Below are 72,089 nucleotides of genomic sequence, written 5' to 3' on the forward strand. Positions count from 1 at the left end.
CTAAACTAAAATCTCCAAACAAGAGAATCACCAGCCTAAATTTTTATTGCATCAACTTCCATAACAACATCGTTATCATGGTCTTCAAAAATATATTTCGAAAATAATTTATTAACATCAATTTTTGGCAATCTTGACATTTGATACACCCTAAACACAAAAGTTGAGTTGTGGTTTATTTAAAGATTGGATTAAATAAGAAAAGAAAAAGAAGATAAACTAAAATTTTATTGATGGATAAGTTTGCATGCCATAATTAATAAAATAATAGGCTGATTCGTCACACTCTTACAAAGAACCAAAAAGGAGTGATAAGAATCGGATTAATTCATCACAAAACAAAAGTATTGTTTTGATCAAAATTGAAAAAAAAAATATGTAAAAAAGGCGATTCAAATTATTATTCCCAATAGAGATGGGCAGTTATTACATTACTAAGGTGTATTTATAATACTTAATATAGTGACCTTGGATTATGTTTGGTGTATATGATGATAGATAAGATAAAATATTAATTATCATATATTATATTTGATTTGTATCTAAAGAAAAGGATAAAATTATAAAGAGGATTATCATTCTCTTGATATAAGATGATTCAATCCTCTCAAAGTAAAAAAGATTATTTTTAATCCGTGGAATTAAAATTACATGTCGTATTATATCTTTACAAATTATATCAATAATTTAAATTGTATAAACTTTGAGGAAAGATAATTTTGACCAATAAATAAATTATCCTATCGTGATCTTTGCATATATAAAACATAAAATAAAATAATATTATTTAATATAATTCTATTTATAATATCATTTTATCTTATCTTATTATAATCTTATATACTAGACATAACTCTAGAAGTTAAGATATACTCTTGATGTAAAGAAAAACCTAAGATACTCCTAATTAATAAGATATTTTATCGCATTTTGTCAAAATAAGGTTTTTAAAAGCTAAAATACTAAAAAAGCCCATGAACTATGTCAATTTTCTTAAAAAAAACCCTTATACTTTTATTATATCCAAATAATTTTTTATTGTTTAATTTGTATCCAAATAAATCCTTATTTGAAATGAAAGATTTATTTATATTAAGGGTTTATTTAGATAAAAATTAAAAGTTAAGGGTTTACTTAGATACAAATTAAAGATTAATAATTTATTTGAGTGCCAATTAAAATTTAGGGGCTTATTTGGGGCATAATTAAGTTATAGGGTCTTATCCAGGCAAAATGATAAAATTCAGGAGGTTTTTTCTATTTTACCCATCTTTAAAACTAAAATAAAAAAGATAACATATTAAAACTAAAATAAAAAATATTATAACTAATAAACCCAATAATCTTTCAAGTTTAACTGCAAATCTTTAAGTTTTCATTCTTCAACGCGCAAATTTTCATTTTTCAATCTCCCACATGCAGTAGCCCATAAATGTTTTTCCCATTACATGCAAAAAGCCCATTTAGCAAAGAAAAACTCATAAAAGTTTAATTATGCGAAAGTGCCCTCACAAGGGAGCAAAGTAAGAATCTTGGACTTATTTTCCTTCCAAAGGTCTATATGAGCCCCAAAAATTAAGAACTGTTTATAGCTTCTTGGCCCTAGATCCAGTCTTTGAGCCAAGAGTAGGCACAATGAGTGTCTTAATCCAATCCATCATCATCATCATGATCTCTATTAATCTCCATCAAAGCACCATGAATCTCATCAAAATTTCTCCATAATTTAGCATCCAAACTAAAATTTGTTAAATCCAAATTTTCAACCTCAATTCTTGAAAGACAAAAATAATTATTAGTAATCTTAGGCTGCACACTGAAATTCAAGAAATTGTTTGGAAAATATGAAGATGCATCCATTGCATATACAAAAACGAAGCCCCAATTTGACTTAAAAAAGAAGATACTAGATGATTCAATTATTACGACAACAATTTCTTTGAAGATTCTTGCTATTGGTGGTATTGATTCGTGATTGCTAAAGATTTTTTGGGCTAAAAGGTTCTTTTTTCAGTATGATTGAATTAGTGATGGCCCATTTAGGCCCAAGTCCAAGCCCATTTTAAACTTAATGAGGACTTGGGTTGACCCGATGTCAACCCGAATTCGACTCGTTTTCTTTCTTTTGCTAAGAATCGGACTCCGTATCTCCTACATGGAAGCAAGCATCGAATCAGCCGACATGGTCCACTTTCTCTCCCACCTCAATCCAATCCGTAACTTCAAAATTCCCAATATACCCTACTTTCCCTCTCAAGTTTCCCTTGCTGCTCGAATCTTCCATGGCTTGACTCGAAAACCCGACGCATATGGACTCTGCAAAGTTTCCCTCGAGTCTTGACTCTTTCCTCCTCAGCCTCCTCCGTCGTCAACGCTAAACTCGGCTCCGAGCATGACCTAACTCAAGAACCGAGTATCGTACCCGAGTTTCTGACTCTGCGATGATTTGGAGCGAAACCCAATCCACCTCAATCGCACCCTCGAATCAAGCCTCGCATCATACGCTTCCTTCTCCGATCGCATTGTTGACTTCTTTGGCGTTGTAAATTCGAAATTTGCCGATCTAGGATCCTCCGTTTGTTCTCGGAGCTCCGTTTCTGGTTCCAATCAATGTAAAAGTTTTGATTTTGGTATTGATTGTGTCTATTTTTGTTCGAAAGTTAGGCTTTTTTATTATTTTTTTAATTTTTGCATGGAGAGCGTTGATTTTATTTATTACTTTTTGGAAGTTACTGTGTTATAGATGGAGAAGGATTGGGGAGGAGCTGCCGGCATTGGCCAAGGAAGTGGCGACGGTGGAAACCATCCGAGCATATGCCGGTGAGGGTTCTAAAAGATCATAGCTTATTGGAATTCTGTAATGCTTATTGAATCTAAAAAAGGTCATAAGAATTATTATTGTTTATATTGTTCTGGGATTTCAGTTGTTGTGATTCCATAAAAAAAGAGAGGTGTTTTAGTTTTTCAATGGTTGAAATTAAGGTAAACTTTGTTCATATTGGACTCGGTTTAATTGATGCTTTTGCTCTTTTTTTAAAAAAAAATTTCTTGCAAAATATGAATAGAAAGCAAAAGATAAAATAAAAAGAAAAAAAGAATCTAAACTCGAATAGCAAAAGCATCAGTCAAACTGAGCCTTCTGATCATTTAAGTAATTTCGTACTTCTCTTGTAATAAAGAAGTTAGCCATCGCTAGTGAGGCTTTTTCTCAATGACAAGTAGGAGATATACCCCTAGTTCCGAGGTCTAAGTCCCACCATCCGTGGTTTTCGCCTAACTTTATATTGCTTGACTGAATTTTTTTTTTTTGGCTTGTTTATTGGTTTCTTCTACTGGATGCATTTTTTAAAAATGTTTTATTGTAATTGTAATTTCTATTCTTACATGTAACTTCATTTACAAAATAAGTTATTTGAATGGAGAGATCATGGTGGGTGGACTTCCATAGAATTATTAGCTTTCCAAGCCCCAAAGCTCAAGTAATTCAAGCTATTGCTCCCCATCATTTTTTGATCTTTTTGTAGTCTGTAGATTAATCCAAGCCTTAAAGCTCCCAGATAATTCGAGCTGTTGGATTCACATCTGGACTATCACTATGGGTTTGCCTTTGCTGTGACTTATGAGTCTTATTGTTTCTGAAATAATATGCTAATCTGATCTAACTATTGCATTTGCAGTTGCTTTGTTTGTGTTTCTTTTGGATCTATCAATGTCGGTCTAGTCTGTTAGCCACTATGATATATCTCTTATATCTCTCCGTTAGCAACTATGACATGACTCCATGCCCAAGCCTGCCACCACTTCCCTCACCCCAACTAAAGATTTGCCCGTCTTGTGACTAAAACAGCATGCTTATTTCCACAAGAGATATTGTCAGCATCTAAGAGCACAGTTGATTCAAGAGCCTTGGTTGAAAGTACATCTATTCTGGTAACAGTAGTTTGAGTTTTATGCACGCTGCCACAAGCAGTCCATTACCAGTTCCTTCTCCCCCCCCCCCCCCAAAAAAAAAAAAAATCACCTAATGCTTAAAAATCCTCAAAAGATGATCACTGGCTGGATGAACTCACTGCCTGGATAAACTACTTTGAAATGAATCGACTAAATATCTTCTTGCAGTGTCAACTATAGTTGCTCCTTGTTACTGTTAAGAACTTCCTTCCTGTTAGGTTCTTTCTTGCTTTTAGAGTTAAAGATGACATAATCTTTTGCTAGACATATGACTATATCTTCATGAAATTGGATAAAGAGGATTCTTTTATTGGAAAAGTAACTAATGTAGCTAAATCTTTCTTCTATTTTTAATTTTAGTTAGGTTTCCCATTATGTTTTGTTGCCTCTTTATAAAATTATGATGTAATGCTCTCACCCATCTCATTTTCCTTGAAAACTATCTTTTCTGCGAGAGATAATGTCAATGCTTGATAATTTAGTTGGCGGTGCAGCCCCACCCCCTATGATGATATGATGTAGTCATAGTAGTCTTTTGGTGGTAAAGATGTTAAGATCCACCCATGATTCATGAAACCATTCCTTCACGTGCCATAGCTTAAGATTTGTGCTATTGCTATTGTTTAGGGGTGGAGAAGAATGAATAAAGATAGGGCATCAACATTGGCATCAGCTAAAGCAGAAGAAGGTGAACTGATTGAAAGCTTGATTTGCAGCAAATCTGACCTGACTTTACTCTAATAATGACTTTGGAATCGACATATGAGATTCATTTTTTAAATTGAAAACTAATGGTGGATCTTCCCCTATTTGTACTTTTTTTTTCAATAGACCTTTATGCTATAAAAAGTATACAAGGCGAGGTTTTCTATATCAGCCAAGGGAGTTTCTTTTCTCTGGTTGTAGATAAGCTCCATCTTTTGTATGAGTGGTTTATTCTTTCTTGATAGGCCCATCGCCTTGCCAGTGCCTCTTATTACCCTTCTCAACAGTGGCATTTTCGTGTACCTAGTCCTAATTCTCGTCAAGTGTTTGTGGAAATCAAAAACCTTCTCCCAATAGTTCACAGATAATCTACTTAATACAAAGTATAAGGAAAGCATGCAAAATTCCTGGCTGGAAAGCTAGGGGGGTATAGTGTAAAAGAAGAAAGTTGGGTATAGGTGAAAGCTAATGCTAATTAGGTCGAAAGCTAGTGACAGCCTTTAGAAATCTTTTAGTCTTACACAAGGGTAAAGGCTTTCTAACCAGGGCCACCAAGGAATCCAACAGATCGGGCAAGGAAGGAATCCCTGCAAACAGGAAATGAAATAGTCAAAGTTTGATTTGCCAAGGCAGGAAGGAGTACATCAACTCTGGAGAATACTGCAGCACTCAGAATGGCTTAACAATTTATGGGTTGGCAACTACAATTGGAATGGGTCCATAAGAAAAAAGAATTGAAGGGTTTGGTTGGAAGTCATTTTCCTTAAGGCAAGTTTCCCCCTTTGTGATGAATCAGTAAGAAAAGTTACTTATGGCACTGGTGGGGAAAGGCTTATGGATGGAAGCGCTTATGATAGGCCTAACAGTCTCGTAGATAAATTATAATGTAAAATGTCTTATTTATGTAAGTATAATTAATAATAATTGTAAATTATTATTTGATCCACAAATTTGATATAAAGTAAATTCAAATATAATGCTCCATACACTATTTACTAGTACAAGATAAGATTCATGAAAAGAGTTAAGTCAACAACCACCCTTGTTAGTAGATAGCTATTATTTGATAGTATGTGAGTAGAATTGAAATTATGAGCGATTCTAGCCGAGAAACCACACAAAAATAAACAAATGGAGGAACAAGCCAACTCATAATTCATAAATTAAAGGCTAACTAAAGAAAGGATATTGGTATATGGGACACTTGTTTAATTTTCATTGGAAATTAGTCAACCAAATATTTCTTTTGTCTTCTGCCTGAACAGTTTGACATGCGGTGATATTTATTGGCTCCAAATCTATAGTTATAGAAATAATATTGAAATAATACTAAAAGAACAAGCATGCAAGAAAAGTCAGCATTTGATCAGATCAATCAAGAGATAAGGTGTTAACCAAACATTTATCTTTTAAGTTAGGATAGAGCTGGCGAGTTTCATCATGTAGTTGGGTATAAATAAGCCAGTAAAAGAAAAGTATAAACCAGTAAACGAGGAGTAGTAAAAGAAAAGTATAAACCAGTAAATGAGGAGTAGTAAGGCTATAACGAAGCCATTGAAGTTAAATAAGGACGGATCACATGGTTTTGTAATAGTCAGTTTTGAGCTATCAAGTACAAATTACTCTAGAGTTTTGGAAGACCCTACTTTATTATTAAAAGGATAGTAATCTCTTATGTCTGAGTTTTCTCTATTATTATTCTATTATGCTCTATTATTGTGTTTTGTTCTTGAAATGATAGTATTATGCTCTATTGTGTTTTATTCTTGAAATGATAGGGTTTAATTCATGTGGCAATACTAGCAAAAAAACAAAGGACTATCATTTTTTGGAGTGAGCCTTTTGTATTGAACTTGTAACAGGGAAAAAACAATTATTCAGCGCATTAAAATCTAGCGGATCTGGTTCACTATTAATGAAAAGTTGAAGTAATCCTTATTAGAGAACCAAGATAAGCATTTTTAGTAATAATAAGAAAGGGTTAAAGGCCTTGGATGCCTATAAATAAAAGTTTTTTCCATTCTTTGTTTGGCGAATAAACATGTAGATGACAAATAAAAGAAATATATATTGCTGGAAGACTTTCAACAAGCTCTAACAGAAGCAGTCATTAGGTTTGTTTTGGTAGCATCCTTGAAAGTTGTGGGACAAAAGATGTTATCGATCCTGGACCACATTCGTGGCCTAAAAGATAGGAATAGAGCCTTACTCAACAAAAAAGAAAGTGATCATTGTGTGGGCTTCATCCTAGGTTACCGAGAAGACTAGAAAAGTCTGTCAACTCTTTTTAGTTTTATAAGGTTTAAATTAAATAAGTGTTTGTATACGTTTGTTTCTATGTTCGGTCTGTAGATGTTTGTTTTCGTACCTAGCGTTAAAGGCAAGGAACTTTATAATCAATCTTAGACATGGTAATAAGTGTCTGACTGTCTGTAGACGTTTGTTTTCATGTCTGGTTTGTAGACATTTGTTTTCATGTCTAGCATAAGAGGCAAGGAACTTTCCGATCGACCCTTGACATGGTTCAAGGCCAAGGTGAGAAAGATCAAGTGAAAAGAACAAAAAAGAGTTGATGGACTCTTTTAGTCCCTTTGGTCACTAAGGGCGACAGTATGCACAATGAGCTCTTTCTCTTTGTTGAGTAGAGTTTTTCTTTTGTCTTCCAGATCATGAATGCGATCTCAAATCGATTGCATCATTCATCCTATGACCTCCGAATCGATAGCAGGCGAATGCTCCTAAAATAGACCGGCAAAATTGCTCCTGTTGGAGTTTCTCATTTTTAGTTATATTTCTTCTTAGAATGGTTACAAGTCTTCCAATGATATCCATAGGAGTATTAGGTCTTATTGAATGAAAGTTTTTCTTTTCTTTATGACTTCTATGTCTTTCTTTTATCAAATAAAAACCGAAAGAAGCTTCTATTTATAAGCGTTGGAGGCTCTAAATCATTTCTTATTATTGGTAAGAATTCTTGTCTTGGTTACTAACAAATATCATTTTGAACCAAATCTACTAGATTTTAGTGTGTTGAATAATTGTCCTTTCTTCATTGGGGTTTGAGTATGAAATGCCCGCCCAAAAAGTGAATATTCCTTTGTTTTTTTGCAGTGTTGCAATGATCTCTCAAGAATAGATTGCCATAATAGAGTCAAATAGGACAATAAGAAAGCAGCATAAAAGACAATAATAAAGCGAACATAGAGACCACTCCTTTTTTAATAATAAGGTAGGGTTTTCCAAAGTTCTTTTCTTAGGAGATAGAGCAATCCTCACTTGACTGCTTGAAGCTGAACAGTACAAAATCACATTATCCATATTCATTTACATGTCCCTCTGCCTTCGTTTACACTTATTACTCATTTATTGGCTTATACTTGTTTTTTAGTGGCTTATTTATATCCAACCACATTATGAAACTCCTCTCGATCAATCCAGTTTTGTTCTAGCTTAGAAAAAAAAAGTTTAGCTGAACCTCTATCTTTTGATTGATCTTATCAAAAGTTTGCTTTTCCCGCTTGTTCTTTTGATATTATTTCTACAATAATAGATATGGAACCAATCAGGTATCACCATGTGTCAAACAATGTTAGGTGGGAAACAGAAGGAATATTTTGTTGATTCCTTTACGATGAGAACTAGACACGCGTCTTATATTCACATATGCTTTCTTTGGTTAGTCTATGATTAATGTGTTGGACTATTCCTCTATGAGTTTGTCTTTTTGTGCTTTATGAGATAGTAGCACTTAGAACTTTAATTCTACTCGTATACTATTAAATAATAGCTCGCTATTAATAAGGGGAATTGTTGTCTAACTCTTTTCATGAATCTTATCTTAGGACATTATATTTGATTTTACTTTATTTTAAATTTGTGAATAGATATTTTAAACATAATTAAAAGAGGCAAACAATTTACAATTATTATTAATTATATTTATATAAATGAGTTTTTATGATACTATTTATCCTCGAGCTGTCACGCATGCTTGCTTCGATGAAAGCCCACAGAAGATCCACAGCACAACAAGCCTACCTATCATCAAAGCAAGCTCAAGTCCATGCAAGAATGCCTTGCTGGATTTATCCAAATTCAACTTAAGATGTCATCTCTTCTACTATGAACAGAAGTTTAAGAAAGGACTCTTCCGCACAAAATTCAAAAGTAAGTGCCTCCATTAGAAAAATACACCCACACACACTCTTGTGAAACTATATCTTGTATAGACCACTTTCTTTGTTGCTGTTGCAGGAATCGTGCCCAGTTGCTATTAAAACACTCAACTGACAAAGGACTTGGTAACTTCAGTCACAAAGGCATGCCCTTAATGGGCATGTTCACGCCTAGTCTCCACTGTTGATCACAGAGTAGATCGAGCTCTAGCAATAATAAGACCCCAGGAAATCACAGATCATCAAGCCCTCCTCTCATTCCTTAGATGGCCACCCCCAATTTTCAATTTGACTTCCTATAGTCCGGCTACAAGGAAATCAAGTGAGGTCCCAAATCCTCTTTTTACTATTCAAGGTGATCTCAAACACCAGTACTGTGAAGACTTTCTTGCCCTGTGCCGCCTGCATGAGTCGCAGAGACAAAGAAAATCTTGCCGAGTTGAGGGCCATTATTGGGAGGTTGCTCTTCACCATCCGCTTTGGGCAATTGAAGAGCTTGTCAATCCTGTATTTGTTGCATCCCAATGTGATTTTCGAAGTGGATCGATAAACCAGAAATCATTTTTGTTCTGGTACATAAAATTACACTGCATTATGTTGGTTTTATGGATTAGTTATTGCCACCATTGATTGACGAAGCAATGCTAATTGGGTACAGTTGTAGAGAAGAATCGATTTCAGCAATTGTATCCTCCTTATCAACATAATTGGCAAAAGAGATATTCCCTATACATGTTGGTCAATTGGAGGAAGAGTGTGGCAGGTAAATAGATCAAAGGTTAGGACATCTTGGCTCCATCTCGTTGACTTGATTGTCTCTTTTGACAAACGTGTAGAACAGTTTGGGGTCTTGCTTTCCTTTCAGGAAGATGGGACCCTGCGTAAGATTTCATCTGTCTTCTGTGATCGACCTGACTGGCTTGATTTATGGGCAGAAATGGAGCTAAGATGACACTGGAAAAATTAAAACCGGAGATGGCTGAAGAAAGAAACTGGACTAAGAAGGTTCAGGGGGCAATTCTCTCTAATTCTCATGATTATAAATCTCTAGCAGTTTCCATCAGTATTTTTAGCTAGTTTATCATCTTTGATTGATCGGTATCAGATCATCGGCTACAGTTTTATGTTTTTGAGGTCAACGTTTTGAGATTAGCTGGTACACCAGTCATAAAAACTTTTGGATTGCTTACTTCCTATATGCCAAGAAGGTGAAGGATTGACTGCCTTAACGGATAATGATGCTCTAATCAAAGTTGCAAACTCCATTGGTGCAACTCACTCTGCTGAATCTATTTTTAAAGAGTGGAGTGAAGATGTTTTTTTCCTTGATATTCTGTTGGATCAAGTTGATCAACTTGGAGAGTATGTTGCTGAATACAGTGGTAGCGAGGATCTAATTGCAGAGTACGGAAATTTCTGAAGCAGAAAAGATTGGGAAGAACAGAGTATTTATTGAATTTTGATTCCCTTATCATTGTATCTGAATACACGGTAGGCTTGGCTTGGACACAGAACAAGGACAGAGACGTTAGGTCTGCGTTTGTATTTGGCTTGGCTCTTCACCTCTTTGATTAACCCATTTGTTTCAGAAAACACTACAATTATAACAAAAATGAAATTGTTTTGTTAATTTTTTGAGCATCGTTGTTATTAATTGTAATTGTTAGTTTTTCGTCATCATTTTTAATTTTTCTTCCTTTTTTTTTTTTCTTTGCATAAAACTTGAACTGGGATTATTTGTTTTTTGGTTTTTGTTTCCGATGTTGAATCATGCTGTTTAAGAACATCAGCAGGCAAACACATTGCCAAGTTTGTCCTGCTTCTATTGTCATCCAACGTCAAATCTCCTTTTTCTTTTATCAGTGGTAATCCTTTTTTAGCTTTGACATTGTCCAAAATCTAATCATGTTTTTTTTTTTTTTTTTTTGGTCGAACCCAAAATCCATTGCTGAATCAGCGGTCAATGTTCCTAATCCTCTTGCTTTATGTTGAGGAAGAGATTTTTCACTTTTAACAATCGGCCATTTTAGACATAAAAGGATTTGGAATCTTGTTGACTCGACTCTTCACATAATCCTCATGTTCTTCCTATCCTAGAGATAAGCAAACTCATTTTCGTATAAAATCATTAGTCGGCTGCTCTACCCTTTGATCAATGTTGTTACTGGACCAATTTAAAACCTTTTTTTTTTTTTTTTAATTTTAGAACTGGAAATATTATTTCATAAATACTGGCCAGTTGGTTGTATGCTAAAATGTTTTTTTTTTTTTTATAATGAATTTAGGATAAAAAAGTTAATTGATAAAAAAAAAAACTCAAAATTAGGGTAATTCATGTAATTATTTTTAAAATATGATATATAATAAATTTAATGTTTAAATTTTAATATCTATAATTTTTTAGATTATAACGTCTTTTTTATTAAAATAAATTAAAATAAACTTAAGCTGAACTTTAAATTTTTTAATTTAGATCTTATTTTTTAGACTAGAGATATGACTATAAATTAATTATGGAAATAATAGTAGTAGCATTTGGTATATATTAATTAAAAAAAAAAAACTGGACAAAAATTAAGTGGTAATTATTTGTCACAAAAAACTAAATCAGAAAGAGAAAATGTGCTACTAATACTATACAAATTATATTATAGTATATAAATAAATCCAGAAATAAATGTTGTTGCTATTGGACTACCGACGAGTTTACGTCAAATGGCCATTGTCCTTTCCCACAACATTAATAGAGTACGTAGCATCAATACTTATATATTTAGTAATTTTTTTTTTATTTAATGTAAAATTGAAATATTTTGCTTATTTTTTTTGGATTACTTGGTATAATATTTTTCTTACTCAATCTCATAACGTTTTAATTATAATTACCACTTAATTTATTTTTCAAGACACCACAGATGCCACCTAAGTGGCTCTGTTTTGGAGTATTGATTAAATTATATCATTATCATATCTTATCTTGATATCTTATTAAATATTAAAATATTTAATATAATTTAATTTTATCATTGTTTTTTAATTTAGTATTTTGTAATATTAAAATATTTAATGTGATTAAATTTTATCATTATACTCTATTTTAATATTTTATTAAATGATCAGATCGATACGTCTTATTTATCATTTAAAATTTTGACACGAAATTAAATAAAAAAAAATTGATTTTGATATTATTTATCACATTACTTATTAAAATGTATAATGCCAACACTCCAATAACCTTCAATTTTATGAATAGGATTAAAGCATCTTATTTATTCTCTTGATACGCTTGACACGACATTTATTCGTTGTTCGTAGAATCTGAAAGAAGTTTTACATGGATTGACAAGCTCTTTCTTCCTTGCCATAAAAACTTAAAAACTAATTCCTGCAACTACAAACATGTTTTCCAAATCAAATTTTAAGACTAAAGATGAAGATTTAGGTTTGCTTGAATGACCCTTTTTTAATTTTTTATTTGTTCTTTTAAATAAAATATGAAAAAAAAAATCAAATATGAATAATAAAAAATAAAAAGTAGGCCTATCCTAGTAATTAGGCCATTGACTGATTAAACAATGATACAAAAAAAAAAAAAATCTCCTCAAGATCCTTGTATAGTTAGGGGTGCATTTCATTTTTGGAAAATATAAACAAGAAAATTAAATAATGAAGAGTTGGAAAATTTATTGATCTGAATGCCAAATAAGAAACATAAAATTTTTTTAAAAAAATTTATATTAATTAATTATTTACAAGTATAAAACCATTGATCTCACCTTTTCATATTCTAATCATCTAGAACAACAAAAGCAAAAAATACAGCAGATGTGGCTTTAAATATTGGATTTATCATTTATATTTATTTAACATTTTCTATTTAATTTCTTATTTCTGAGAGTCAAAAGCTAGGATAAATTACAGCAATATTCCAAGATTCCAGTTTGATAGATTTCAATGTCTGACTTAAAACAGTTGCTTAAGAGCAGGATTGCTAGAATTTCTTCTTATTTTCTCCTCCTTTTAGAATATTCTGGTCGACTTTGATAATTTAACTCCAAAAGTCCAACTTAATCACTCCGCAAAAGTAAGTAAAGGAAAATGAGGAGGATTTTTATCTGCTAAAAGATCGTATCTAAGAGATAGAGTTGTTGGGTTTCAATTTTTGAAACCCTAAAAGGCTGACCATTGAAAAAAAATGCCTCCAGGCCTTCTTCAACATTGGTGGTTGAGAGTTGAGACTCATCTTTCCTTCAAGTCATGTGTAATTAATTCCTTGTCTACTAATTAAATATACCAATGGTTAAATTTTGGGGATTTCAACTAAAAATAAAACTTACAATTAGCAGAAAATTTTTTTAAACTCCAATAAAATAATCTAGGGTAAACAGCAAAAATTATTTTCATCTCTAACAATCTTTACTCAAACTTTGTCAAGCCAAGCAGGCAGGCGAGGGTCCAAGGACAATGACATTGCCTCCTATGAATTTCTGTCAAAGAAGAGTAGGGAAGAGAAGAAGCCTCGAGTACAACCCTTTTGCTTTGAACTCCATGTTCACATGCCTATTTCCACTGTGCCATGTTGCTCATGCAGGCAATATATATATATATATATATATATATGTAGTATCGTGCATTTAAGTGAAACAGTAAGGTCAGTGACCGAAAATTTAGGGCCAAATTATGAGGTCGGTAGATGAAGACAAAAACACTTCCAAACACCAAAATTATTGCCCCTCTTTCTTGTTTTCCAAATTGCCTTGTAGGCCTGAAATCGTGTCCATCAGCAGCGGCAGTTATATGCCTGTCTTTGCCGCTCTAAGTTCAGTCACGTTTGATCTTCTTCCCGGACGCATCGTCACATCAAGTTTTGCTCTCGAATGCGTTTCTTGCCTCATGCTTGTCTCCAATAGATTTAGCCTATTTGCATTAGCTAGGAGGGTGGTCCCAGCATACCTATGAATTTGTAAGTTTTGCTTACCTAGGAGGGTGGCTCCAATAGATATCGGTTAAATGCACAACAACTGCCTAGAAAATGGTAGTTGAGGTACTGTTTTTATAGCTTGGGGCTTACTTCTAGACTTTGTTAGTTGCTCCTATGGTACTGCATGAATTTTTTGGTGAAAGAAAAAAATTGAAAAGGGGTTGACATGGCATTGAAGAGGGTCTCTTTTAGCAACTCTTGTACATTGAATTAAAATTACTTATGTGTTGTTTAGGGTCACGACGAAATATTGAGTTGAGGGCTTTTTCATATTAAGAAGTATATCATTTATAATTATTATATTATAATAAAATTATATAGAGTATTTTAATTAAATTTGTTATAAAATTTATATTTATAAGTCATAAATGTGAATCTAATTTTTTTTATAAAAAATTATTAAATACATTAATAATTAAAATTTTTAAATTCTATAAACGAGGATAATAAAATAACACATATATTTTAGAATATATTTAAAACATTAATGTTTTATATACATTATAAATTTTTAATTTTATAAGTGATGTTAAAAGATTAACACATGTTTTTTTTATTTTTAATTAATTTTTTTATTTTGCAATATATCTTAAGAAATATTTATGATATTATATTAAATAATAAATTTTCATTTGTTATAATTATATAATTTTAATAAAAAAAATTATGAGTGAAACACTTCGTATTAACAAAGATAAACCTTTCGTCCAATCACTAAACAGTTCTCTAGATCTTATCATATCTAGAATAGATTTTGACGGGCCAACTTGCAAATATGGTAATTAACCTTTGTCTGAAAAAAAAAAAGTGTGTGAACCAAAACACATGTTCTACAACAGAGTAGAGACCAGAGAAGGCAAAAGCAAGAGACAAGCAAAAAAAAGCTATGCCTCCATTAAACATATAAGAGACAAATGTATCAATTTGGTAAGATGCAAACATCTGTACTTTATATAAATTTAATAATCTTTAAAATCTGATTAGTTACATCCAACCAACAGATCTTATAATTTTCTTTTTATCTTTATACATTTTTTTCCATATATAATATATATATATATATAGCTTCTAAAAAAATGATTGAAATGTTCTCTTGCCCTTATTTGTTTTAAAGATTTATATTTTATACACGATTAATAAATTATGTAATAATATTTTATAAAAATTAATTTTAAATATATTTATTCTTTAAAATTTTAAAATTAATTTTTTTATAAAATATTATTATATGATTTATTTATAAATTTATATCATCAAATATAATTTTTTTTATATATGTAAACACTCCAAAATACAACCTAGTTAAACACTTGTCAGTCAAGATATGCTAAAGTTTTGCAATTAAAAAAAAAAATCAAGGGCATTTTTCGGACAAATGGGCTCCTGTTTGAGTATATGTAAATCAACAATGTTTATTTATTTATTTGTTTGTTTATATGTTTTTATCAACTACCTTGTTGTGGAATCTCCATCCAGAAAGTCTCTATTTAAGTTGCTTGTGCCCTCTAATTTCAAACTCCCAACCATCACCCCTACTATACGATATATTAGGGATAATAGAGAGTGTTAAAAAAAGAGAGCACAGAAGCAAGGTTTCTTCATGTCTAGCCAAGGATCAAGAGCTTCAAACAAAATCACAGATGATGAGCTCAATTCTCTCATCTTAAAACTACAAACATTGCTGCCACAGCTCAATCAAGGCCGCAATGGCAGGGTAGAGCCTAGATTTCTCTCTCTCTCTCTCTCTCTCTCTCTGTCTTTATTTATTCTCCTTCGAGTTGTTTCACTTTGTCAAAGCTTGGTGCCAATGTATCAAATTTGATCCTCTTACTCCCTAGCTATAACCTATTCCAGAATGCTGTTTACCTGTTTATAAAACTTTTGCCATGTCATTGACAAGGATGATGAGAATATTCTGATTATAACTGAACAGTCAACAATAGGGGACCGCGGATCCATGTTTTTTTTTGGATGTCCACTTATTGCAGTGGGTGTTTGGGTGTTCGGTGTTAGTTGGCTGTGGCTGTAGTCAAGCGAATAGGGTGATTAGGGAATTAAGAAAGGTATGTTTGAAAAAATTTTGGAGTTGTGTAAAAACAATTTTCTTTAAAGTTTCGTATTTTCTAAAGTTTTGGGGTCGTCTTGGACACCCTACCTATGAATTGCATCCGCCAATGAGAGAAGCCATCATGGAGAAATCTTATTTTAACTCGGAATTCATTGCAATGATCATGTGCAGACCTGTTGGACTGCATTGCAATGATATTAATAACATATATCTTCTGGTCATGCTATCCCAAGTACTCTTAAAATAGAAAGAGTGGCTTCAGTAAGCCCTTCCAACAATGAGGATAAATCACGAAACCCCTTTGCATCAAAGAGAATAAAGTTCAACTGTGGGGATTTGAATGTGAGTTTTTTATGTCTATATTATGATGAGGAAGATTTTCAACGCTAACCATTATTTCTATGATTTTATCTTTGTAGGCATCAGCAACAAAAGTTTTGAACGAAACATGCTGTTACATCAGAAAATTACAAAAAGAGGTAGATGATTTGAGCGAAAGACTATCTCAACGTCTAGGTTCCGTGGATATAACTAGTTTTGATGCAGAGATTCTTAAAGATTTGCTGCAGCAGTAACGCCCCAGTACCCTTTCCTCTTTTCTTTCTCAAATTGTCTGAAGGTGCAACTACAGACAAAAATGTGTGTTTTTCCTTTTGTGCAACTGTCATGTTTCATTGTTTCTTAATTATATCCGAGTTTGATTGGGACTTGGAGAGCATTTAGAGTATAAACTATGTATATCAAATGTAAGTATTTCCATGTTTCGTTGTATCTGTCGTATCTCATTCTTCCTTGTTTGTCTATATTCAACTAATAAAGTTTTGGTCTTGGGGCCCCCTTTTACTTGAGAAACTATGTACACTGCCAAAAACATTTTCTAGGAGTTCTTACTTCAACGGGCGATAATTTTTTCTTACAAAAGAGGACGTAGTTGTGGGATATGGAAGGGAGTCGTATCTGCTGGAATTTGAATTCTAGACCTATAAGATATCATTTTTTATTCATACTTGTATGAATCAATTGAGCTAATCCTCGAGTTCAACTGTGGTAATTCCATAGTTTACTCCATTGGTTCCTAATCATATAATCAACAGTTCCTACATGCAATCAGTGAATCTCAGATACTGTCATGGAAATAGTCCCATTTCCCTTGAGGAATTGCAAATAAGAGTGACTCAATTAATTACAGATTACCATTTGGGCTTTAGCTCTGTGATTGGTGGCTTTGAGAGGTTTGGTGAGAGATTAGATTATCCCTTCAAGCCATAACCCTTCTTTCATCCGCAAAGCAGCAGAAATATTACTAATAAACTACTGGAAGAATTAAACAAAGGATATTGAAACAGTCAATTACAAAGGAAGAAGAGTTTTAAGATGCTGTTCAAACTGATTGTTGATTCTGCTATCTGAATTCAAGTGTTTAAAATTTGTCCATGAGTAGAGGCAGTTTAATGGGAAACGTTTGTAAACTAAACAAGTTAAGAGTCTTAAAAAACTCTATCGTACAACCACTATGGAAAGACAATGTGAAGAGAATATAGCAGGATCCACAGTGTTATTTAACCACGAAAGTTACACATAAATGAGAGACAATAGAGCAGAACACCTTTGTGCATATGTAATGAATTTCCTTGGACGAAAATAACAGATTTTTAGAGACATGCTTTTTGCATCTAGTTCAATTTGTTGTCTTTCCTTTGCATTTTCAATGACGCAGTAAATGGGTGGGAAACATTCGGACTCATTTTTGCAGACAAAAAAAAAAGAAGAAGAACATTATCAAAGGCATTCAAATAGCAAAAACCCAAGGTCTGCTATTAAAGGGAACAGATGGCAGAAAAAAGTGATAGTAGTTAGGGTCGACCCATGGAGCCAATTTGAGTTCAAGTGGCACTAGCCTGTTATCCTTCCATTTCCGAAAGCGGGAAGCTCCACTTTAGGAGCCGCGAGACCTAGAACCTTCGCTCAGGTCTCAGGGCCCATCTTTAAGCTTGGAACGGGCAGGCCAGTGATTTGCAATAAGGAACCTGGCTGGCATCGAAAGAGCGCCATTGTTCCATCACCTTATTACCCCCACTTGGTTCAGAAGCTTGCATTACCAAACTTGGTTAACAACCATAGCTGTTTGCGCTATGTATAAATAACACGTGAATCTTTAAAGTCTTCGATGTGGGATTTGGTTCCTCTTTCTTTCTAAATGCACCTTACCAAGGTGATAAATTTTGAGGTCTTATCAGAAACTTTAAATTGAATGTTCTTGTCACTATTCATGATTGGCAAAGATCAACTTGATACAGTTTAAGTGAAAATTCGATGGATTTGTAAGCAACCGATCTGAACAAGACCCCATTCCTGCTGCCTTTGCCACTCAAATGCCAGCAAATAAGTCACTCCTCATTTTACTTTTACAATCAAACACCCCGAATATGATATAAAGATTAAATTACATGAATTACTCTACTAAACTTTCATCAAAGAACTGACCATTCCATTGATTTGCCATAAAATACGATTCAAGCTTCAAAAAGGTCATGGTTCAATTAGAATCAACCTACAAAGCCATGTTGGATCTAAGTGACATCAGCCTGTTATCCTTCCACTGCCAAGAGCGGGAGGTTTTCGCTCAGCCTGTTATCCTTCCACTGCCAAGAGCGGGAGGTTTTCGCTGCTCTGTCAATCCAGCCTCACGCGGTTCCCTCCACTCTAAGAGCCCACGAGACCTAGAGCCTCCGCTCAAGTCCCATGGCTCAACTCCTCGCTTGGAATGGGCAGGCCAGAGGCAAGCCATTATAGACCCGACTCGGTGAATCGAACCAATGTTCCATGATCTTATTGCCCCCACCCGGGTTACAAGCTGGCGCTATCCAGCTCGGCAATGTGTAAAGGTCTCTTGAGTGTAATTTAAGTACCAAACGAATTAAATTTGAAACTGAGGTGGGATTGGTTCCTCTTTCCAGGTGCATCTAGTCGGGTGGTGATTTTGAGTTCTTATCTGAAGCCTAAAATCATTGTTCTAGTCAAGATTGATGATTGCCAAAGATCAACTACCTTTGTCTGCATGATAAACCTACGAATTACCTACTAGAAATGGTAGTAACCGATCTCAACAGAACCCTCTTTCTGCCATCTTGATCACACAATATTGGATTGCTTTTTGTATTTCTATGGATAGTTACATATTTGCTGCCTTGATCAGATAAATTGACATTAAACAGTGTTTGCAAACCTGGAATAATAAACTCCAACCATTTCAGGGTATAAAACTGCAAAGACGTTTCAGCTCCGGCTAGAAGATTAGCTCGCCTTGTTTCTTCTATAATGCAGTGGCTAATTTTTGTGCTATGGAATTGAAACATTAAGCATCGATAAATAAGAGTTTTACTGGGGCCATTATCCTCAATCCACACTAGCATTTTCATTTTGGGGACGGATAATTCACTTGGAATTTTTAACTAATCCTATAGCTGCAATTAATTGCATTCACTTCCAGTAAAGTTATGCAGAGATTTCGGCTTATATAAAAGTTCATTACTTAACCCCATCGGCCATAGCTCTGCCTGTACATGTGATATAATTTATCATCTCTCATTACTCCTTTAGAACATGCAAGCCCTGGACTGCTTGAAGAAAGATAGCTGATTTCAATTTAGCCCATCGCTTTGGGTACATTTTTCTAAAAGACCTGAAGGGTAACAGGAGTTTTAGCAAATTTGTAGTAAGACTATCCTTTTCCAGATTTCCAGCAAGATAAAAATTTAAAAAAACGGTGTTCAGAATGCTTATATAATCAAGTTATTTTCCTTCAGGAATCTGGCTTTTCGAAGGTACTAGCAACAGCAAATGAAAATCATATTCCAAGAAGATCAGAAAGTGCAAACACAATTTGATTCAAGCCAAGCAAAGCTGTCATTGACTCCAGAGAGTTGTGGTACTAGATAAGCACGAAGCAAAGACCACACAGTCTGGGCTAGAATACTATCCCTCAAAATATTCAGGGCATATCTTCAGCACTATAAGGCAATCTGTCCGGAAGAGCAAACCAAAGAAAGAATTTTTGTCAATCGGTAGCAGGAGATTTTCAAAAGCCAATTCCAGTTTCTCTTCAGGCAATATCTTATGTAAATTTGAGACAAAATTCTCCATTAAGAAGAGTGATTACAGGCTACAGAATCCCTAACATTTTCAATAAATATCATCAACAAATAGAATTAAACTTCAGGAAACGATTTGGGGTATCAGAAAATCATTTTAACTGTAAATTTTACACAATTATATTTGCATCACCTTACAAATGCAAAACAATAATCCCACATATGAAGACAAGAAATTTAAAGCAAAAGAAGAAAAAAAACCCCAAAAAAATTTCAGTGCATGGTGAGACCAAACTTCTGTAGAAGATTTTGCATATTAGCAACAATAGCCAAACTATTACTGATAGACTCTTGACAGCTTTGAACTTGAGATTTGACTTTATCAGGAACCATCGATCCCATCTCTTCCAACCCATCAAGACACGTTTCCTGATCAGACATTGCAGCACTAATCCAAGTCTGGATATCATTAATTTTCTCCTTAGTCAACACAAGCTCCTTCCCAGAACCCACTTTCATTGCGGACACTGAGTCATTGAGTCTACTCAGCGAGTCATCAAATAGGGTCATGCAATCTTTTAGAGCAGGTTGAGAGTGGAGATCGTTGAGGGACTTGAGTGATGAAGAGAGGTTTGAAAGATGGGTGATTGCCACTTGGAGAGAGAGCTTAAGGATGGCTTCTGGGTCAGGTTTTGTAGAGGCGTTGAGAGAAGATAGAGCCGTGAAACAGGTCTCAGGGTACCGAGTCACGTTGCAGATGATCCTGATTGACTCAGCCGAATTAGAAGAAAGAGAAGACGAATCCGTGTCTGTAGGTTCTTTGATGGGTTCCAGCATCAACGCAGCAAGCGTTAAACCGCTGACCAAAGTGAAGACGAGGATAGCAGAGATGGAGATGGCGGTTGAGACAGGTCTTTGGGCGATTCTTTGGTGAAGGTTTTGATTTTCAAGTTGGCTTACTTTGTCATAGCCCTTGAAGGTAACAGAATCCATGTTGAGTTTCTTCTGTCTGGTTTTATTTTGATAATAGGGTCGGGACACAAAAGTGAGTTACGGGTTTTGAAGGTCTGGTCTGAATGTATCTGTAGATTGGAAGGATGTATGCAAAAATATGTGACCTAAGTTATCATTCTTTTGGGTCTACTGTTGGTTGGCCGCGGAATTTTAATCCAGCAGGCAGCAGCTGCAGGTCAACAGTTTTGCGTGGATAGAAATTAGATGCTAAACAAGAAAAAATAATCAGCTAGCCCTTTGGAATTTCGATTTATTGAAAGTTTGTGATTTATGGTTGGAATTGAATAATAATCTCACCTAGTTTAAAATAGAATAATAATCTCACCTAGTTTAAAATACTAAACCAGTAAACAAAGTTCTCGGTTATTTATCAATATAGATTACTTTTGATTATCATAATCAATTCGTATATCGATATTTATATTTTATAAATGTATTATTAAATGACGTATCTGAATCATATTTATTTTTTATCCAATACAATTAAATGTCATAACCACAAGTTTGGTCTCACTATGCACCGAAATGTTGGCCTCACTTGGTTTAAAGCTGTTTGAGGAAATCTCATCGTCTCTTCCATCACAAATGAACACGGTTTGAGAAAATCTGACTTGGTTCAAATGTAACATTTTCAACTTGGAAAATCCCCTCGCTCTAGAACTAATATTTGCCTCACTTTGCAGAGAAAATACAAATTTATTAACATATTCTTCAAGCTAGGAAAGTATAAGCTATATGGAAATAAGAAAAAAGAAAACCACAAACCACATTCTCTTGGAAGCTAACAAAATTCAGTAAAATACAATGTCCAAATAAACACCAAGACATAACATTTTTGGTCATGCAAAACTAGCTTAGATAACATAGTCCTACTGTAAATATCTGCAAAAGATCAAAGACCCATTACTCATTCTTCATCCTCTTCATCTCCATCTCCACCAGCAGCCTTTTTGGCAGCTGCCCTCTGATTTTTTCTCTTTACTCTTCCAGGACGTCCGCCACCAAACGGACTAGTGAGAGAGAAATCAATGTGCTTTTGGGAATCAACCCTCACCATGAAAGAAGGAATGTTGACCACCTGCCTTCCAACCCTGTACAATCAGAAGAAATTAAGCAGAGTATTGATGGACAAATGATAATTATACCACAATAATATAAAGTTATCAGAAAAAATTCAAGCATAAATAGTATTGAATAAACCAGCATAACTAGATAACACATGAAATGAAATAAAAACAAAAATTGTGTGTTGGAATATAAAAGAAATCAAACAAAAGCAAAAATTTTCCAATGTCAGACGCCAAATAGATCAATAGAAAAAAATTTTGATACAATAAGCCTACATCTTATTGCAGTATGCATAACCAGAAGGAACAAACAAAGGAAAATGCAACTATATTTATCCAATATTCAAGTAATAGAGGTAAAAAACGTCCCCCATTCAAAAGAAAAAGTGCACTATTTGTTTTGAGAAATTCCTATATCTAATGATCTAATAACCTATATTTTACAACTAAATCATATTGATTTTACAAGTATAACCAGTTACTAGTCATAAATGATCAAGAAAACACAACTTATTTAGCTAATCATCAGGATAAAAGAGTACATCAGAAACATAATGGAGAAAGTTTAAATCAATTGTTCGCAACTGTTATTAAAAAGTTAAATAAGCTCACCTGATATGTCTCTGCCTGATAAGCACTCGAGCATGGTGAATAGATTTAGCCATACCAGCCTTGAATACAAGAGTCTGAAGGCGACGCTCAAGGAAGTTCTCCACCGTCAAGGCCAAGACATAATCAAGCTTGTTCTGGCTCTCATCCAAAAGCCCATATCGATTCATCCTGCGAAGAAGAGCCTCACCCTCAAAGATTCGACGTGGGTTCTTCTCATCAAGGGTCAGTAGATCCCTAGCAGCATTTCTGATGCGGCTCAGAGCATACTGAACTCTCCAGAGCTCCCTCTTGCATCGCAGCCCGTACTCTCCCACCAGCTTCAGCTCAGCATCCAATCGCTCCTTTTCATAAGGACGACGAGGCTTCTTAAATGTCTTCCCATCTGTAATCATTCATAATTTTACAAACGAGGAAAAAATCACAATCCAACAAATCATTTAGCAAACTAACATAAGCATTTCAGCTCTGAACACCCAGTTTGCAGCCCTTTAGTTTTTCAAGATCAGTAAAATAAAATCAATAATTTAACAAACAAATACCCATATTTCCCTTTTTTTCCTCTGTTTTATCAGCTACCCAAGAAACAAATAACAAATTCCATCCTCTACTCAACCTCCGTTGACTATGAAAATCTAAACTAAAATCACAAATATAAAAACCCAATTTCTCGTTTCCCAGAACAACAATCCCAACAAAGTAGCAGGCCAAAAAAGAAAATCAAAACAGACAAGACAAAAAGTGATATAAGATCTATGGCAAATATCTAAAGCAGATCAAAGTTCAAAGAAAGATTGTTAAATAGAGAGAGGGTGCTTACAGTTGTGGTAAAAGGAGACGTGAACCATGGTTGTTGGGCGTTGGCGCCGTGTCTCTTAACACTGTAGCTCTGCTTCTTTCGTCTACCAAAGTCAGGGTAACAAATGAGGCTATGGCGAGCTTATAAGGCAACCCTAACTGTTGCCAAACACAAGGATTTATTTAAATTGAGCTATTTCTCTTTAGACCCGGATCAGCCCAAAGATTTAAAAGCCCAACTTTTTTTTATGAAGTATTGATTTCCATATTCCAATTGGTTTCTTCCCCTTGATTCTAAAATGTTTTTGTTTATCTAAAAAAAAAATTTCTAGTCTTACATATTGAACGTGATGGGTTTCCTTCATTAGAAAAAAGCATGATTTTCAAAAGAAAAAAAAAAGCATATGATGAAGGTTGGGCCACCAAACCATGAAGCTCTTAGCCTAATCACGTATATGTGCCTGTCATTATCTAATGTTTTGAATTATAAATTAACATTTCGCCTTTTTCTACAAATATATTTTTACACACACATATGTATATATATATATATATATATATTTGATGTTGTATTTAAACGAAATCAAAAACTTAACAAGTAAGCCACAACTCTCACACTCTCACACCCCATTTTGACTCAACAATATAAATCATTTTTTTTTCAAAGTTTAAACATGGAAATTTCACTGTCCAAAAGAAAAAAAATTCAAAATTTTCAAATTAAAAGTTTAACATGTTGATTTTTTTTAGTCTTTTTTCTCTCTATCTAATCTAATATATAAATCTTACTTATATTAACTATACTTTTGAACATTCCAATGTTATGTCAAGTGTCATCACTTTTTCATCTCTTCAACTTCTTTTTTTAATTTTTTTAATTTTTTTAATTTTTTTTCAAAACATAAAAGTTGATGATGAGATAGTTCCTCTTCCAAAAAAATTACAAAATAAGATATTAAAATTAAATTATTTATTAGTTAATGCTATTAAAAAATTATTAGTAAAAAAGTAATTTTTTAAATTAATAATAAAATAATTACTTTTTCATCCCAATATTTAATCCATCTATACTTTAAATTTTGCACATTTAATGGATAAATGATGCATATGTACAATTACTCAAGGATTTACCATGTGTTGTCATTTGGCTTTTGTAAATACCTCATTTTTATTGGATATCTTTTTACTATTATTGAGTCTAAATTTTAATTTGATATTCTCATTTTAATTTTGTCATTGACTTTTAAATCTAAATAAATAGGCCTAAAAAATTTTATTTATTTTATATATGTATTTTATTTCGTTCCTTTTATTTTATTTTATATTAATTTTTGATAAAAAAAAGTTAGAAACAATTAAAAAGTAAAGGAATATTTTTTAGAATGGGATCTTTGAACAAGAATTAAATTTTGAAAATCAAGCCAGTGGAAATTTAGAAAACTTGGAATCAAATCTGTCTACAAATTCGATTCCCATTGACTGAAGACTTATAAATTTTTGCATCATCTTTTGATAAATAACACAACAATCAAATAGAGCAAATGAGCAGACAAGGGTAAATCACACGATAATCGAAGGCCTCAATCGACAGCAGAGTAGTAATTGGGAGGTAGTCGACATATACAACTTCAATAACCATTGGCCAAGCAATAAACTAGAGAGCCATAACCCAAAACACGGAAAACCAAACCCATACCTAGCAAACAAAACCCATAAATTGAAACTCCAGCATAAAGCAAAAGAAACCCAGCATCAAGGCAGTAGGCATTAATAATTAGCAACTCAATACAATCAACCCAATAAATTACAAAACGAAAACAATAAACACAGGCAAAAAACACCATCAGCAGAAACATCCAAAAGCAAAATCAAAATTTTAATTCTTGGATTTAGTTTGGTTTAAGATTGCTTTTTTGAGCTTTTGAAGATGAGTTTTTCTATGGTTTCGAGTTTGGTTGACTTCTAGGGTTTTTGTTCAATCTTTAGACTAAAAAGATGGAGGTGAAGATTTGAATGGTTGTTGCTTATGCTCGGAAGGTGAAATCGACTGTAGAATAGATGGTGGCAATCCCAATCTTTAGACTTAGATTGATGAAGTATTTGGATGATTCTTGAAAATCTAGTTCGACCAAAAAGAAGAAAGGGTTGAAAGGATTCGAAAATGGAAAGATTTAAAGCATAAGCACGGAGGTTGGTAGTGGTAGTAACAACGGTAAGCTATCAGGATTTAGGTTTGGTGTTTAAGGCACGCACATAAAAGGCATGTTCTTGGACTTAAACGTTATAATAACTTTCTTTATATTTTTTCTTTAGTTTTCCTTTTTTCCTTTTTCCTTTACTTTTTTTTTCTATATTTAGTCACGATTTGATAGCTTTTCCATTATTTTAATCAAGGCTTAGCATTAATTTTTTTTGTATTATTTTATATATGTATTTTATTTCATTCTTTTTATTTTATTTTATCTTAATTTTTGATAAAAAAAAGTCATAAACAATACAAAAAAAAAAAAGTAAAGGAATATTTTTTAGAATAAGATCTTTGAACAAGAATTAAATTTTGAGAATTAAGCCAACGGAAATTTAGAAAACTTAAAATCAATTCTATCTATAGATTCGATTTTCATTGACTGAAGACCTATAAAATTTGCATCATCTTTTGATAAGTAACACAACAATAAAAAAAAGCAAAGGAGCAGACAAAGGTAAATCATATGATAGTCAAAGGCCTCAATTGATAGCAGAGTAGTAATTGGGAGGTAGTCAACATATACAACTTTAATAACCATTAGTCAAGCAATAACCCAGAGAGCCACAACCCAAAAAACAGAGGACCAAACCTACACCTAGCAAACAAAACCCATAAATTGAAACTTCAACACAAAGCAAAAGAAACCCAGCATCAAGGCATCAGGCATCAACAATTAGCAACTTAGTACAATCAACCCTATAAACTATAAAATGAAAATAATCAACACAGGCAAAGAACACCATCAATAAAAACCAAAATCAAAATTTTAAGTCTTGGATTTAGTTTGATTTGGGATTGCTTTTTTGAGTATTTGAAGATGAGTTTTTCTGTGGTTTCAAGTTTTGTTGACTTTTAAGTTTTTTGTTCAATCTCTAGACTAAAAAGATGGAGGTGAAGATTTAAGTGGTTGTTGTTTATGTTCGGACGGTGAAATCGACGGTAGAATAGGTGGTGGCAATCCTAATCTTTAGACTTAGATCGATGAAATATTTGGATGATTCTTGAAAATTTGGTTCGACCAAAGAGAAAAAGAGGTTGAAGGGATTCGAAAAAGGAATGATTTTTGGCATAAGCACAAAGGTCGGTAGTGGTAATGACGGCGACAAGCTGTTAGGATTTAGGTTTGGTGTTTAAGACGTGTACAGAAAGCAAGTTTTTGGACTTAAAATGTTATAATAACTTTCTTTTTAATTTTTCCTTTGTTTTCCTTTTTTTTTCTTTATTTTTTTCTATATTTAGTCATATTTAAGGCATAATTGATAGCTTTCTCATTACTTTAAGATTGCGTTAAGGCTCAACACTAAATCTTTTTTTTTTTTTTGCATTAGTTATAGATGAGCTCACTAGATATATCCAAGATAATGTACCATGGTATATATTATTTACTAATGATATAGTCTTAGTTACTGAAATTAGTGATGATTTTAATGTAAAATTAGAATTATGCAGGTATACATTAGACTCGATGTTTTAAATTGAATAAATTTTAAATTGAATATATGGAATATAAATTTAGTAGTCATAGCGAAGTGATTGTTAGTGTGATTAAGTTGGATGGTGAGATAGTATCAAAGAGTAGTCATTTTTTATATTTAGTGATTTTATTCATAGCAATGTTAAAATAGAAAGAGATGTAAATCATAAGATTTAAGCAAGATGGGTGAGGTAATAAAGTACGTAGGATATGTTATGTGTTTACAACATGCTTTTAAAGTTAAAAGTGAAATTATATAAAACAACTATAAGACTTACATTGTTATATGAAATTGAGTGTTGAACCGTTAAGAAACAATATGAGAAAAAAAGAGCATAACTAAGATAAGGATACTTGGATAGATGTATAGTAAAATTAGAAAAGATAAAATCAAAAATTATGAGATTCAAAAAATATAAAGGGTAGTCCAAATTAAGAAAAATATGAGAGAGGGTTGTTTTAAATAGTTTGGATATATGAAATGTAAACCTAATTGTGTACTGGTTAGGAGAAATAAGTTTTTAAATTTAGAAGATACCAAAACTTTTAGAGGTAAACAATGAAAGATGTGAATACAAATAATAAGAAATAAAATGAGAGTTGGGAAAGTAGATGAAAAAGTTGTTATTAATATAAATGAGTAGCATAAGAAAATTTAAAATTGTAACTTAACATAATTCTTTTTTTAGCCTTTAATATAGTCTACTCCAAACTTATAGAATATAAGATTTAGTTTGTTATTTTTTTCTATATTTAATAAATTTTTTATATTTATGATTTTTTTTGTGAAACCCATTTGTATTTTTGATTAAAAATATTTTTCATTCTTTTCCTTTTTTGAATTTTGTAAGAAATATATATTAATAGATGCATCAACTTGACATTCAAAATTGAAATCATGATTGAGATTTTATTCGAAAATTTGAATAAGATCGGATGCAAATTTATAGTGTTTTTTGCTCAAATATATATTAATATATATTTTATTATTTATTCAATTTTATAGATTTAGGGTTATATGAATATATGAATGCTAATAACCATAAAAAATTAAGGTTAATATGTATATTTAAAATTTATACTTGATAGTTTTTTATTTTAATATTTTTCTCTTATGTTTGTTAATAAATATAAAATGTTGAACTTTTATCCATTTGTAATCGTGAATTAATTGTACTTTTTTTTATTAATTTGTAATATTCAAATTCTCTTTTAATTAATTATTTTTATTATAATATGAAAGAAAAATTATTTTTACATTAAAAACTTTTTAACTGATTTCTTTTACTATGATACAAAATAATAAATATTTATATTACGCCATGCCATTTTGTAATTTTTTAAAATTTCATTTCGTTGCATGATTTGCTCTTTGGTCCACCCTACACTCATCAATTTATCCTTTTTTTTTTTATCCATATTTCTTTCCTTCACACGTAAACTTACCAAAAAATTTAACTTTATTATTACATTCACTTGCCACACTATTATCACTTTGATTAACTTCCTCGTATTCATACAATAAATTTTGTAGATTTTGGAGGAAGGAAAAGGTGTCGTGTGGACCCCATCTTTTTTATTTCCTATTTTGTTTTGATTATTTTCTTTTATTATTTTGTTTTTATTTTAATTTTTTAATTAAATTTTTTTATAAGAAAAAAAGTAAATAATGGTAGAAGTAATAAAATAATTTATATCTAATGAGTTTTTGTTCACCTGAATTTAATTGGTGCAATTTTAAAAAAATCAAAATCGTGTCATTTTTTTTTTTAAATCAAGATAGGGTTAAAAGCGAGGGAAAGTGATTTTGGAGTCTCAAATTCCAAGAATGAGAATGATTTCATAAAAAAAAAAAAATTGATATTGAACGAAAATGTATGATTCTTAAATTTTATTGACTTTAAAAAATATAAAATTTTTGTATTTGATTAGAGAAAAATAAGATTATCTAATAAAATCTTTTATTATATTGTTCTTAATAATATGTGAATAATACATTGTACTTATAACACTTGATATGTTAATAAAATGTGAGTAAAAAATTGATTTATTTACATTTTTATTTATTTAACATGTAAATTGTTCATTTAATATTTTTTGAATTATCTAAGTAAAAGTATTTTATATTTTATGGCACATATAATATATGTAATAATAAATTTTACATGTAATAATAAATTTTTATTATAATATAAAATTTTTTATATTTTTAAATAAAGATCACGTTTTTTATATTAAAAATATCATTTTCTTTGAAATTTATGAATTATGAAAAATTATTATTTGGCATATTTTTAATAAAGATCATATTTTTTTATCTTAAAAACGTCTTATTCATTAAATTCTAGAAAATATTTTTCTTATATTTTCAACAAAAATTATATTTTTTTAATGTTGAAAATATAACAAAAAGAATTTCAAAAAATAATTTTTTTCATATCTTCAACAAAAACTACATTTTATCTTAAAAACCCTACCTCTATTGAATTATGAATATTAAATAAAAAACCAACATATAAAATTACTATATTTTAAAAATAAATAAAGTTGTTTATTAGTCTAAAAATGTAATTGAGGCCAAATAGTTCAAAAATTTTACTTTCTTTTTTAAATCTAAAAAAACCTTAAAAGAGAGGAGAGCTTTTAATTTTTCTACTTTTTTTCTTTTTGATATTGTTAGAAATGTTAGATTCCTTATGCAGAAAAATTATTTTCAACCAAACTAAAAGATTGAATAATTAAAAGTTAAATTCTTAAAAAAAAAAATTCAAAAGAAATGATTCCAACCAAATCCGGGATTTATTATATTATTGACATAATATTAAAAAAAAAGTGATTGTGTACTGCATTGATCAAAGTACTTTTTGAATACCATTTTTCTGATTACAAGCTTATTGAAAAAAAAAAATTGCATATGGCAGTGGCTGTAAAGAAAATACATGTACTTGAAGAATCTCAGGAGTATGTTAGCCAATCTGCTGATTCTGGTGAAACAAAAGGGGCAAATGACAATTGAGCTTTGACAAATGAAAGGAGGTCTTGAAAGTGAAGGCACCTGTGGCTCCTCCTCAAGCAAAGCAAGCTTAGTTCTTGTACAGATTATCAATGCTAGACAATGTGAACTCTCAACGTACCCTTAAAGCAACAATGCAGCATTTGTCTCCTCTCAAAATCAAATGTGCTGGATGATTATGAATTGAAGTTCCTCTGATGCGAAATGCATTTTTGCCTTTATTTTTAGAACATTTATTTTTTTTATTCCTTCCATTTTCCTTGTTTTTTTATTATTTGCATTCATTTCATTTTTTTTTCCCATTGTATAAAACATAGAGTAAGAGACTTAAGAGCTTATCAATAAATGAAAGTGGGCACTTGAACGGGGGCAATTGAGTGTAAAGCCCTTTCAATGGTTGGAATGGCCTTACCTGGAAATAATCAATAATCCAAACTGAAAATGATAATTTGTTTTTTAAATTTATAACTTTCAAACATTAATTTTAATAACACATTAATTAATTCAAAAATTAATTAACTAAAATATATCTCAAAAATTATACATAATTTTTTTTTAAATTTATAACCTTTAAACGTCATCTTATATCATGTCTAGTAATGCAAAGTTAATCAGCTAAAATATATCTCACCAATTTCAATGACATCACTTTCCCATTTTGATTTAGCCTGTTATTGTTTTCAAGGCCCCATTCCATTAATCAATTTACTTTTGATCCTTTGTCCAACTTTGGAAACTGAGCACATTATCATGCTTTAACTTTAATAATAATCCTACTGCCACATGAAAAAATATGCCAAGATTCAGTGGCAAATCCCCAAAGAGTATCTACCATAAGAACGTTTTGAGCAAGATCAAAAGATCAGCCTAACATAATTACATAACATTACACAAGCATTCAGAGTTCTTCACAAGAAAAAAAGTCTCTTTGGGATGATACTGACACAGGTGACTTTCTCTTAACAGCAAAATACACTAGAGCTAATGGGCCATAAGGATTAATGCCTGTAGCCGTCATCATCATATATGAAACCGCTACTCCTAGAGTTGTCAGCCTGCAAACAAGGGAGGAATGATGCATTAAACGAGATGAGATTTTGAAAAGGCTTAAACAATGGTCAAAATTTCAAAAGCTCCTATTAGTTAATTGCCTGCTTCATTATCACTTTTAATTAACAAACAAGAATGGTTGACCTATCTGAAAATAAGCATATTATCATATCAAACTTCCCTGTGCAGCTCTCACAAGCAAGTAAATGAAAGAGAACCAATCATGGTTAATGGCATACCCTATGAATGAGCTTCTCAAATGCTTCGGTTCCATTCTCTTCCATGTATCTCTCGGCAGCAGTTAAAATATCATCTGGCTTACTGAAGAAGTCCTTCTTTCTCGGAATATACCAGATGTTAATTGTCTGTTGTGGGTTGATAATGAAAGGTCTCAAATAATGCTCATAAACGTAGGCAGCACCACTGAAGTATGGGATAACTAGCCAGCAGGTGAAAATCAGTTTTGCATAGGACCAGATAGGAATCCTGCAGTAGAGTTTTAAAAAACTTTAGCAAAGTATAGAAGTTTTTATATCTGTGCATAGAAATCATAAGAAAGCTTTAGTATACAGGTTTCTTTGTAAAATGGTTAGGTTCCATGCTCTTTAGAGTCCTGGACACGAACACGATTAAAGCATGGGACTGATATATTTATGTATAAATTAGACAGCCCTTCATCAAAGCAATAAAGGTATGGCAAGTTTTTGCAGAACTATCAAAAAACTAAACCAGGAAAAAGATTAAGTGAAATATTTAAAAGAAACTTCAATGAAACCAAGTCTGATTCAATTTCACAATGCTTCCACTTTTTCTATGGAATCAGTTTGTTATTACAAAGCCAGTTAAAACCTTTGCTAAGCATTAACAGCAACATTAAACAACAAGTTCCTCTTCCAATTTGTAGAATACAACACGTTTGGTTACCTAAACTGCCAAATGTATAAGCTCAATAACCACTTTTTCTTGAGTTGGTGATTGCATTTGAATTTTAGCTTTTTCATGCTTATTTTTAATGCAATTTGATTTATATCTTAGCTTGTTCCTTAGGATTTTTGGCAAAATTACTCTTAAATGCACGTTTATCTCATGCATAGGTACAAATAATGAAATAGAGGAATTTTAGACATTCTCAATACAAATTTGGAGGAATTTTTTGTGCTAATTGTGCAAATGGCCTAAACTAGTATCAATATGTCACATTGACATGGAGGGAGCTTTATTGACTTTTCTTGCATAATTTTTTATTATTAATTTCATAGTTTTTTGTAGGATAAAAATGTTCATAAAGTGTTTGAAATTTTTGCAGAAAAAAAATTATGAACTATGCAAGAAGAATACGATGCTACATGAGTGATGGACATGCATGGTTGAGTGATCATGAAATTGGCATTACAAGCTGAGATCAAGAGTACCAAAGAAAGGAGCTGATGTGGCATTCTAAGCGGCTGTGATTGGCTATTATATTGACTTTGAGGATCAACAATTACATGAGAAAGAAGATTGCAAATCTGTTGAAGAAGTTGCCAAGCACTAGTCATGTACCAGTCATGAATGCAGGATCAAGAGGAAGGCTCTAGAAGCGCCCAGCCAAATGGAGAATTTTTTGAAAATTTTTAAGGCCTTAGGCTCCTCCCCTCTGCCTATAAATAGGGGGTGAGTGCCTGCCATTTGAGGAGAGTTAGTTTAGGATTTAAATTTTTCTTTCTTTACTTTCCAGCATTTTCATTCTGTTCTTTACATTTTCTTAGTAGCCAAACACTCTTTTTCCAACATTTTTACATTGAATCTTGTTGCAAATTTACAGTTCTTTAAGTGTTTTTCAGTGCTTTTTCAAAATTTTAATAAAGTTTATATTTACATTCATTTTTCAACTCATTTTACTTGATTTCTCATTGATGTTCAAAGCAGTTTTTGAATCTGTCTTTTTCTAACCTATCTGCGGTTTTTGGATCAGAAATCTATCAAATCTTGCATTTTTTGTTCAAGTTTTTTTTTTCATAGTTCCGTAATCCATAGAGCTACAACATAGTTGAAATCCAGCTTCAAATTCACAGCACATCAATCTAGATCAAAGTTGGAAGTCACACATGGATACAGGTGACAGTGCAAGCCAGATGTGAAAACTGACTTTGGCGTGGATCTTCTCCCATCTTTGGCGATTTGTTCGACTTCTTTTCTTCTTTAGATCTTTAGCTCTATTAGTTACCTTAGTTTCATTTTGTACAATTTATTTCATGTTTTAAAGTGCTGTTTGGTTAATTTTTGTTGAATATTTTCTGTTTTTCCATATTCTGCACTTGTTGGGAATTTGAATTCATTGAGCTGAATATTTGATTGATTCATGCTATTTTCTTGTTGACTTAGGAAGTTTATTCATATATCTATATAGTTTTAGCTCACATGAAGTTCATTTCCATTATACAAATATAGGTTGAATTTTTTTTCTACAATTTCATGCACTAACAGTTTATGACAGATTTGGTTTCATGTTCTGTTCATTGTTTGCTTTATTTTTCTTCAAGTTTTCTGTTATAAATCTCATCTTCATGTAGACCTTTACTTTTTCATTCAAATTCCAAATTAGGTGTAGTTTCATTTGTGCAAAGTAGAAGTCCGAACCGTGAAATCTAAAATTAGTTTCCAGCTGTTTGTTTATTGCAGTTTCTGGTTTGAAGTTTCTGTTTGGTTGACTTTTCCTTACATTCTGTTCATTCATTGTTCTTTAGATCATGTGTTCATATAGGATATTCAATGGTTGTTTGAAATCCAATTCAAGTTTAGGAAGCCTTGCATGCTTAGCTTTGATTACATGTGTAATTTATAGCAATTTGGTCAGGTTCATCTTAGGTGTTGCTTCTAGCTATAGATATTACTTTCTGTTCTTTCAATTTTACATCACTCTTATACATGCATTTCATGTTTGACTTTCAATCATGCATTTTATTTTTGTTATTACTTGTTCTTGTATTTTAGGATTAGCTATAATTTTTCAATTCCATATGATTCATTGTTTTCCATGTCTTGTTTTCTTAGTTAGTTTTAGTTGATTACTTGCATTTTTTTAAGTAAAATTTTAATTTTGATAGATTTGGTTTTAAATGATTTTTGTTATTTTGCATATTAGTTTTTTTTTTTTTTAATTTTTATACTTGTTAAATTTTCATGGATATTCTTTGATTGAACCAATTTTAGCAAGAGCAGAGTGATAACCGGTACTTAGCTTAAGAATTTCTACGTAATCTCTATGAGATCGACATTTCGACCGAAAGTTCACTTTCACTACTTATTCGGCTTATATATTTGTAGATTTGTCGTATCAGTTGGCCAATTAAAACAATTAATTTATTATCAAATGATACACCCCCAAACAAATGGAAAAAGTTATGTCAGATTACAGGAAAAAAAGTTAGGGATAATCTTAGAGCCAGATATTTTCTATCTACAAGCAATACTAACTGGAACATTAAAGAGAAAAAAAAAATACCATTCAATGACTGTGGCAAAGGTGAGCTCCAGCAACGTAATCATGGAATAGAGAACCCAATATGTAAGCCATTGTCTGTCATCGGCACGAGACTCAGACTCAATTGCCCTAACGGAGGCATAGCTGCTTAAGAATTCAACACCACAAAACAATTAAATCAATCCAAGTAAATCTCAAATTTAGACAACTTCCGAACTACATCAATAAAAAAAAAAAAAAGCAAATGAAACCCAGAAAAATTGAAAATCACTTACAGAGGATACAGAAGACTAATAACTGGCCTGCAAAATCAACCCAAAAAACCAAATTAGCAAATAAATATTAAAAATTCAGAAAAAAAAATGAAAACTTGGATGTGCCAGATTAATTAGTTTAAAAAATATTTTAACTTTGCCTTGAAATTAAAAGTAAACAATAAGCCTAGAAAGCTGTTTTCTAATAGTTCATTGTTCAAATTTATAATTTTCCTTTTATATTCTTAAAGCAGGAAAAAAAATACATACGCCAAAGGAAACAAGATACAATGACTTAGTCAAACTTTTATGTTTATTTACTTATTATTTAATTTATTCATTGTTAAAGCAAAAAAAAAAAAAGTTAAAAAAAAAAGAGTGAAGTTGATGGAAGAAAAGAAAAGCAAAGATGAATTACCCAGCAAGAACATCAAAGTTCTTAAGAAGGACCTTAAGAAAACTTCCAGCCCCAGATCCCATCTCTGATCTCGAATGCCCTTTTCTTTGTTCTTTGTTCTTTGTACTGTTTCTTTCTCAAACCTTTGACCTCAAAACTAAACAAGGGTATGGTTTGGGTTTGTTTTTGTTCTTGTTGGTCTGTTTTTTAAGTGATAAGAGTGGTACTGCTTGTGTTTTCGTGTAAGAAAGCTGAAGATGCCAAAAACCAGCTGTCCAGATAATTATTCTCTGCTTCGCGTTGATTGGCAGTGTAATCTAACGGAGTATAGTTCACAGTGAATAAAACGGACGGCTGAGGGTGTTCCTAACTTTTAAAGCTGCGAGGTTTTTTTTTTCTTTATTAGGGGACATCAGGTTAGTTTGGTGCAACCAACCATCCCGGGGAAAATTCTAGGAAGGGACTTTCTTTCATTGAAATCACAGAATTGTCACGTAGATAACGTCATTTTAAACAGGACACATTTAAAAAAACATTTCGCTTCTCATTACTGTAAAATAATTAATCAATTATAACTTAAAATTATATGAAATCATTAAAATTTTATCTAATTTATATTTATAAATAATAAATTTTATATAATAATTAATGAGTCATAATTTAAGTATTATGTTAAATAATTATAGTATTATAATAAAAAAATTTATAAATAATATGTTTCTTCGTTTGAAATAAACTATCAAATTAATTTCGTTGAAATTAAAAATAATGGTGAAATAAGATTATTACTATAAAATTAACACTAATAGTGTGATATATGTTTAGATATAAAAATAATAGTAATTGTGTGAATTATACCAAAAAATTAAGAATATTGATAAAAATTATATGAAATAAAAAATTTAAATTATTTGTAATAATATTTATAAAATTAATAAATTGTTTTTAAACCATATAATATTTTGTTAATACATAATTAAAATTATTTATTAGTTTTTATATTAATAACAAAATTTTTATTAATAAACTTATTATATAATAATAAAAAAATTTTACTATTAAATTAAACAAATTATTTTAAAAGCTAAATGTTGGCTAACTAGAAAGAAAAAAAATGAAAAAAAATAAAATAAAGAAACTGCTACGCTGGTGAAATGAAACCTCGTACTCAAGCGACTATTCGACCAAAATCACACCGCACCACAACATCATTTGGATTTCAAAACTGCCACTGGCATGACTTTTTATAACAATTGCATCTTCAAATGGGTGCTTTGTTTTCCAAACTTGGCCTAATATGATTAAAAATAATTTAAAAAAACATAAAAATGATATAATTTAAAATTTTAATAAAAATTATATGTAAATTAAATAAAAATAAAAATATATTTTATATTTAACATGTTAATATAAATTATAATATGATAATTTTATATTTTACACTTATTAAATATAAAATAAATAATTAATTAATATTTAACATATATTAAATACAAAATACACAAAGCACAAATTCAAGAACTATCAAATCTCTTGCCACGTCCTTCCTTTAGCAAGTTCAGAAAACAAAAGCGAAAAGCCCTTAAATTCGGTGAGTTCTTAAATCTTTTGCCCCACAGGGTCAGACATTGAACCTTCAAAATGTGACCAGAATTTCTTCTGACCTTAATTTTTGGCTGAACAGAAAGACTTGTCACGCCAAAGGTGGTATGGATTTTGTTGTCAAATTGATTCCTTACTTTCACAACATATATCTGATTGTTCTCCAACAACTGTTTGTTGTTCAGTTATTTTAATGCCTTCAAAATGTACCTTTGTTTTATGGAGTTGAACGATTGATGTCGGTAAATATAATGGACGTATATATATATATATATATATATATATATATATATATATGATATAACCAGTTTTAACATTTCATTGTTCCATGTCAGAGTCAAACATAAAAAATTCATCCAATGCATATAGAAAAATGCTATTGACTCATCATTCAGTTCACCCACCGTGCAATGTACAAGCTTTCCAAAGGGTGGTCATCCTGATTTAACCCAAAGCAAAGGTTCAAAATTTTGCAGTAAAATTTACAAGTTGGATGGGTTTCTATCATTAAGTTGACACTCATTCCTAATTGCTGACTGCTCCCCAAGAAGTTGAGATGGCCATGAATCTGCCAGGGTGGGATACCGAGCATGTGGTTTGCTGACAATAGAGTTAGGCTTCGTGGCAGATTGTGTGGAATCAGGTACAGGATAAGCCTGGATTTCGGGACGAATGGGAACAACAAGGAGAGCAGATGCTTGTTGCAGACAAGGTTCTACAGCGGGCAAACCAGGATGATCTCCATGAAAATGGGTTGACAATTCTGTTTGCTGAAAGTCAGGTGGTGGTTCATTCAGGTCAGGTTTAGATTGGACCTCCCTTGTCCCTATCTCACTTTGCAGCTTCTGAATTTGAGTTTCCAGGGTGGAATTCTCCTCCTTCAGTTCAGCTGTCTCAACGTTCACCTGTCCACATTTCGGATGACAACACAGTGGAATAAAAGCATGCATCAATAAATTGGAGAACCGTTTTTCTACATTCAGCAAAATTATCAAATACAAGTTTAGGAGTCTTACATAGTGAGATTCGGATAGCAAAGAAGCATTCTCCTTTTTGAGGGACTCAATTTGACTGAACAAGTCCTTTAATAGTCGAGTTGTTTCACACAGAATAGAGGCCTTCCCAATATTCTGCTGATTCGGATCTGCACAAGAAATTTCCTTAAGTTAGATATAGCATAATCTCTGAACTCAAAAACAACTGATTTTACGAATCAAGACCTATGCCAATTATTAATGAGAACCATTTCTATGATAGCATTGAAAAAAAGTTCTAATAAATCTTAATAGGGCCTTAAATTAAGTTACCAAGAGCATTCGCCAGGTCAAGGAAGAGCTCATTCAAATGCTCGCGCTTGAGCTTCTCCTTCTCAGCCTTGTGAATTCTTTTGGGAACCTTGGTCTTAGGAGCACAAGACCTGAATCAAAAACAGTTTTCAGACAAGCAATACTCGCTGCTTTCTTCAACAAATTAAGCACTACACACGCATATTTTCATTGCAACCAGAACCAGATGCTTCCGAATATGCTTAAATCAACATTCAGCTAAAACTTATAAACTATGAAAACCAAGAAAATCCAATGTCATTCCAAGTAATATATGTTCTTATGCAGAACAATCATCCAAGGTGAGCTCATTTGACGCATCCCAGACATCAAACAATGGTGCATAGACAAGCAGCAAATTATACAACTAAAAAGCATCCAAAAGGTTTGAAACTAAAATGTATAAATAAAGACTGATAACCTCGGACAACGAAAGGAAAATCATGTCAGGAACAGACAGATTACTTTGCTCCATAATTTTCAACCCACAAACCACAATCAGTTATACATCTTCCCTCCCATTTTGTATTTGACTAACCATGTGATCCTAAGGACTTAGGGCTCACAACATTGAAACATATGGTTTCAAGCCATGAGATAAATTCAGACACAAACCAGCAATTACAGAAGAGATGTAACTAAAGCTCCTAAGATGTTCAATGACTGACCTGCCAACAGCTGTCTCCACTGCAGCATTTGTTTTCTCAACCAATGGGGCTGGTGTCTCAGAACCCATGTTTTATCAATAAGTTTGAACACCACCAAAATTCCCTGAAAACACCAAGATAATTACAACTCAAAATCTCATAAGTTCCTCATCCCTTCATTCACGATTTATAAAACCAAATCAATAAATCAGACACAAATTAGAAAGTTAAAATGAAATTGCACTACAGAAATTGGGTATTATTTTGCAATCAAGCAAGTTGACTTCGAATAGTAGTCATATCAAAAAGTTAAAATTTTTAACAGGAATCAAAGAAATTTTTTTTCTTTTTCTCTTTTGCAAAAAATTGTTTCTCAGAAAATAAAAACTACCACTAAATAACATTTCATTTGCAGCCCAATTTATTTCATCCATAGTCAAGTTGATTTAACCCTAAAAAAATACAAACCTCAGAAAAAATTTGATCAAGCAAACAGATAAGCTTCAGACAAAGTCTACAATTTTCTTATCAATAAAAAAGACAACTTTAAAATCACAAAATCATCCATCTCAATAAATAAATAAAAAGAACCCAGATCAAAAACAAGGCCAACAAAGAAAAAAAAGAAAAAACCAAACAAAACTCACTTCAAGATTAAGTTGTTAGAGACCCAAAAAAGACATAACTGAGTTAGAAACCAAGAAAGACAAAACTGTCTGAGAAGACAATGTTGCGAACCAACCTTCGAAGAACAAGCAAGAGATAGAACTACAAGAAAGGAAATTTTCTAATTTTTTATAATTAAGGATTTTAATAGGAAAACTTTTATTGGCTAAACGATGAAAGCAGTGTTTTATGGGAGAGAGAGTGTGTGGCGGAAGAAAAGAGTACACAGGGAGGCGCGTGGCTAGCAACTGACCAATGGTGCATTGAACTAAGACACGTGGCCTAGACACGTACCCTTTTCTTTTTTCACTTTTGTCCTCCTCCTTTTTGCTGTGTGCCATTTTGCTCCCTATTTGCCCGAGACTGAAAACAAAAATTAATGCAATTTAATATATTCCTTAAATGTCTACGAATTTTTCTGACAAAAAAAGTATGAATTTCATTTATTAGAAGGATTATTTTTTATCAGTCTACCTATCCAATAGTAAGTTATTATTTAATTCTTTATCACGTTAATTATAGATTTTATTATAAAATTTCAGGATATTAGAATATATGAAATTCATGCAAACGTAACACATTTCAATAAAATTCATTCCATTAAAAAAAGTACAATAAACTTTATTTGAATTTGTTATTTATAATTATACTATTTTTTATTTTAAAAAATTTAAATCTATTTTTTTTAATAAGTGATACATATAGAAGTCACTTAACCAAATATTTGGATATATCTATAATTACAATATTAATGCTTCTCATAACTTATTCAAGATAGTAGCGTAATTAAAAAAAAAAATTCAATGATGTTATATTAATATATCAATGATATTTTTATATAAGAACAAAATTTATATGTCAATTAAAAATTTTATAAAAGTTTAGAGTATATTATTTTTTAATAAAAATTAAAACAATAACAATGAAATATTTTGTCATACCTATAATATAATCATTTATAAATTTTATGAATTAAATTGAGTTACAAGTTTTTTGAATAAAAAATTTTATTTTTTGTTCTTTATTCTTTTTTAAGCTAAAGATAAAAGATTTAGCTAGATACAAGAGTAAATAATATTTTTAATAAATAAAAACTAAAGATTAATTTCGTGATAGTATATAAAATGTATTACTCCAAAAAAAAATGGCTTAATTTCTTTTATAAGTATGTCGTATTATGAGTTTTAATAAAATATGCTTATTAGATACTCGTATTTGTAAATATATATATATGAAGACTTTTAAGATATTTTTTGAAAGTTAAAAAATTATTCATTCTCATTATAAAAATTGGTGAAAGTGTTACTAATTTAACTTTTTTTTTTGGGGGGGTTTTATGTGATTTTAGTGAGGTCAATATAATAAATTAAAAAAATTAAAAAAATATTACTATCACATAAGTGTATATCTTATATTTTCTAAAATTGAGTGTTTTATATATATGGGTGATGGATAAGTTTTACCATTTCTCTTAATCAATCTTTTTAATGAAATAAATATTTTGTATATTATAGGATTTAAGGTTAGCATAAATAATTAGATTTTTTTAATTTTAATTAGAGGCATACATTAATTAAAACTTAAGTGAGTATTTGATACAACATCAATATTATTTTTTAATTTTACAAATAAAATTAAAAAAATTAACACATGTTTATTTTTTAAATATATTTTAAAAAATATGTATTATTTTGTTAACTTCATTTATAAAAATAAAAAATTTAACAAATAAAATAATTTGTCTTAAAAACACATATTTTATTTTAAATAAATTTTTTGGTAGATCACTTAACTTGCTCATTTTCCGTCAAAGTATATAAAATAATTAACTCAAAACCCCTTCACAATGTTTTTATTTAAATGTGTTAAAGATAATTACTAATTCTTTAATATACAATAAATTTTATCTAATATCCAACATTAAATAAAAGATTCTCATAACAAATTTCATCTAATATACGACAAAATAGTCCATAAAAGAAATAACGATTTTTAAATTTGAAAATTAATTTTTATAAAAAAATATAAATAAAAATTTTCAACTTTGGAAAATTAGAAGCACGTATTGGGAAAAAAAAAAAACAAAAACAAAAATAGGAAAAGAATGGGAGAATCGCGTGGTGGGCATAAGACAGAGACGTGGGTGAGGGCTTGAATTGAAACTGAAAAAAATACGTCACTTGTAGATTGGATGGTTTTGCAAAGAGGAGTGTGCCGTCCACGAGCATAAAATATATATCATGAAGGTTTTTTTCTTTATTTTTATGTTTTTTACAAAAAAACCGTAATCTTGTAATAGAAAAAACAGTAACAAGTAAAATTTAAAATTTAAAATTTAAAATTATTAAATATAATTTTTTAAAAATAAATATATAAATCAATTAAATTAATTTATAAATTTTAATTAGACAAAATCTTTTGTATTTGAACTGCTATTCCTTGGAACTTGACAAGAGTCTCTGTATTCTTTGTCTTACTGCCTAGTAATTTTATTTAATATTTAAGTTTCGTTTATTTCGTAAAAAATAATTTTTAAAAAATATTTATATTTTTTGAATTAAAAAAGATTTTTTGTTATTTAAATGAATTATTAAAAAATATTTTCTACTATTTAGTTAATTTTTGAAAATTTATTTTTCTCAAATAATATTAATATAACTATTAAAGTATATTGAAATTATTTATTATTAAAATTATTAATATTTAAAAATAATTATATTTTAATAATAATATTTAATATTAAAATATTATATTAATATAAAAAATACTTAAAATAAAACTATTTATTATTCTATATATTATTTATTAATATATTATAATATTATTTATTAATAATATTTATTAATATATTAATATATTATTTATTAATCAATTATTTGTTAATATAATATTATTTATAAGTAAAATTATACTTAAAAATATTGATAAATAGTTCTAATAATAAACAATTCTTTTTTGAAAAATGTCTTCCTCTTTTTAAATCAATAAGATAATTTTTAAAAAATTGATCTTATTTTTCGTTAATTAATAAGTCATTTTCCATTGCATAACTAATTTTTTATCAAACAAACACTTAAAAATACAAAAATTATTTTTTCGAAAGTCATTTTTTCACGAAACAAACAAAGCCTTATATAGGACTTCATTGTCAATACACATACTATAGAAAGTAGTGAACAACTTGGACGTATATATAAGGGAATTCTTCAAAGGTATTTTAAAAAAACAACATTAGACCTAACCAAGGCTTTTTTGAGATGTTTGAGATCATATGCTAATTTTGCTTGTGAATCTCAACTTTGTAACCCTTTTTTTCTTAAGTTGAAGAAGCTTAAATAAGAGCCAGCTATAAGATGTCAGATTTTTTAATCCACAAATATAGCTTGTAATGAAGATTCAATATAATAGCTATATTTAAAAACAAGCTAAATTCAAATTAATACTTTCCAAATTTAGCAAACATCAGTGTAGCTATGTATTTTTTTTATATGCACAAATAATCTCCATTCATGTGTTCACTCAAGGTAATTAAGTAACATTCATTCAAGATTAAGCATGCCATGATAATTAAAGGAAAAGTATAAGTTGGTTATAAGTTACTATGTTCCAAAAAACTGACAAGTAATATCAGACAAAACATTAAAAAATAGCTAAGTTTCTTAATTTTATGCCGTTCACATTGTGTGAATCATTCTTATAGATTGAATCACTAATTTTTAAAAGAGAAAAAGTCATGCAAAATTAAATGGTTTTTTCAATTACGAGAAACTAGAGTAGATACCAGTGCTATATCGTGGGCCTGATTAAAATTGTCAAAATGATAAGATTTACAGCATAATCATGGAGAAAATATTCATAATCAACATAAACCACAACATAAATAATAGAAAATCTTAGTCAAAAGTACATGTCAACTTATTCAAGTTAAAGTTTATAGCATAATAATGAAAAAGATTATTCATAATCAAGATAAATAATAACTTCAAAAGTGTTGGTTTTGATCATGCCAAAGAGACTATAATCTTCAACTTTTGAATGATTATCAGTAACAAATTTATTCCATCCCTCTATGAGTGATTTGTTTTAGTCATTGTAATAGATAGCCCAGGATTTGTTTTCTTTATAAATCAATAGGGTGATTAAAGTATGTTGATCTGAGAGATATTTGTGAAAAAAAATTAGAATATTCTTTACATATGACATGATAAAAAAATTGTTAATAGATATTTTGAATGCATGGTTCGTTCAGTTTTATTCACGAGTGAAATTATATAGTAATTCATGGTAGTAATTTGTATGTAATTCTTTACCAAGGTAGGACTTATTCCAACATTTGTGTTAGTCATCAAGCATTGAAACACAAAATTATCAGAGTTAGCATCATTTTTATTTTCTACATGATAATCAAAATTAAAAGTTGTTAAATTTTTTTATTTTTCTTTAATTAAAACAGTAGAAAAAATAATAAGTATAATTTAAGTGCATACATATAACATGATAAAAAAATTGTTAATAGATATTTTGAATGCATGGTCCATTCAATTTTATTCACAAGTGAAATTATATAGTAATTTATGGTAGTAATTTGTATGTAATTTTTTACCAAGGTAGGACTTATTCCAACATTTGTGTTAGTCATCAGGCACTGAAACACAAGTTTATCAGAGTTAGCATCATTTTTAGTTTCTGCATGATAATCAGAATTAAAAGTTGTTAAACTTTTTTATTTTTCTTTAATTAAAACAGTAGAAAAATAATAAGTATAATTTAAGTGCATAAGAAATAAATATAACGAATGTCAAATAAATATTTTACTTTTTATTTCTTATAGGTCATTTGATGTCTTAATAGCAATTGATTTAGTATGCAGAAAAGCTTCAAAATTTATATTATTGTTGTATTTAAAAGTTATAATTTTTTGTTTTTGAAATTATGTGCTTCAACAAATTTTTTCCATCCGGTTTGTAAGTATAGTAAGTTATTAGTTTTTCCCAACTCCATTTTAAATAAATTTGAGAGAATTTTGTTAATTTGCACAGGTGTTGGAGTTGGAATAGTTGACATGTAATTTTGATTAAAATTTTTTGGAAGTTCCTATGATAATAAAGTATAGTAAAGACAATTGTATTTAGGCTATTTAGAATCATACTGAATCAAATTATTACAACTATTTAGAATGATTAATGGTATTTAAAGAGTAAAGTCTAATAAAAGTGAATTTGAGTTTGAGCTTTTTGTTTTTTGCTAAAACTTTTTTGAATTGGTTTTTGTTTTATAGATTTTACAAAGAAATCAGAAATCATTACAAAGAAATCAGACTAAAAAATTCACTTGAACACAAAAACAAAAACAAAACGTCATTGCAATTTCTTTGCAAAGTCTAGTATATATGTCTAAAAAGGTAGTGCAATCTATAGAACAAAAAATTTAACAAATCAAATGTAAGAAACACCCATAAAATTAATTTGTTTGTAGTTAGTGCTATCAATGACATGCTTATAATTAAATTTTAAAATGTGTAGAATAAAGATTTTTATATGATAAAAAAAGTGATATCAAACCAAATTTGAATATGCTATTTTTTTATTCAAATATACAAATAAAATAAAATTCTAATTTAATAGATTAAATTTTTGTTCGAATTAGTCATAAAAAATTAATAAGGTTTGAATACTTCATTTGTAAAGTTTAAGTTTAATCTTATTACAACATTTTCATTGATTAATTATTTGTAAATCCAATGCAAGTATTTTTCAATACCTGTAGTTTGTCTTAATTCTAGAATGAGAAAGTCTTCCTTTAGTCTAAATTTTTATGTATAACAATAATTTAAGAATGCAACACCTTATCAACAGTAACAAAATGTTGTCCACATATAGTTATAACCAAAAGAAATTCATCTTATAAATCTTTATTTTAAATAGTCCAAGTTAAAATCATCAAAATCATAACAAATTATTTATTAATATTTATAAATGTTGAAAGTTATAGAAATAAAAATAGATGCCAACATATAATAAATATAAGAAGGCGAAGTATAAATCAAATACAAAAAAGGGAAAATAGAAAAAAATATATAATGAATTGGAGTTGAGTTTGAAATATGTTCACCAGAATATCTTGAGTGTGTCTTCATGTTGCAAAATAATTGTAAATTGCAGAAGTTCATCTAGATTTATGGTGTCTCCAACAAAAGAATAATTGTTGATGGCCATGTTTGTTTTTTTTTTTCTGTAAGTAGTGAGTATTTGGTTCTGTTGGTACTTGGTATTTGATAGAGATGAAGTTGTGTGTTTAGGTTTTCACAGGGAATTTTATTAGGATTTGCATGTAGTTTGACATAGGTGTTTAAAGTATTTAGGTGGATTTGGTGTTTTGGGTTTTTAATGTTTGATTTGAGTTGATTAAGGCTGGGTATATGAGGTATAGAAGGTTGGGTATATAGGATATAGGAGGCTGAGTATATGAGTTTGTGGGATAAGGAGTTTTTTGGTTTTTGCATTGGACTTGTAATGTTTTAATAATTTTTATTTTTACAGAAAGAGTTAGTATACTAGTATGCAATATGTTTTTTTTTTTTTTTAACATGTATATTGTTATAAAATGTGTTATTCATTTGTTTCTTTTTTTTTTCAGTCATTTTTTTCATTGAGTATTTTATTTAATTTTATTTTTTATAATTTTTTTACAAAAATTGTTGCTATAAAAAATTTCAAATTATTTTTAAGCTTTTATGTTATATTTTATTGAGTGATAAAATAATTTTTCCCATGTATCAAAAATAAATTTGCTTAGGCTTTAAGGCTATAAACATGAAACTATTTATTAATTATTATAATTCAATTATAAAAGAAGTAGAATTTTATTCGTTCATTGTAGAGTAAATATATTTTGATGAAAAAGTAGAGATGCAAATATTTTAAATTATAAATATAAAAAATTAAATGTTTCATTCTTAGTAATAGATTTTAAGCTCCTTTTAATTATTTGTAAAAGATATTTTTTACTATTGTTATATATTTACATAAAAAAGGATGTTTTGTGTACAAAAGAAAGACTTAGAGTCTTTTTTAACAAAAATAGAACTTCAACAACTATTTAACAAAATGAGAACATCAACAATTGTTCAACAAAATAATAACATTAAAAGCTGTTCAACAAAATGATCACATTAGAAGAGTAAGTTTGTTACTTAACAGAACGATGACACTAATACTAACATGCTTTTTGAATCAACTAGTGCGGTAAATAAAAACATCAATCTTGTTTTGTTTTATCTTCTAAAATATACATTAATCTCCAAGATTAAGCTTATTGTCAATGGCAAAATGGTGCCAACCACCTAAGAGACCTTTTTGTTTGTGAATGTATTAAGCAGATCATTCTATTTGTTGTTGGTTTATGCTGGTGCTATGCTTGTGAATAAATGATCATGTTTTTTCTTTTGGAATTGAAATGATTAAATTCATTGGATAAGCTGAGAGAAAACATTTAGCAAACGGTGTTGGAACATGTTATATGAAGAGCAAGAATGATATTGATTAGAACTATACTTAAAATTGTTTAATTATAAATTGACATTAAAACAAATAATTTGAAAGGATAAATCGGGTAACAAAATATGCATTTTTGATTACTTTAGATTTAAACATTAGAATAACAATGAAGTTATTTTTAGAAGATCATCATCCTAAATAAAAATTAATGAAAGTGATAAAAGTTGATAGTATTCAATGCAAATTGGATTAATTTGTATCACTGTAAAGGAAATATATCTAAAAAAAAATTTTAATTTCAAATAGGTATTATGTATGATGTGATATAGTTTGATTCAATTAATAAAATAGATTTCAACAAATATATTCATTCGGTATATGTAAAGAAGTTAATAGATGTAAGATGAAACAAAAGTAGATAAACAACATAATAATTTGTGATAAAAGTGTTATGAGGTGTTTTTGTTTTTTATCAAAATATATGATGTTCTCACATTGGTTAAAATCATTGTGTATTGAAAAGTAAAAGATCCTTGTTTGAATCTGAGTCTAAACTTGAATCTTTAATTTGAATAACTTCAGGAGGTGGTTACTATTGGTTGTTTCGTTATTTATCTACAGGAAAAAATAATGTGTACTTAACTTATTATTTCATATATACTTTATGTGCAAAAATAAAGTCTTACCTTTCCTCATTTTCAGATCAGTAATTATCATCAAAATAGCATTTATATCATAAAAATAGACATTGAATGTGAGATCATGGTTAATCTTGAACATTAGGAAGTCACCTAATTCAACTTTGTGAGCAGTGATAAACTTTTTGCCATCCAAAGCGAAAGTAAACATTGTTATTGGCTTCTACCATTTTGATTTTAAATGTAGCTGGGATTAGACCTCTAAGCTAAGTACTTAGAATTTCAACAACTTTTAGGTAACGATTAATAAATCTTTTTGGCAGACACTGAAAGTTTTAATCAAATTTATCATGTCAGTAAAAAAATAAATTTAAGGCAGTTTACATTATCTAAATAAAGTTAAATAGGTATTTGCATCTGAAAATTTGTTTTGTCTTAAATGAGTGAACAAAAAATAATTGTAGAGTACAAAATGCATGTTTATTGTTTCAAAGCAAAGAAAAAAATGAAAAGAAAATATAATACATAAGCAAATCAAATGAACATTAGTAAATTACCTGTTTAGCTTTCATTATGATAAAATAAATATACAAAGCAAATATGTGGTTGATACAATAAATACACAAAGGTAAATACTTTTTTAATTTTGTTTGCATATGTAAACTACTTGAAATTAATTTGAATATAACATGCAAAGCAAATACAATACATAACTAAATTATCTGTTTAGCTTTCCTACTGCTAAAATAAATATAAAAAATAAATATGCTGTTGATACAATAAATATATAGAGACAAATACTTGTTTAATTTTATTTACATAATGTAAACTACTTGAAATTTGATTAGAATACAACATGTAAAGCGAATACAATACATAAGTAAACTAAACAAACAAAAAATAATAATTATAGAACACAAAATGAAAAAAATATATGGGTTTGGAAATTTATTGTGTAAAATTAATTTTGAAACAAAAATAATAATTTTTTTTTATAATTTTGAAGGTTTAAAATGTGATAAATTTTTAAAACAAAATAAGACTAAAAAGTAATCTTTAGAAATAGAAAGTTTAAGCCTTTTAATGTTTATGCCTTAATTTCATTAAATATATATATATATATATATACATATGAAAATCTAAATTTGTCAAATTATTTATGTTCATATGTTTTTTCATGTATTTTCACTTTCAAAAGACTGGAAATCAAAAACAAAAGTGAAATTTTTTTGTTGTTAAAACATGTACATATGTTTGTGATTTGTATTTTTTAAAAAAGTTTTAAAATTTTAAAAAAACTTACCATATAGTTGCGAGAGAACCATCCTATGACCATGACTTTGAAAAATTATGGCACCGTGTTTGTTCTAAGAAAAGCTCATTCATTAAATTCGTAATGGCCAGCCATTTTTTTATAGTGTTTTGGGGTTTTTTTTTTTTACAGAACGTAAAAGGTTAACTTTAACCTAGTTATTTCATAGGTTTAAAAGAATGAAAAACTTTATAGGCTTTCATTAATAGATTATAAAAGAATTAGTTATTCGACTCATATATTTTAGTCAAAAATTAGTGTAATTGGTTTTTGTTTTATTTTTTTTTAGTTTAAATATTTCTAGACTACATTTTTTTAGAAATAGGTTAAAGACATTTGGGCCTAAGCTTAGGTTAGTGTTTTATATATTTGTTATTTTTTTATTAGGTTTATAAATTTTTTTAAGTTAAAAACAGTTGGGCTTTGTGTAAAGTTTGGGTTAGTATTTTATATATTTGTTTTTTTTTTTTTTTTTGGTTTATAAATTTTTTTAGCCTTATTTTATTATTTACAAGAGTTAATTTTATATTATTTTATAATAGAAGAAATATAGTTTGAAAAAGGTAAATATAAATTTTACAAATTTATTAAGTTTGTGAATACTTTTTAATCAATTATTTAAATAGATTATAATTATAAAATTTGTCTAAATTAAGTAATATAAACTATCAATTAATAATGTATAAACCTTGGTGAAAAATAAAGAAGTTAAATATGTTTGTTTTGTGTGAAATTATGATAAATAAGTAAGTATTTTACAAAAAAAAAAAGGATAATTAATGTTATGCAAAGATAATAAATGTATAGATGTTAACATTTTTTGTTGGAATGTGATGATTAAATAGAATAGTTTAATTCTATCATTGAATTTAATCTATTGAAGTTATAATAAAGAATACATAAATAGTAAATATGTGATGAACTAATATAGTTTGTTGCTACAATCATGACTCTAATGCAAGGCTATAATATATGCTTTTTTTTTGCCACATATATAAAAAAAAAAGTTTATTTGTTTCATACAACAGAGATGGAATTCCAAACTAATTTCCAAAAATTAGTTTGTTTTCTATCAATGTTAAATATCAACAAAAAAAAGTAAAATTTTGTTATTTTCACATTAAAAAAGTGTATTACTTCTATTTACATACAAATTTACTTCATAGTTACTTGTTTTTATATGGCAACATTATCGTCAAATTCAAAAAAATTGTATCCATATGCTCAAAAAAATGATATCTAATTATCTTCATTCATCTTTTTTTTTTTCTTCTTGTAAAAAAATGTCTTAATAAGTCAAGCATTTTTATAAATCAAACTAATTTAATTTGTATTATACAAAGTTTCTAAAATAATTCAACATTTATTTGTAAATGATAAAATTTAATAATATAATTCGATCTATGATTTAACATAAACAAAATAAGTTAAATAACAACATGAAAAACATGATTAAAAATGGTTGCTTACCATAGCAAGCTGTAAAAAGTATTTTAGTGCTATTTACCAAACTTGCCTTTAGGCTTTTTCATTTTGTATAAAGTAATTAAAACTAATAGTATCACCTTTTTTTTTGTTTTTTTATGAAAAAGTTTATGTATAGAGAAGTTTAATAATGTGTACTTTGATTTTTTTGTAGGTAAAGGTTTAGGGAAATTACAGTGCTATACTTTTTTCTTTATAGGAGATTTTTCAGGGAATAAATCTTATAGGGTCTAAATTTTTTATGGTGAGCTTGAAAGTTGTGATTGCATTTAAATGATCGGTTCCTCTACATGGGAAATTAGTGTCAATGATATGGGAATTGGTTGCTCTCTTTCTTGTTGTTTAAGTGATTAACTTGAAGATGTAGTTTTTTGATTTGTTCCAATTATAACAACAACTATATTTTGTCATTTTGTGATGGTAGAGTCAAAGACTATGTAATGCAAGATACTATGTAATGTCTTTTTAAGTCAATCCAATTTTAAGAATCTTTTCTTTGTCAAGCAATTCAATGATAAGGGTTGGAAAACGAAACCCATCAATTTTCTTTCTAGAAGTAATTTTTTGAATTGTTGAATCAATGAGTTTTTCAACTGATTTTTCAAATGCTAAATGATCTATTTGTCTGTGGAATCTTTTATGACTATGTTAAACTTGATTCTATTGATAAAAACTTTAAATAAGCAAAACTGTTAATATAGACATTGTCCAACAAATATAATTACAAAAAACTTATGCAAGCATTAAAATTTTTTTTTCATGTTCATTGGAGTATAATGACCCATGATCTAATTGCAAAGTTTTCAAGCAATGGTTGCATGTATTGTAAAACCATTAATTAGATGGATCAACATCTATAATTGTTGCTGTATAAAAAAATCTTTCATTTTGTAAAAAAAGTAAAATATATATATAATAATGAGATATATGCAAAAAGCTAAATAACAATATATATATATATAGATATATATATATAACAAAGAAGATTGTAAAAGAATGTTTTAAGTTTGGAGCATGCTTTTACATTATTTTAAACAAATTAGTATTAGATGGTCTTTTTTTAGGTTTTCATTACTTTTTTGATGTCCTATTAGTTAGACAACTTAAAATAGATTAATAATTGATATTACAATACTAGCAATTTAGTATCACACAAGCATTATAGTATTAAAACCAAAATGAAAAAAAAAATTAATACAATAACAAATCTGATGAAACAAAAAGCAAATGAAAGTTTAATAAAAACAACAATAAAAAAATTTAAGAATGAGATATGTAGAAGTAAGAAAAATCGAATAGGATAAAAATAGTTTGAAACGAACATTCTAAAAGAAAGATTTAAGTTTGAAACATGTCATCATAGTATTCTTAACATGTTAATATTAAATAGTTTTTTTAGCTGTTTATTAATTTTGTTCCTAAGTTAGATACCCAATAAAGAACAAATTAACAATTGGTAATATAATAGTCTCAATTTATCATCATACAATTATTATACGATTAAAACAAAAAATCTAACGTAATAAGTACACTGTGTTAAAATTTACAAACTAAAACTCATGTTATGAACTGATATTACAAAACTTTATTAAAATATGAAAATAGGATCTTTGGAAATGTGAATTTTTAGGGATCGTTTTTTATTTTATAGCAAAAAAATATATGTTATATTCACAGTATACTAATATGTTTAAAATAAGATAGTTGTATATATGATTTTCTTATATATCAAACAACAATCTTCATGATCCTCCATAATCAATTACTTGATGGTGATATGTCAGCATAATATATAATATTAGTGTTAGAACAATTTCTTTATTAATAACTATTAAATGATTTAATTGATATGTCTATTTTTTTAATTAATCAAATCAATGATTAAGAATTAAAATGGTTTATTCTATTTAATAACATGTAAAAGAAATGTAAATCCAAATGGCTTATTTTGTGTAACCATAGGTAAGAAAAATGTAAAACAAAAAAGTATACAAAATAAAGATGAACATTAAGTTTTAACCATCATAAAAATAGATTAAAACATAATTTAAATAGCAAAAATTCCAATAAGTTTCTATATAATATATTTTCATGTAAACAATGTCAAAAGAATATTGTAAAAGAAATACTTCAATTTTAATCATGTTTTTACATTGCTATTACAATAATAAACAATGTAGACTTTTTTTTATACCATTCACTATCACAATAGAAAAAAAAAGCTATAATTAAAAAATTAAGATTATAACAAGGTAACCAAAAGTCCGATTAAAAAATAAATTTTAATTAATTATTATATTCAGTAAACAAAAAAACAACTATTTTCCTTCTGAGTTCAAACTTAGGTAATAGTAAATCATGTAAGTAAGAAACAAAAAATTAGTCGTTTAAAGAAGACTTACAGGCTATATTTACATAGTCCTACCTTAATTTTGCCTAGATTAAAACTAAAAAGATTTGCAACAAAAATGTCCTTTATTACTACTTTACTAATGATTGCACGCTTAATAGAATTTTGTTGTACAAAGATCTCAAAATTTACTTTTTCATTTTCAAACCTTTATTATTGAAATAATAAATGTTTGAAAAAATACATAATAAAAATGTTTTAAAAATAGTGAAAAGAAGTTAACAACATATTCTTTCTTGAGTTATTTGGTTTCTGCAATATCCAAATCTACATAAAGTTTTGTTGTAGAAAAGAAAGATATGTATGCTTCACTTGTAATAATAATTTTGTTCTTTGTTATAACGAAATGGAAGAAACAAAATTATTAAAGTTAGACTACATTTGAAATTTTGAAAAAAAACAAAATTTTTTTTACAATTTACTTTTATAACTTCTAATAATTGCTCCTACAACTATGACAACTACATTTTCAATATTTTCACAAAGTTGTTTTTCATTGATTTGTGCGAGTTTCTCTTCCCAAATTGTTACACTTAAAGTTTTTCACTATATAACAAAAGTGCAATCAGTGCTAGTAAGAGAAAATGAAATATGAGAAAAAAAGCTTGCTACATGCTTATCAATTTAAAAAATTTTCTTAACCTTAGCGCTTAGATGATTAAATCTCATTTATTAACAACTTGTTTGTATGATTACATGTTAACACTTTGAACATGACCTATCGATATCAATAGACTAATATTATTTTTGCAGAATTGATTTAAACGAAATTAAAATTAGTAAAAATAGATAGTAAGATAATAGATATAACACATAAGTATTGAAAAAAAATAGAGATTAAATAATTATAATAAATGTAATAGTCTAGCATTGAAATAAAATAAATATTAAATAACTTGTCATATATTTATCATCATTTATTCTTTCATCAAGTTTATCATATGGCTGAAAAGTAAAAAATGCTGAGGATTCCATATAAATTATCATCTATTTCTTTGATCTATGTATTTTTTATGAGTGTGATTGTATTTTATGCACGAACAAAATTAAAATATGATTTTAATCTGGTTATCAAGAATTTTAAAAGTTCATATATTCCACCTTCTTTCAGCATCAATTTAATTTTTTCTGCTTTTGAACTTTTAATCATAACATGCATTGCATTATTCTGCAAAAAATGTTTATAAAAGATATTAGAATATTATATAAAACAATTTATGTAGAATTATTTGGTTATTTAAATTTTATTCATACCTTAACGTGTACAGCAAGAAAGTCTAAAGTTATGTACTGATTTATCTTAAGATTTATTGAATCATAAATTCGTGCTACTTTGACTTTTACAATAGAGTTGTCACCGATTTGTGACAAATGTGATAAAAGACAATGAGTTATGATTGCTTAACTATAACAAAAATAATAGTTTATAAGTACAGAACAATAATATATAGTTTAATATAGATATAAAAAATCAAACAAAGTCGAGTAAAAAAACAGTCTTATAAACATATAAAATTAACAACATATCATAACCAATTGAAACACATAAAAGAAAAAAGAAAAAAGAAGAATAGTCATAATTGGAAAAATATTGAAATTTGGACCATAGATATGTCACACACAAGTTAAACATTTTTTACGTATACATAACAAACTTTAGAAAATAACTAATGTAATTATCATCACTATAACAATCATGGTTCCAACTATGATAACATTTTAAAGAAAGAAGAAAAACAAAAAAATTTATGTACTAAATATATAAGAACAATAAAATTTAATGTGTAACAACCTGGATCCAACTTGTCAAATATTTTCTTAGATATAATTTTTTTGCTTTAGAATTGTTTATGCCATGTTCATTTTGAATCAAAATTTTCAAACCACGACGAGATGTCACTCTTGAAAGAGTAACATATAATTGGCCATGTATGAACATAGGTTTGGGCAAGTATAAACCAACAATGTCTAGTGTTTGCCCTTGATTTTTATTTATTATCATAGCATAATATAATCTGACAGGAAATTGTTTTCTATTAAAGACAAAAGGTAATGTTTAATCCTTAACTGTCATGACAATTCTAGGTATAAAGACTTTTTTACTAATGTGAATACCAATTATGATTCTAACATCTATGACATTAGAAGCTAATTGAGTGACTAAAAGTCTTATTTCATTGCATAAACCAAAAGTTTGTTTTAAGTTTCTGACAAACATTATGACACAGCCAATCTTCAGCTTAAATTCATGATTCACAATGCTTGAAAATTTAAGAAAGCTCATAAATTCATGAGAATATAACAAATCTGTATCAAACAAAAAATTTGATGCTTTTAAAATTGTATTAGAACTATAGTAACACTTGCTAAAGCCTAGTACTAAGTCAAGCATATGGGCACTAATAAAATCAACAATATCATTTTATAGTGTAACAATCATTCTTTGGCTTCAATAAAATAAATCAGCAAAACTTGACTGAAAATTAGTTTAAACTACTAAAGATGTAACTTTAATAGGATCATCCAAATCAGGAATCAATAAGTCTTCAGTATCTTAATCCATAATGCTTTTTTTTCATCTCTGTATGAAATAGTTTTAATCATTCCATCACCAATTTTCAACAACCAATTTGCAAAAGCTTCAAGTTCAACTTTAGATTTTTCATCTAGGTCATTTATGAGTAACCTCATATTTTTTCAAATCTGAAAAACTTTGCAATACTACTACAAAACAAATCAGTTTATTATAACATTTACAATGTTAATTCTAGTTTCAGATTTGATTATAGGTAGTATTTGCTTAAAATCACGTCCCAAAACTACAGTTAACCCTCTAAAAGGCTTTTGAACTCTATTTGGTGATTTTACATTTAAAATATTTCTCAAAGATTTATACAAAGTTTCAAAATTATTTTTATCCACCATAAGAGCTTCATTCCAAACAATAAGACTTGTATTCTGCATTAATCTTACTAGTTATGTTCTTTTTCTGATTTCACATGTTAATGAATCAGTGATATCAAAAGGGGTTTTGAACTTTAAGTAAGCTGTTCTATCTCTAGGTAAAAGTAAAGATGTTATGCCAGATAAAGTCATAATAAGAATAATTTTTCCCAAAGACCTCACACCAAATATTATAGTATTTCACAAATATGTATTCCCAATTTCACCATGCCCATAAATAAAATACATATGTCATTCATTATAGTGAATAGGAATTTGATGGCTTCATAAACTTGCATTTGTACTTCATTTAAATTGAATAGAAATTGTAGATGTTATCGATGAAGGTCTGCCAAATTATAGTCTAACTCTTCATGCAAGTGTCTATCAAACATTAAATGCATATTTATGCTAGAAAGCATTGGCAGCTTATGTTTTGACAGAGAAGTGAAATGCTCATTGAAAAGCTGTTATAATGCCATAAGAACATAATTCTTTAACTCAGAGTTTGGAATGATATACTGTGTCACACTAATAGCTTACTTTAACATATGTTTAATGCCTTCTCCCAATAATTTCCAATTGTTTTCTCAAAAAGCATTTGAATCAGCCACTTGACAAAATAGTATGATTGTCACAAATAATTTTTTGATTTCATTACTCATAGCCCATTTTAATGCTTGAGTCAAAGTGCCATCCCATTCTCTATCATCTCCCAAAAGTCCAAGCACTTGACATGCTTATTGAAAAGATAGATACAATACTCCATCAATAGTTTTTAATTCTTCAAAACTGTTAGATCCTTTAATCACATTCAATAACATACATATATAAAATAACTCATCTGCTATTGCTATTGGATGAACATATACTATTCTACCTATAAATCTCCCACTCTATCTTCTTTTTCACTTCATTTCAGTTTAATACCAAACCCACTGAGTAAGAAAATCTATATTGCATGTAAAAGTTATAAATAAATCTAGATAATTATATCTGCAAATCACCATAATATCTTAATAATTTTAAAATAAATATCGAGAACTTACTGTGAAAGAAGCTGGTAGAACAACATATTTTTCCATAATGTTTGCTAGTTTATCTCATCTTTCCATGACATCTTTTTTTTTTGTATAGTCTAGACCTCAATTATTTTTTATTTTTTCTTGAATATTGAAGTTTCATTTCCTCAACATTGCAATAGGCATCCACAATGAACTGTCGAAATAACTTGCCCTTCTTCAATAATGTATTCTTCTGTGTAGACCATTGTTGAATGACATAAGCATAATACTCTTGCATGATAACTTTTCTCTCTTAATTCTACTCCTATGAGTAGGCTGTGAATAAGAGATACCAAGACTAAAACTATTTTCCCCATATGAAAATAAAAATAGATACTGTATAGCCATAAATGAATGATGCAAATAAGAAATACACTTTAAACCTTTTCTTTGCCTATCAAACTCTCCTATATCATCAATAATCAAATTAGCAATTTTAGATGTAGTAAGAGTACAATAATTTTGATCATATTCACTTTTAGTACCAATTAATTTTAAATACATCAGAATATAATCAAAATCTACAAATCTATCTTGTGTCATCTTAAAAGCCTTTACTATTTTTTTGCTTTTCATTAAGCATCTTAATTAAACCATCAATAATTCCAATATTAACAATAGAATTTTCATCATTTCTTCTCAAAGCCAACATCTTATTTAACACTTCATTCTCTATATCATAAATTTAAAGCTGAACAAATTTTGGTCTTTGACCCATAATAAGCAATAATGAATTAATTCGATGATGATTCTGTCCACTAATTTTAAAAACATAAGGTTCTTATGAATAGCTAACAGAATCATTTATTTTACCTTCTATTGAAGTAAACTAAAACGTTGAATTATAAACTCTCATTTTCTCTCTAAAACGAGCAACTTTAGCACTTCCCTCATAGTCAAACAGCTCATCTAAAAAACTTGGAATAGGTTTAAAAAAAAGCAATTTAACCATACCTTATTTACAACAAAAGAGTAGACAGGATGAGATGTATTTTTTGAAATATCAATTCTTTTTTCATATCACATATATGCCCTACAAAAAGGATAAACACAATTAGGAACTCCAAAGCTATGCAGTTTAAAAAAATAAAACATGCAAGAATAAGGATGTTATTCATCACACGTTATTTTATTCTACACTACAATAGCAGCATATTTCTTATAATTCAATTCACTTACTTAAATGACATGCGTTACTGCCTTGAAATAGCCTTCCATTTGTTTCATTTTATTGATCAATAGTACTATTCAAAGTACTACCAAAACCTTAATATAATAAAACACAACTTTTACAAATATTAATAAAGAAATAACATAAGCCAAAAATAAAAAACAAACTTATCATCAAAAAATATTTACCATGAGATCTTTGGAATGATTCAAAAAAATCAACAACCAATCTAGTATTTTCATGTTCCAAATCAAGTACATTGCTAGAATCACTCAAATTGACATCAATAAAAAAAAAGCATAGTCAAATCACTATCACTAACTTGTCTATTAAGAAGAACTGAACTACTTTCACCTATATTCACTCAAGATGCTACAACCAGCAAGATTACCATACCTATATGGTTTATTAATAAATGAAACAAAATAGGGATCACATCTTGAATATTCATATGAAACAATGTTTAACTTGCCACTATATTCTACAATAGAATGTAGTCTAACATGATTTATATTCTAATTAGACATATTAGAACTAAGCACAGAAAGATAATTAAAACAACAAACTATAGCAGAATCAAGAACATTACCCCAGTTATTAACTTAATCATGAACAACGCTTATACTCTAATAAACAACCTTATCAACTTCTCCAAACACAACATCACCCATATTGCAACTGATTAAAGTCCTTCTTTATCTCTTTCTATTATATCGAAGTATATTTAACCTTCTAAGCTATTCATCATCCACTGACTTCTAGAATCAATAAATATAAAACTTCATAAATATTAGACTCATCATCTTGTACTCTTGCTATATTCACAAGTCTATTCTGCCTAAAATTGTTCCTCACCATCTAATCTAATGCCAAAACCTTTTAAAAATAACAAACATTAAAAGCTAGCCTAAACTACAAAGTATCATAACATATAGATTTGTGGACCTACCACTAGATATGGATGAAAAAGAGTCACCACCAATATTTTTTGTTTAGGTGTAATTGACCACCTGATTGAATCTGATCTACAAAATAGATGTTAAGTTTGAAAATCAGTTTCACATGGAGAAGGTTATAGCATCCCCACAATGTCCATCCAAATGATGGTATCAGTTTGATCTCGAATTATCCAAGCCTCGATTATTTTATGATTTACCAAATAACTTAATATTGAAAATTAACCCTAAAATTGTCTCAATAGTTTGGTAGAATTTAGAATAATTTTCTCACCTCAAGAATATTCATGGAGATTAATGTCCTATTCTGAAGAGGTTCTGTCATTGGAATTATTAATTTTTATTACTTAAAGAAAACAGTAAACCTCTCAATTTTTTATTTTTTATTTTGAAAACATTATTTACAAATTTTTTTTAAAGGATTTTTTTTCAAATTATTTTTTCTTTCAGAAATACTAATGGCAAGAATAATTCTCTCTCTTTTTTCTTTAAAAAAATAAAACCAAAAAATAATAAAAAAAGATTAAAAACTAAAATAAAATCAAATCAAATCAAAAAATAAAAATAAAATGAAAAAAAACCTGTGATCGGGTTGGGTCAGAGCACGAGTTAACATGTAGGTCATAAGGTCTACGTGCGGATCGTAGTTGGTTCAAAATGAAGTCGTGCTAGGCTAGTATATATGGCACCTTTCAGCTTTTTTTCTCAAAATCACCCAAGCCTTTCTCTTTCTAAATCCAATTTCCTCTAACTTTTCTCTAAAAAATCCATCGATCAATTCAACCAAAAATTGGGAATCTCATCGTTTCTAGGGATGTCATTAAAAAATTCAATCGAAAATTAAAAAACCCATCGATTTATAGAAAACCTGTCTGATTTTGGAAATCTCAACGAAATCTCGATGAAAACTTCGAAACCCCACCAGAAAAACCATAGAAAAATTCATACTTTCACTGAAAAATTCTTTCAAACCTAGAAAACCTAAATTTTTTCAAATTTTTTTCAGATTTCTCCAAATTTCATTCGAATCACTCCTAGAACCTCTCAAAATCCCAATTCTAACCCAGAAACCTAAAATCAAACCCATAATTTCAGATTGAACTCCAAAACCCCAAAATTAAACTGCCAAAACCCTTTTTAGCCAAAATTTTTTAAATTTTTTTTAATAATTTTCTCTCAATTTTTTGTGTGTTTTCATGTGTTTATCCTTTATAAAACCAGTCCAATTTATAGGCAGTCATAGGATCAGTTTAAAAAAATAGACAAAATCAATCATAGGCTTAAATCTTGAGATTGAATTATGTCATGACAGGATTTTAGGTCCCAAGATTTTAACAATCCCATACTGATATGATCTGGCATTGAAATTTTGATCAAGCGAGATTTTGATCCTGATTCTATTTTTGTTCAAGTGTGAATTAAAACAAAAAAGGAAAGAAAAAAAGAAAAAAATAAAAAAGATAAAATAATAATAATAATATATACGAAAATACCAAGGAAAGAAAAAAATTATTATTAGTAATAATAATAATAATAATAATAATAATAAATACAGAGAAAATCAATCCAACTAGGCCTGGACATAGATGGGCCTAATGGGCCTAGACACAAATGGGCCTAATTGAGGCCCAGACACAAATGAGAGTCTACAACTATCCCTCTTTGCACATCTTTGTTAAACAGAGATGATGCGAAGACCTAGACACTCACTCTTTTTAGTCAAATTAGCAACTAAAATCAACTAGATATAAACCTCAAGTTTAAAGTAAAATGATCTAACTTGAGCCGAGATCGAGTGACTGAAACTATGTTGTGAGTTTAGAAGTGATCTAACCTAAATCAAGATTGGATGATCGAGACAATGCCATAAGTCAGAAGATGATCTGACTTGAATCGAGATCAAATGACTAGGACGATGCCATAAGTCTGAAAGTGACTAAGACTGAGTCGAGGTCGTAAATAAATGATCGAATTGGTGTCGCGAGTCTGAAGATGATCTAACCTAAGTCGAGATCGAATGATTGGGATGATGCTGTGAGTCTGGAGATGACCAAGACTAAGTCAAGGTCATAAATAAATGACTAGACTGGTGTTGCGAGTTTGAAGATGATCTGACCTAAGTCAAGATCGAATGATTGAATAATGCAAATGCATGTTTTATCTGAAATGCAAATGAAACATCAAATGTGGTACTAAGGCTTCTGCATTCTTATTATTACATATCTTTAGCAAAGAAACCCTCATTCATTACCCTGAATATTTATTTTCATTATACATTTTAGCAAAAAACATCTTTCATTAACCTGAATGCACATCCTTGACACAGAAACCATCTTTCACCAATCTGAATGCATATCTTTGGCAAAGAAACAATTTTTCATCAACTTGAAAATGATCTTTATCCTTAAAAAGCTATGCTCTTATTTTGGAGGGGTTTATTTTTTGTCGTTATTTCTTTCAATATTTCAAAGTAACAAATTTCTTATGACTTTATTCAATTATTAATCATTATCCCAATTCCAAAGTGAGGGATACAAATTATGCACTTTTTTCATTCATGACAAGGTATAAAGAGAAAGGACAAAGATATTGACAATATATAAAACTAAAAGAGAACAATAAGATGGCTTTTATTTATTGCGATAAGCAATAAATTACAAATGATGGTATAGAGATAAAAAGAGTGTATTTAGGGGTGACTATTTGGGGTAGCAATACCCCAAGACAAATGATTAGATAACCATGACAACAAATTTTGGATTTTCTTCAAAAACTTAATCAAAACACAATGCCCCATTGCTTCAAAGCTCTTTGAAATTCACTATCCCTGGTATGTCTTCCTAAGTGATGCCATATTCTATTTACCCGATTTTGCTTTCATTTGGTTCTGGTTGCCTTTCAGGGCTTTCAACTCGAACCTTTTTTTTATCCAAGTTGCACTTTCAGGTTTTTAACTTGAACTCTTTTTTTTTTTTTGTACAAGTTACCCTTTCAGGTTTTTAACTTGAACTCTTATTGCCCTTTCAGGTTTTTTTTGTACAAGTTGCCCTTTCAAGTTTTTTTACAAGTACTTTTTTATTGCATCAGAATTAACAAGACTAAGAAGTTCATCTCCATCTATTTTTGACAAAATTAAAGCTCCTTTTGAAAAGGCTTTTTTTACGATGTATGGTCTCTTTCAATTCGGGGTTCATTTCCCTCTATCATCATGCTGACTTGGAAGAATTCTTTTCAATACCAATTCTTCTTCTTAGAACTGATGAGGTCTAACCTTTTTGTCATAAGCTCTCATCATTTTTTTTTGGTACAATTGGCCACGGTAAAGTGCCATTAATCTTTTCTCCTTAATAAAGTTCAATTGTTCAAAGCATTCTTGAATCCATTCATCTTCTTTTAATCCCACTTCCCATAAGACCCTTAATGATGGGATTTCTTCTTCTACTGGCAGTATAGTTTCCATTCCATAAACCAAGAAAAAAAAGTTACCCCAGTAAAGGTACGTATAAAGTTTAATATGCATGTAAAGCAAAAGGTAATCTTTTGTGGCAATCTTTATATGTTTCAGTTATCTTCTTTAGAATTTTTTTGATATTTTTATTTGCAGCTTCAACTGTCCTATTCATTTTTGGGTGGTATGGAACTGAATTATGGTGTTTGATCTTGAATTGAGCACATACTTCTTACATCATCTTACTATTCAAATTCTTAACATTATCTGATATGATTCTTTTTGGGAGCCTATATTTGTAAATTATTTTTTTTGATAAACTTACAGACCACTAATCTAGTCATAGTTGTGAAAGAGGCGACTTCGACCTATTTAATGAAGTAATCAATCATTACAAAAATGAATCTATTCCCATTTGATGCTTTTGGGGTAATGAAGCCAATGACATCCATCCCCCACATAAAAAATGGCTAATGAGGTGTTATGACATGTAAAGCACCGAGTGGAGCATAAATCTTATTAGCATAAATTTGGCACTTGTGGCATTTACAGGCATAATCAATGCAATCTTTTTTCATTGTCAACTAGTAATATCCTGCTCACATAACCTATCTTGCCATCATATGTCCATTTGTTTGTGCTCTACATATACCGTTGTGAACTTTTTCAATAATCTTTTTGGCTTTAGAGGCGCTTACACAGCATAGTAACACTTGGTCTTTGCCTCTTTTATACAAAATTTCCCCATCTAAAAAAATCTTATAGCCAATCTTCGTAAGTTTTTCTTGTCACTTTTTGTTGCTCAATCTGGATACTACTGATTCTTTAGATATTGTATAATATCATGATACCAATGGTGGTCATCTTTTTCTTCTTCCAAGTTGGCACAATATGCTAGCATGTCCTTGATATCTAATCTGATAGGTTAAATTTCAACAGTATCATCAATTCGTACCATTACAGCCAAGGTAGCCAAGGCATCTGTAATCTAATTTTTTTCTCGAGGCAAGTGTTTAAACTGAATTGCTTTGAATTGTTTACACAGCTCTAAGATGTATATGTGGTAAGTGATGAGTTTGGAATCTCTTATTTCTCATTCACCTTTTAGTTGAGAAATGACTAGGGCTGAATCCCCAAACACCTTTAATATTTCAATTTTCCTATCCAAAGCAGCATGTAATTCCATAACATAAGCCTTATATTTAGCTATATTATTAGTGGAGTTGAAGTTCAATCTTGTTGTAACAGGATAGTAATACTCTATTGGAGATATTAAGATTGCTTCAACCTCGTGCCCTATGGCATTAACGGCCCCATTAAAATACATCTTTCATATCTCTTCCTCATCATCATCTTCTTCTTACTTTCAAATGGCCATTAGTTCTTCATCTGAAAAATCAAACTTCATGGGCTTATAATTATTAGCAACCATGTCTGTCAAGAATTCAACAATGACACTTCTTTTAATTACCTTTTGGCTCATATATACTATGTCATATTCAAAAAGCATCACTTGTCATCTTGCGATTCTTTCTGATAGTTATGGTTTTTTAAAAATATATTTGATGGGATCCAGTTTAGCTATGTGTCAAGTTGTGTGATAAAGCATGTATTGCCTGAGTTTTTTAACTATCACACCAAAGCACAATATATTTTCTTTAATGACGAATACTTGAACTCATACTTTGTGAATTTCTTACTCATGTAATAAATAGCTTTCTCTTTCTTGTCAGATTCATCTTGTTGCTCAGTACACATCCCATTGATCTCTTATATACCACTATATATAGAATCAATGGTTTTCTCAGAATAAGGGATACTAATATTGGAGGATTTGATAAATACTATTTAATCTTATTGAAAGCTTCTTGCTATTATTCATTTCACTCTCTAGGATTATTCTTCCAAAGGAGTTTAAAAATGGGATCACATTTAAAAATAAGCTGAAAAATGAACCGAGAGATATAGTTCAATCTACCTAAGAAGCCTTGAACCTCTTTTTTGTGTGCTTGAAAGAGATAAATTTTGGATAGCCTGAATTTTGTCTGAATCCACTTCTATCTTTCTTTCACTGACTATAAATCCTAATAACTTTCATGATCTAGCTTTGAATGTACATTTGGTCGGATTCAATTTGAGGTGAAACTTTCTCAACCTTTCAAATAATTTTTTGAGATTGATTACATGATCTTCTCCTTTTTGAGATTTGGTAATCACGTCATCCACATACACTTCAATCTCTTTATGCATCATATTATGAAAGAGTGTTACCATGGCCCTTTGATAAGCTACCCCAGTATTTTTTAGTCTAAAGGGCATAATTTTGTAGCAAAAAGTTTCCCACATAGTGATAAATGTAGACTTCTCTGTATCATCTTGAGCTATCTTTATCTTATTGTAACTAGAGAATCCATTCATGAAAGAGAATACCAAATGTTGGGCTGTATTATCTATAAAGTATCAATGTGAGGTAGAGAAAAATTGTCCTTAGGGCTAGCTCTATTCAAATCTCTATAGTCTACACACATCCACATCTTTTTATCTTTTTTGAGGATAGGTACTATATTAGCCACCCATTCAGGATATTGGCCACTTGCAAAAAGCTTGCATCAAATTACTTTTTAATTTTTTTTTATTTTCAATAGCATTTTTGGTTCCATTCTTCTTAGCTTTTGCTATACCGATTTGCATTTTGGTCTCAATGGTAGCTTATGCTCAACTATTTCAGTGCTGAGTCTAGGCATATCTTGATAGGACTAGGCAAATACATCCATGAACTTCTAGAGCAAATTTTCTAATCGTTGCCAATTAATCGCTGAGAGTGAAGTACCGATCTTGACTTTTTTCTTATTTTTGGCATCACCCAAATTGATCAATTCAACAATTTCTTGATGAGGCTCAATGAATTTATTTTTCTATTCAATTAGCCTTATTAAATCCAAAGACAAAATGTATTCCTCATAATCTTCTTTAGTATCAAGTTTATCGATATTAATTGAATTTTCAAAGTTAAACCCTGGATCATTATCATGATTACCTTTACATTCATTTAGGGACTTGAAAATTAATAGAATAGGAAATATTGGCAAGAAATTTTGATGAGGTGATGAATGAAATGGAAGAAATGAACAAAATGCATGCTCTTACTTTTATTGAAATAATGAAAAATAAAAGGCTTAAACATAAAAGTTTATCCTAATGCTTTTGGGCATAAGCAATTAGGAGATATGATTACAGTGAAGGAAAATCAGAAACAATAGGCGTTTGGATAACCCTCAAATTCTATAATTCATATTTCGGTGGGCAAGGGTAAACCTAAACTTTCCCATCTTGACTTTCATCATCCACTATATGAATGGATAGCTTAGCAAAAGCTTCCATTTTGGTTCTTCTTTTGTGTCCTCTTCAGCTCCTGGTGTATGTATCCTCAAAAAATGAAAGTTTCATTCAAATAGGGAAAGATCATTTGTTCTTTCTTTATCTTTTTACTATTGTTCTACATTTTCTCTATTTCATAACCTAATCCAAATCTATAATTGTAATCTTCAATCTTAGAAATCTCTCTTATTTCTTACAGGCTTTTGCTCAAGCCAAACCCGATACTTCAACCCTTGTTAATCATCTGATTGATCATAATCTAGCAAAATTTGAGCCTTTCACCTACTATATTAATAGGTTTAAAAGATTTTTACGAGCACTTTAATGATTTTTCTGCTACTTTCACATATAGGACATTTATGGGTTGGGTCACTAGTAAATTTTTTTCCCTAGCCACAATCACTAATTGTCTTTCTACATTGAATTTGATCTTTTGATGCAACAAGAAAGGGATGACACTTGCTTTATAGATCCATGGCCTCCCCAATAAGCAATTATATGATAAAGAGATATCCATAACTTAAAATTTTATATTGAAAACACATGGCCCAATCTAGATAGGTAGCTCAACGTCTCCTAAGACTTTTTACCTAGTCCCATCAAATACTCAGACCACCATATGATTGTTTTGGTTATAGGATATATCAAAAGGTAGCTTAGCTAGAGTAGACATATGTATGACATTAATAGCTGATCCATTATGAATAAGGACCTTAGCTACTATGTGACCTTTACATTTAACAATGATATGCAATGCTTTAGTGCTTCTTCTACCCTAAGGCGAAATCTTATCATCACTGAAAAAGATATGATATGGCACTATTAAATTCCCTGCCAAGTGATTCACATACTCTATATATACATTATAGGTAACATAAGCCTGATTTAATACCTTCAATAAGGCATTGCGATGTGGTTCAGAGTTTAGGAAAAGTAATAATAGAGAAATCCTAGTTGGCATCTTATTCAGTTGCTCCACCACAGAATACTCACTATGCTTGACTAGCTTCAAAAACTCATAAGCCTCCATTTCAAGCATAAACTTCAAGACATTTTTTTTAGAGTCTTTAGTTCAATTTGCTTTTCATTCTCTTTTCTTGTTTTTTCTAAAGTTTCCAAAGTATAACATCTTTCACTTCTAGTTATGCCTCCTACTCTTATTATATTGGCAGTTTTAGCTTTTGACCTTTGTTACCCATGAGTCATCACTTCACACTTATATCTCTAGGGCATCGCTTTATTATCTTTATAAGAAAATGGGTGTGAGACTCTAAAAGCTACTAGTTTGGGGATGAACTTGTTCTCAACAGATTGTGCCTTCTCCTTACAATGTATAGTGATAAGTTTTAGTACCCACCTATCTGTCATAGCCACCCTAATATTTTTTGAGGCTCTTGATTCCTCATATAACTCTATCTAGTAAGAGTCTATTAGTTTCTACACCTCTTGGTGAAATTGTTGATATTTTTTAATAGAATGCTTTGGAGCTCCACTGTGATACTTACACCTTTGATTGGAGATGCATCCTCTTATATAGGTGTATGGAGTCACCGATTGTATTAATCCAGCCTTATATAAGGCATTATAGAGTTAGTTAAATTGCATTTTAATCTCTTCTACCCTTCTTTTTATATGCCTTTTATCTTTGTCTAATGCGTTAACTGTATGACTGGGTAAAAGATTCTCATTAACATTAGGTGCTGAGCTCCCAATGGTATCAAAACTTATCAGCTCCTCTTTAATCAAATGTTGTATTTTTTATTTTAAAGAAAGGTAATTTTCAATAGAATGGCCCGTTACTCCATAATGGTAATCACAATGGGTGGTGGCATCATACCATTTGGGATAAAAATATTTAAGCTGTTTGGCAAGGACAAAAGTAATTAGATAGTTCTTGTAGAGTTCTTGATATAACTATATATAGTTTATGGGTATATGATCAAAAATGAGTTTTTCCCTAGTTTGTTATTTTCTGGTATTACTTGTAGTTTGACTAGGTGAGCGAAAGATCTTAGTAAAAATGGATAAGATGGTCGGGTGGTTGACTGGTAAGGAAAGATAGAGGTATGGTTTACCATGTGGTGGTATATAGGGTAGGTAGGCTGAGAGTAACTATTGAATTATTACCCTTCAAGACTTATAGCTTGAGTTTCACTTTTTTTCTTTTTAGGTGCTCTTTTGAAAGACTCACCTCCTTTAAGCTTACCATTTTTTATGGTATTTTTGATAATCTCTCCCGAAATCACCATATCAGCAAAGTTTTTTATCGTATTTTCTATTATTCTTTCATAGTATGATGACTTTAGGATGCTCACAAACAACATTGTAGTTTTTTTTTCTATCAAAAGAGGTTGCAATTAAGCAACTACATCTTGTCATCTTTAGACATATTGCTTGAAGGATTCAGATGCCTTCTTTGCCATTGCCTGTAAAAAAAAATAGTCTGAAGTCATATTAATAATATGGCGATACTGATTAATAAAAGATTGGGTCAAATCTTTTCATGTCTTTATTCAGGTCCCATCCAATTGGACATACCATCTTACTGCAGACCTAGTTAAACTGTCCTGAATGACATGCATAAGTAGCTTCTTATTACTAGTATGTGCCACCATTTTATGATAGTACATGGTGACTTATATGATAGGACACTTAGTACAGTCATACTTCTTAAACTTTGGTACTTTAAACTTAGGTGGCATCACCATGTCTGGTACTAGGCAAAGTCCTACTGCATCCATGGATCCATAAAAATCCATTATGTCTACAACCTTTAATTTTTTTTCAAGCCTATTCATGGACTAATCAGTCTTAAAATTCTTTAAGTGCATAGCTATCTATGGTTTCTCTTTCTTTTTTGCATTCTTTGTAGTAGGGAGTTGATGGACTTAGCTATCTTTTTAGCAAAAATAAGATTATTATAATTTTGGATGTTTTCATGGTCGGGTGCATAAGTCATTTCTGGATAATTGTATTTTGGAAAAGCTATCTGTTAAGGTTGAAATATTGAGGCAATTAGAGTTTGTTATGGACCGAAGCCTGAAAGATATACTGATTCAATAGCCTCTTGAGAAGTATCTTCTTTCATCGATTTTCCTTTACTTACTTTTTCTAAGGCTTTCAAAATCTTACTTAACTTTCCCTCTAGTGCCTCTTGAGCTTTTTTTATATTTTCAATATGACTTGTATTGTCTTGTTCCATTTTTTTAGCTCAAGCTCGTGTATTGTATTGATATGTAGCTATTCTTGCACCCTAGTACCATAATTGAAAAGTCAATGATAATGTTATGATAATGAATGAATGAATAAGCATGATGCAAATGCATGGAAAAAAAAAAGGAAAAAAAAAAGAAAAATTTACCCCTTACAAGAAATTCAACAAAAAAAAGTTTTCATTTATTCCATAAGAGTCTGTTTTACATCAAACCTAATACAATTCCTCTATAGAAATGCCTAACTTGATCATACTAGTCTTTAGCTTCTCAATGAAATTTAACAGTTTCTATCCATGTTCCTTTGTTGGTGTAACCGAAGCTCTCGATGTCTCAGCTTTTTCTACCATCTTAATTGCTTTGATTATGGCATTGCCGATCTGAGCTGTGAAGTGTTCTATGTATATTTGTCTTTCCAACCCTTTTCTTTCACCGTACCACACCTGATAAGATAACTTTCTGTGCCTTTCCGTGAAGATTCTGACACGATTTTTTTATTCATTCAACTTTGATGTCAAAGTTAGAATGTAGTCTAAAAGCCATTGATTCTCTTATTCAACCTCTATAAAAGCATCTTCTATTTAGGCACGTTCTTCTTTCAACTTTTCATTTTCATGAACTAGATCGGTATTGCTTATTTATTTGGCTTACACCTGTATACGTAACCTTTTATGTTCTTGTCACAGCTCCATCAACTCCTTAAGGGTATCATCCCGTTCTCTAACAACTTTTTGAACCTTGTTATATTATTTGGAGATCTTATGGACTTGGATTTTTAATTTTTAATTCATCGGTATTGCTTTATTTTATCATTGGTCATTTTTTTCCTGTAGTTTTAAAATTTTTTGCTTTAGTTTCTCCTTCTCCATTTCATGCTCTAACTCAGAAAGCTTATTGTTTGACTCTTAACCCACTAGTAAATGATGATCCTGAGGTATAAATGTAATCTCATACCCCCTCTTATTTTTCCAAATCAGATATCTCTGAGTGACTCTATCAGTGAATGGCCCTGAATATACTCTCTTGGGCTTTTTTCAGGCCTTAATCATGTTATCAATCTTTTGGAAAGTTTCAAACTCCCCATATGAATAGTCAAACTAGTTGAGCTTGAAGGTCATAGGGATAAACTATTCAGCTCCATGTTGTCTCCTTACCATAAATGGTGCATAGCTTATTGACCCCCATAGACCTAAAAGTAGAACCCCTATCTCATTTTCACATTATACAACATAGGTTCCATGTCCATCCACAGAGCTAACCATTTTACCTGACCCACTATGAGCCCTTGCAATAGATACTTCCACTTCTTCTGAGTCTTTGCTTCTGGCCAAATGTTTTAACATAACTCTCTAATCAGACCCCGAGTGTAAAACTAAATCTTGAAAAAGGCACTCTTCTTGCATTCGAAATGACTTTTCATCCATATATATAATAAGGGTATATAACCTATAAAGCGTGCTCTATCATTCTACTTGCAAAAAGTCTGTAATCTGATGGTTTCTATCAAGATAGCTGATGTAAGATTACACTTTCTTTCAATTTGCTCAAATAAATCAACTATTTTTATCTCAATATGGTCGAAAACCTTAGGGAAAATGACCAGCCCATATATGGCAAGACCAAATGCATTCATTTCTTGATCATCATTTGGATGCTTGACAATAAAATCTTGGAGCACTTCTCATGGAATACCCTTGTGATCTCTTTTCTCTCGGATGTATGAATTTATGACCTCCTTTCCCACTCTTAGGATCTGACTTAGCTTCTTGTAACTTCTTGATTTGTATTTTTTCATATATACTCTATCTGGATACAGTAGATATATACCCACTAAAGTTGAGTACTCCTCTATTATTGGTACGAGATCAACCTCATTCATGATGAAACATCAGTAGGAAGGATCCTAAAACTGTACCATCACCTTGATAAGTGAGTGGTCGATCTCTATTAATAAGAGATATGCAATATGCCTAAACTTCTCATTAAAAGCTTTCTGCCTTGAAGGGGTCATACCATTCCACATGTCTGATAGGCTTTTCAAATCATTATGTTTGAAGAGTAGGTGGACTTTTCTTAATAATATAGAGACATAACCCTGTGGTAAGCAATCTCTTTCTTTTCGCTGCTTCTTTTTTTATTCCATCTTCACCTCTATGGGAGAGTTACAATTGAATAGCATAGATGAAGCGTAAACCTGACATTCTATGGAATCCATAAAGGTTTTTGTTGAAATAGATTTAGGATAAAAATACTATGCAATCTGTACACATGTTCATGAATGTGCATAAAAGGAAAAGAAATAAAAAAAGACAAAGGAATTAGTTAGTCAATAAAACATGGAATAAACACCATATAGTAAGTACGATGGCCTTAGATTTGGGTTAACTATAAAGGGTGGGAAGATAAGGCTCTATTTATAATTAGGCTCTTAAGATTGACTATATGCAGTTTGGGTTAATTCTAAAAGGTTCCCAAATTGTTCTCTACATCATGGTCCATTACAGACTAGTAAGATACTCCATCTTTACCCATGATAGGCTTCAAGCAAAAAGGGTCTAATTTGAGTGGAAGTGTTTCACAAGCTCATACGGAGACATAAGATTTCATAAGGGCATAGGTACTTCACACCTTCTTAGAGCTTCAGCTTGGGTGGAGGGCTTATGTTATGCACATGCAAATGAATGACAGATATATACAATAAATAAATAATTAGGCAAACATAAGCAATGAAAAGTAAGCAGGTATACATAATGAAAAAGAAAATAAATAATAAAGTGAATATAAACAATAAAAGGGAATAAAATAATTTAAAACTTATTAAGTAAGGCTTGGATAATAAGAAATCATTTACTAGCTTGACTTTCAGTAGTCCCGAGCGGAGTCACCAAGTTGTCATAACATATAGATCCGTGGACCTACCATTAGACATGGATGAAAGGGAGTCACCATCAATCTTTTTTATTTAGGTGTGATTG

At 29.8% G+C, this 72,089-nt stretch overlaps 5 protein-coding genes and 4 pseudogenes across 7 annotated transcripts; 2 read left to right on the top strand and 7 right to left on the bottom strand.

Moving 5' to 3' along the window:
- Positions 1–7,175: 7,175 nt before the first annotated feature.
- On the top strand, positions 7,176–10,461 carry LOC111274952 (RINT1-like protein MAG2 pseudogene; annotated as a pseudogene). The gene is made up of 3 exons (XR_016328934.1): positions 7,176–7,191; positions 8,762–8,823; positions 8,911–10,461. The product of XR_016328934.1 is annotated as an RINT1-like protein MAG2 pseudogene (transcript).
- Positions 10,462–15,344: 4,883 nt separating this feature from the next.
- LOC111283526 (transcription factor PRE4-like) lies at positions 15,345–16,735 on the top strand. The gene is made up of 2 exons (XM_022872128.2): positions 15,345–15,529; positions 16,303–16,735. Exons 1-2 carry the CDS (start codon positions 15,416–15,418, stop codon positions 16,456–16,458), a joined length of 270 nt encoding a protein of 89 aa, XP_022727863.2. The 5' UTR covers positions 15,345–15,415; the 3' UTR covers positions 16,459–16,735.
- A 987-nt stretch (positions 16,736–17,722) lies between these two features.
- On the bottom strand, positions 17,723–17,992 carry LOC149514116 (signal recognition particle RNA; annotated as a pseudogene).
- Positions 17,993–18,407: 415 nt separating this feature from the next.
- LOC149514117 (signal recognition particle RNA) lies at positions 18,408–18,757 on the bottom strand (annotated as a pseudogene).
- Positions 18,408–21,231, bottom strand: LOC111283511 (pectinesterase 3-like). Its single transcript, XM_022872107.2, has one exon. It carries the CDS (start codon positions 20,965–20,967, stop codon positions 20,248–20,250), a length of 720 nt encoding a protein of 239 aa, XP_022727842.2. The 5' UTR covers positions 20,968–21,231; the 3' UTR covers positions 18,408–20,247.
- A 499-nt stretch (positions 21,232–21,730) lies between these two features.
- On the bottom strand, positions 21,731–23,577 carry LOC111283517 (small ribosomal subunit protein uS4y). Its single transcript, XM_022872117.2, has 3 exons — positions 23,485–23,577; positions 22,668–23,049; positions 21,731–22,079 (listed from the first exon to the last, which is right to left on the bottom strand). The coding sequence occupies exons 1-3, from the start codon at positions 23,510–23,512 to the stop codon at positions 21,896–21,898; spliced, it is 594 nt and encodes a 197-aa protein (XP_022727852.1). The 5' UTR covers positions 23,513–23,577; the 3' UTR covers positions 21,731–21,895.
- Positions 23,578–30,925: 7,348 nt separating this feature from the next.
- On the bottom strand, positions 30,926–35,803 carry LOC111283549 (HVA22-like protein a). 2 transcript variants are annotated; one of them, XM_022872139.2, is made up of 5 exons: positions 35,383–35,803; positions 34,986–35,012; positions 34,732–34,854; positions 31,487–31,733; positions 30,926–31,252 (listed from the first exon to the last, which is right to left on the bottom strand). In XM_022872139.2, the coding sequence occupies exons 1-5, from the start codon at positions 35,442–35,444 to the stop codon at positions 31,196–31,198; spliced, it is 516 nt and encodes a 171-aa protein (XP_022727874.1). In that variant the 5' UTR covers positions 35,445–35,803; the 3' UTR covers positions 30,926–31,195. The 2 variants fall into 2 exon arrangements, with proteins under 2 accessions (XP_022727874.1, XP_022727869.1); XM_022872134.2 differs by having other exon boundaries at positions 31,012–31,252; positions 34,732–34,857; positions 35,383–35,586.
- Positions 35,804–37,314: 1,511 nt separating this feature from the next.
- On the bottom strand, positions 37,315–39,733 carry LOC111289366 (transcription factor bHLH47-like). The gene is made up of 5 exons (XM_022880364.2): positions 39,583–39,733; positions 38,957–39,059; positions 38,271–38,380; positions 37,980–38,107; positions 37,315–37,868 (listed from the first exon to the last, which is right to left on the bottom strand). Exons 2-5 carry the CDS (start codon positions 39,022–39,024, stop codon positions 37,446–37,448), a joined length of 729 nt encoding a protein of 242 aa, XP_022736099.1. The 5' UTR covers positions 39,025–39,059; positions 39,583–39,733; the 3' UTR covers positions 37,315–37,445.
- Positions 39,734–54,719: 14,986 nt separating this feature from the next.
- LOC149514118 (ATP-dependent DNA helicase PIF1-like) lies at positions 54,720–55,633 on the bottom strand (annotated as a pseudogene).
- Positions 55,634–72,089: the final 16,456 nt, after the last annotated feature.

This window comes from Durio zibethinus, chromosome 17, assembly GCF_047325235.1.
Source record: "Durio zibethinus cultivar Kanyao isolate XHJ-2024 chromosome 17, ASM4732523v1, whole genome shotgun sequence".
In the NCBI taxonomy this organism is placed as follows: domain Eukaryota; kingdom Viridiplantae; phylum Streptophyta; class Magnoliopsida; order Malvales; family Malvaceae; genus Durio; species Durio zibethinus.

Coding starts and splice junctions, on each gene's coding strand:
- LOC111283511 (XM_022872107.2), bottom strand. CDS start 20,967: ATGGATTCTGTTACCTTCAAGGGCTATGACAAAGTAAGCCAACTTGAA.
- LOC111283517 (XM_022872117.2), bottom strand. CDS start 23,512: ATGGTTCACGTCTCCTTTTACCACAACT. Junction 23,050..23,484: donor CGTCTCCTTTTACCACAACT/GTAAGCACCCTC, acceptor GAATGATTACAG/ATGGGAAGACATTTAAGAAG. Junction 22,080..22,667: donor ATCAGGCAGAGACATATCAG/GTGAGCTTATTT, acceptor CTGATTGTACAG/GGTTGGAAGGCAGGTGGTCA.
- LOC111283549 (XM_022872134.2), bottom strand. CDS start 35,444: ATGGGATCTGGGGCTGGAAGTTTTCTTAAGGTCCTTCTTAAGAACTTT. Junction 34,858..34,985: donor ATTAGTCTTCTGTATCCTCT/GTAAGTGATTTT, acceptor TGAATTCTTAAG/CAGCTATGCCTCCGTTAGGG. Junction 31,734..34,731: donor TTTGCCACAGTCATTGAATG/GTATTTTTTTTT, acceptor ACTCTACTGCAG/GATTCCTATCTGGTCCTATG.
- LOC111289366 (XM_022880364.2), bottom strand. CDS start 39,024: ATGGGTTCTGAGACACCAGCCCCATTGGTTGAGAAAACAAATGCTGCA. Junction 38,381..38,956: donor GTGGAGACAGCTGTTGGCAG/GTCAGTCATTGA, acceptor TTTTTGATTCAG/GTCTTGTGCTCCTAAGACCA. Junction 37,869..37,979: donor TGCTATCCGAATCTCACTAT/GTAAGACTCCTA, acceptor AAATGTGGACAG/GTGAACGTTGAGACAGCTGA.
- LOC111283526 (XM_022872128.2), top strand. CDS start 15,416: ATGTCTAGCCAAGGATCAAGAGCTTCAAACAAAATCACAGATGATGAG. Junction 15,530..16,302: donor ATCAAGGCCGCAATGGCAGG/GTAGAGCCTAGA, acceptor TTATCTTTGTAG/GCATCAGCAACAAAAGTTTT.